Source organism: Sinohyriopsis cumingii, chromosome 15 (assembly GCF_028554795.1).
Source record: "Sinohyriopsis cumingii isolate HCF-2022 chromosome 15, ASM2855479v2, whole genome shotgun sequence".
Lineage (NCBI taxonomy): Eukaryota > Metazoa > Mollusca > Bivalvia > Unionida > Unionidae > Sinohyriopsis > Sinohyriopsis cumingii.
The window spans coordinates 144,697,398-144,769,486 of record NC_142975.1 but is presented as its reverse complement, the minus strand read 5'-3'; the positions used below and the strand labels follow the sequence as shown (position 1 = coordinate 144,769,486).

Here is a 72,089-nt window from a genome sequence, read left to right as displayed (position 1 = left end):
GATCTGCCAACTCTTTTACTTGAAATCCAATGTACAATGAATAACATAGACTATGATCTGCCAACACTTTTACTTGAAATCCAATGTACAATGAATAACATAGACTATGATCTGCCAACTCTTTTACTTGAAATCCAATGTACAATGAATAGTATAGACTATGATCTGCCAAATCTTTCACTTGAAATCCAATGTACAATGAATAGCATAGACTATGATCTGCCAACACTTTCACTTGAAATCCAATGTACAATGAATAACATAGACTATGATCTGCCAACTCTTTTACTTGAAATCCAATGTACAATGAATAACATAGACTATGATCTGCCAACTCTTTTACTTGAAATCCAATGTACAATGAATAGCATAGACTATGATCTGCCAACACTTTCACTTGAAATCCAATGTACAATGAATAACATAGACTATGATCTGCCAAATCTTTCACTTGAAATCCAATGTACAATGAATAGCATAGACTATGATCTGCCAACACTTTCACTTGAAATCCAATGTACAATGAATAACATAGACTATGATCTGCCAACTCTTTTACTTGAAATCCAATGTACAATGAATAACATAGACTATGATCTGCCAACTCTTTCACTTGAAATCCTAAGTACAGTGGAACCCCGCTATAATGCGATAATTGGTGTAAAAAAATTGGGGTCGCGTTAATGCGGGGTTTTACATTATTTCACTTTATTCAGAGAGCAACTCATTGGCACATATAAGTGTATTCATGTCTAACGTATATGATGAATAGGGTATCAACGCCGTTTACTATCATGCCGTCGTGGCATTCAGTTCATCTATAATGCATGTAATTCCACACAGATTTACAGTATTTAATAATTTTTTCCTAGATCATTGTGTCTGAATTCAGTGTCTAATATACAGTATGAACAGAGTATCAACACTGTTTACTTGCCATCTGATATTGTACTGTCGGGGCTTGAAATTAATCCATAATATATGTAATTCCATTGTAAAAATTGCATACATATTTAAACTATTCAATAATTTTGCCACACATCATTATGTGTCTGAATTCAAATGGGAAAAATTTACAGCAAAATTGGGTTAAGAAAGACAAAGCACGTGTACGGTTCATTACATTCCAGGGTCTATGAATGGTGTATGTACAAATTTCATACTGCTATAATTTTCTCATTTGCCTTTCTGTGTACATTTATCCATTGCAAATTTCCAATAATTAATGCTTGTATGCCTATTCATTTGAACAACTACAGCAAGAACAATTACCAATCAACACATGCTTTCAGCATGCTTATAACTTTTACTTCAGATTTTGTGAATATCAAAAGAAATGTGAAAACTACTATACAATCATTGTGTAAAGTGCAGAGAACGACTTCTGTTTGTGAACTTGCTTTTCCATAACAGTCAAATATTTTTATAAAAAATAGGAAATTAATAACAAGTTCATACACAAACACCATACACATGTAAAACCCAAGAACTAAGTGCAGTAGGCCTGCAATGTTCACAAGTCACTTTTATAAAAAAAAAATTTAAGCTGAACACATGTACAGTTTTATACCCTTTCAATTTCCAGCTAATAAAGCGGACATTATTTACTGGTCAACTGATTACGTCTAATAACACCTCCAAGCCCAGCAAACATGTTGAATCTTTTATCAACAACCGCATTGTCATCTGCTTGGTTGTGTATACAGTTAAAGAAGAAACACATGTCGGCTATTGTTTGAGCAACGATTGTATACAGAATTAATTGAAGACAATCACAAAGATGACTTGTTGGCTTTACTCATGGATCAGTAACAAGTAACATTTGTGATAATGTTTATTTTGGCATAACACTTCAAGAACCTGGTGAAATTGTTAGATTTCAGAAGCCAAGCCACGATCGTATTATATTCAAATTCATACTCGAACTCTTCCCCAAAATGATAATAAACGTTTTACACACTGTTTCTCATACTTTAAAAAAAGTGTTTTTCCTGTACGAGAAAAATACACGTACATGTATATAAAATTTCAGGAACCACACCACAATCATATTAAATTCGAATTCTCTTCCCCATAATGATAATACATTTTTTATGCACTATTTCATGTACTTTGAACAAAAAATATTTTTTCATGTGTAAATGAATATACAATATTTTGGGAGCCACGCCATGACCACATTATATCCGAATGCGCATTATAGCGGGGTTGCACTGTACAATGAATAGCGTAGACTCTGATGGCATTTTTTCTTGAAATCATCATTGGCATAAATGGCATAGACCATGATCTGATGGTTCCTTAGATTGAAATAACAGTGCATTCACTTGAAATAATCAGTAGAATGAATAGTGTGGACCAGCAGTGATCAACTCAAATGTTTAAATGGGCCTGAATTGACCTTGATATCACACCACATGAAATTTTGTATCTATAATAAAAGCATAAACACACTAGTAAGGACCCAGACCATGTACTACGCAGAATATATAACAGTTACTATGATCTGCTGCCACTTTCACATGAAATCATGAGTGGATGAATAGAGTAGACTATAAACATGGTGGGTTTTTTTGAGATTATCAGCAAAATGAATAGTATAGACTGATCTGACAGCGCTTTTGCTCGAAATAGTCTGTGGAATGAATAACATAGACTATGAATTTATGACACTTTGGCTAAAAAAAATATTCAGTAGAATCAATAGCATAGACATGCACACAAACAGGTGTCACTGTTCACACTTATCTACATGTACTTATACACACATGCACAGAAACAGGTGTCACTGTTCACACTTATCTACATGTACTTGTACTTATACACATGCACACAAACAGGTGTCACTGTTCACACTTATCTAGATGTACTTATACACATGCATACAAAGAGGTGTCACTTTTCATACCTATGTATATATACTTGTACTTATACACATACATACAGACAGGTCACAGGAATATCTGAATATTTACATTTGAAATGGACAAGAAAAATATATCTGAAATTTTACTTTATTTTCAATTCCATGTAAGTCGATAGCTACATAAGAGTGCCAAAACCAAAACTTAGACTGAGAAGTAAATGCCACAATGAAATCACATAGAAATTTATGTGCCAAAAGTGTGCAAAACTATTTCATGGCTCCATTAGTTTTTCATTGAAAAGATTGTCACTATGTTATTTTTGGTTCTCATATTTACCTTAGCATGGTAAGAAAGAGAAGTAAATTGACATGGCAGATTAAGAGGCTTGATGTCTTTGAGGTTTTGATAATCATTTCTTTCATAAATGAAGTTTAAAAAGTCTAGAAAGATGAACTGTTATGTAATCTTGCAAAAAATATTGTGGTTTCTATAATTATATCAATCTTCAGTGATTTTGATATTTGTTGATAGAAAATAATTGCCTGGAAATGATTGAAGTAATTTTCTTGCAAGGAACAAAGTTATTATGTATTTAAACAAATGTCTTCAAGCAGATTTTGTTCAAAGCTGGAATTACTGCAAACGTCTTTGTTTCTTAATTACCACATTGGTTATTGCCCACCCCCATTAGTGTTTGATCTTTGCCAAATCAGTAAATCGAAATAAATTCTCTCCTTTTTCTGAGTAAATTCAATGAAATCAGGGCCTCCTATTGTGGCCATATGTCCCTATATACAGATGGTCCACGAGCTAGAGACAAGGTTGAATCTGCCATTGCAAGTTGCAACAACCTATGGCACTATATTGAGTTTACTGGATAAAGCTTCCTTTTAACAACAGAAAATCCAGCCATTCTTGTAATTTTGTAAATGTGTTGAAATATCGGAAAAAAACCCAAATACATCATAACTTGGACCACTTTTCACAATTGAAACAATGCAAAAACGTAAATTTGACAACCAAATAATATCCCAGGTCTTCCAGAAAGACAAATTCATGCAGAGAGGCAATTGGCTCATACAGTGTGGAAAAAGTATTCTGTACATTTGGTGCCTAGTCATATTGGTATTAAGAGTCATGAAAGGGCAGATGAAGCAGCCAAAGCTACCCTGCTGTCATCCATTTCTGAACTGAAAACCACATATAGTGACTTTAAATAATGTATAAATTGACTTGTTCTTTATACTTGGTAAAACATGGGGAATGAAAACTCAACAAAAAAGTTTGGTAGCATAAAAGTACTGAGTGGAACGTGGCATCTCTCTTATACCATATATACACGCTTATAAGTCTAGTCCTGCTGCAAACATCACAGACCCAGATCTGCTGACACATAATGTGCCAGCAGATCTGGATCTATGCAGTTTGTTAAGAGTAATCAATAGAACAAACAACATAGACCCTGTTCTGCAGGCACATTATGCTATGGGAGGTCATGATCTTTGTTGCTTGCAGTTTGACTCGACTTATGACTGAGTGAATGTGGTAGAATAAATTGCAGAGATGGGGTGGTATTGTGCCAATCACATGTAGGACACACATGTCTGGCTTGTGCATGCCTCTAAAAGGTGAATCTTGGCCAAAGTGCATACCGAGCCATTATTCACAGTGGTAGTCAAATACTAGTACATTTTTGTAAATTCTATTGACTTCCACTCTGTGCGACAGAAGTGTTTAATGTACATTGAATCAAGATCTTTCACATGTAACATCAAAGCAAATCTTGATGCAATGCAGTTTATATCAAAATATAATTATTCTATTTGAATGATCTTATATTTTGTACTTTTATGTTTTTTATGTACATTTTGTACTTTTACCATACTTAACCATTTCTATTTTGCATTTTGTAGCCCTTCATATTTAGATTTACTTCAAAGGGTTTATCTACTTGTTGTTGTTTTGAGGGGTTTAATGCCATTTGTCAGGACATAATGAGCTATGCATGGTTGTCAGAATAGGTGAAGGAAAAAAATCCAGGAAAAGCCAGTAAGAACCATTGACACAGAGGAAGCCACAGGCTTTTTTCACATACCCACATTGGCCAAGTGTGAGACTCGAAAACACGTAGACAGGTGAGATGGCAATGATCAGTAAAGACAAGTGCTTCAGACAACTTGGTCATCTGGGGTCCTGTTTGTCTTCCTAAAGTTTATGTACAATCCCTAACTTTTAAATTTTTTAAGAACTTAGCTTTTAGTTGGCTCTATGTAGCCATTATTGTGCTGAGATGCCAATAAATGTAAATATTTAACATAGATCAATTAAAGCTTATTGTACTAGGTTTCCCAATAACAACAATATTGTGAAAATAACAACAATGAATATATAATAAAAAATAATCAAATCAGTGTAGTTCAATACACTTAGTGTATGGCTAAAGAAATGTAAGCTAGAAAAAAGTTGTATTATTTCACAATATATATTGCTGGAACCTGTTCCTGAATTATGGGCAGATTATTTATTCATAAGTTTTCTTTTAATTTAAACATGTTTTGATGATATGCAGAATTGCACAAATATCTTTGAAATTAATAGATTCATACAGATAATTATCCATATTATCCGTATGGAAACTTGAACTAGATTTTCCTTGTCACTCAGTTATACAGATCTGAAATAAAAATGGATCTGTCCCTAACCCTTTATTAGGTTCACTCCCCCCCATGTTTCTTCATGGAGACATTTCCTCCAAAATTTTACAAAAGAAGAGTGAGATGACAAAGGCTAAACTGGCATGCTTTGTGCACAAAAGTGTGTTTGGAAAATTTCTGTTTACAAAGCAGAGTTGAGCATGATCGCAATGAAGTTTGGCAAATTGCCTGGATACCAAGTTTTTATTCACTACTTGCCAGTAAACAAAACCCAAACTTCAACTTAATACTCTAGCATCTTTTGTTATATGAAAATGTAATTAATTATTAGACATCAAATTACGGTTGGAGTAATGTTTTATTGTTTTGTTTTTTTTTGTAGTGGAAGTAGTGGTAGTAGTAGTTGTTTTTCTTGGCAAAGATGGCATTCGTCAAATTTCAAAGGCTGCATGGAGGTGTGGTTGGAGAGGGCAATTGCCCCCCAGGTACCAAAGAAATGGGGAAGTGAGATTGGGAGTTTTTTCTCAGCTGTAATTTTAAATTTTCACCTTCACCTTAGTGTAACAGACAACTTGTCACAAGACTTTAACCTGGACAATGGGCAACCTGGCAGTTTCTTATATTAGACCACCAAAATTTACTATTTTTAACAAGGCACACAGAAGCAGAATCAACTTATAAATTATAAATATAGATACTAACAGAAAGCCTGATTTGCATTCTGTTTTTGTATGTATTTTTTTGTAACAGTATCTTGCAAATGAATTAATTTTTGTCAACTTCCAAACACCATATAAACTCAACGGTATATCTGCCAGCATGCCACAAATATGGCAGCTGATGAGGTCATTCGGGAACTATCTATACACAGTCTCGAATCTCAAATATGAGAGAGAGAGAAAGAGAGAGAGACCATATGATTGAAAGCTACTTTAATATTGGCTATCTCAAGATCACATATTAGAGCCTCAGGAACATTCATTCCTGTTGTCTCAAATATGTGATTCATATCACTTTTCAGACTGGCTCTCTTCAGATTAAATATTCTAGCTTTGAATATATACTCATGTACAAGCCTAATAATTTAGGGCAAAAAAACCCAGGAAGAATGGAGATCAACTTATCCGCAGGATATGATATAAACTTGAAAACTTTTTTAAAGTTTTCTTGTTGAGTACTGATATATATTGTTATTGTACATCGATGAAAACAGAACACATACATTACCTGAACCCCCAGGCTCTCCTGTACTGAAATCCAATGTGAACTTGACCATCCATTCAGATGGAATAGCGTTAATAAGATTTTCAATATGGCTGGACTTATGGTTTGACTTATGCAAGGGTCATGAAAAGTTTAATGTTGAACCTCATCAGTTTGGGTTAGTGTGAGTGAATTTACAATAAAGTCTATGAAAACAAACTACAATTTATCAATTTCAGATTTAAGCAATAAAATAAAAGAATTTTGGTGAGTCAAAATATGAACAATCCACAGGATAAGAAAAAGTTCTAACAGGAAGTATACAGATTGATAGTTCCTTCATAATATTGGTGTGGCACAAGGAAGTTTTAATTAACTAGATAAAACAGTAAAACATTTAAAAAGAGTTTATTAATACAAACCAAAAGAAAGAATTGATGTAGTTTAATAGGAAATAGATATCATCAACTGAAATATACCTTGTTATCTGACTCTTGTAATAACATTGAATGATCATAATACAAGGTTGAATGGTCACAATTCAAGACTGTATCATCATAATTCAAGGTTGAATAGTCATAATATAAGGTTGAATGGTCATAATACAAGGTTGAATGGTCACAATTCAAGGTTGAATGGTCACAATCCAAGGTTGAATGGTCATAATACAAGGTTGAAAGGTCATAATTCAAGGTTGAATGGTCTTAATTCAAGGTTGAATGGTCATAATTCAAGGTTGAATAGTCATAATGCAAGGTTGAATGGTCATTATACAAAGCTGAATGGTAATAAATCAAGGTTGAATGGTCATAATTCAAGGTTGAATGGTCTTAATTCAAGGTTGAATAGTCATAATGCAAGGTTGAATGGTCATAATACAAGGTTGAATAGTCATAATTCAAGGTTGAATGGTCATTATAAAGGTTGAATTATCAAAATACAAGGTTGAATGGTCATGAAACTAGGTTGAATGGTCATAATACAAGGTTGAATGGTTATAATTCAAGGTTGAATGGTCTTAATGCAAGGTTGAATGGTTATAATACAAAGCTGAATGGTATAATACAAGGTTGAATGTCACAATTCAAAGTTGAATAGTCATAATACAAGGTTGAATGGTAATAATTCAAGGTTGCTTCATAATTTAAGGTTGAATGGTCATAATACAAGGTTGAATGGTCACAATTCAAGATTGTATCATCATAATACAAAGTTGATTAGTCACAATTCAAGATTGTATCATCATAATTCAAGGCTGAATAGTCATAATGCAAGGTTGAATGGTCATAATAGAAGATTTAATGGTCTTAATTCAAGGCTGAATGGTCATAATTCAAGTTTGAATAGTCCTAATGCAAGGTTGAATGGTCATGATACAAAGTTGAATGGTCATAATTTAAGGTTGAATGATCACAATTCAAGGTTGAATGGTCATAATACAAGACTGAATGGTAATAATTCAAGGCTGTATCTTATTTTAATAATTCAAGGCTGTATCTTAATTTAAGGTTGAATGGTCATAATACAAGGTTTAATGGTCTTAATTCAAAGCTGAATGGTCATAATTCAAGTTTGAATAGTCCTAATGCAAGGTTGAATGGTCATAATACAAAGTTGAATGGTCATAATTTAAGGTTGAATGATCACAATTCAAGGTTGAATGGTCATAATACAAGACTGAATGGTAATAATTCAAGGTTGTATCTTAATTTAAGGTTGAATGGTCATAATACAAGGTTGAATGGTCATAATCCAAGGTTGAATTTTCATAATACAAGGTTAAATAGTCATAATTCAAGGTTGAATGATCATTATAAGGTTGCATGGTCATAATACAAGATTGAATGGTCATACAACTAGGTTGAATGTTCAATACAAGGTTGAATGGTCATAATGCAAGGTTGAATGGTCATGATACAAAGTTGAATGGTCATAATTTAAGGTTGAATGGTCACAATTCAAGGTTGAATGGTCATAATACAAGTTTGAATGGTAATAATTCAAGGTTGTATCATAATTTAAGGTCGAATGGTCATAATACAAGGTTGAATGGTCACAATTCAAGGTTGAATGGTCATAATCCAATATTGAATGGTCATAATACAAGGTTGAATAGTTATACAATAAGGTTGAATGGTCATAATACAAGGTTGAATAGTCATAATTCAAGGTTGAATGGTCATTATAAAGGTTGAATGGTCAAGATACAAGGTTGAATGGTCATAATACAAGGTTTAAACATCATAATTCAAGGTTGGATCATCATATTACTAGGCTGAGTGGTCTTAATACAAGGTTGAATCATCATCATACAAGGTTATATAAATTTCGTTGATGTGCTATATGGAAGTGTATATTACTCGATTTTCGTTGCACACTAAATAGTGTTATTCAATCATTGTAAAGTTTAGTTACATGTATTTGTGTGTATGTTTATATCAAGGGTACACAACCCCCGGCTCGTGAGCCGGATCCGGCCGGCAAACATGTTCTGTGCGGCCCTCAGAGCAAATTAAAAGAAATATGGCCATGAACAGTAATTATATTAAAGAAATTAGTGTTTGTGGCCCTCAAGTGGTCTTAGAAAATGCAATCTGGCCCATGGCCGAAAAAGGTTGTGCACCCCTGATATATATATATATATATATATATATATATATATATATATATATATATATATATATATATATATATTTACTGATTTCACAACAACACACTATTTAATAATTTAATAATTTTGACAATACGCCATCAGGTCTTTTCTCTGGTTGAATTCCGAAGACTTTTAGGTTATTACAATAAATCAGGGTTATATTCAATTTCTATAAACGTAAACCATCAAACCTTACCTGATTTTAAAAAACAAACAAACTAGGATTATTTGAATGAAAAATAATATATATAATTCTCAAATAGTATATGTGAATGATGTAATTGCATCAAGATTGATTTCAGCTACTTTAAATTTGCAAAACATATTGTCAAATGGAAGAATAAAAATATATTTTAGAAGAAACATTTTTTTTGATTAGCTGAACATGATAGTTCTTTGTATATAGAGATATCTTTTAATATTGTTTACATAATACACATTTACTATCATGCTTGATGCTGATGTAAAGTTATGACTATTTCAATGACGATTTTTTTTCGCGTTCGTCATTTACTTTTGAAATAAATAATGACAAAAATGTAACTAACCTCAGAATTACATCTTTAACAGCTACTATTGAGAAAATATTTTCATGAAATAGGATGCGGTAAAATAACTTAATACTTTAAAACTAGTGACATAAATGTGTATACAATAGAAATTACAAATTTCCAGTTGATACTCAATTTGCTTTCATGTTGTTTACAAAGAAAATAAACGATCCGACATAAAGTTACTTTTTTATGGACTGAAGTTAGAGCTTGTGGACTCAGGCAAAGTCCATTTCCTGAATACAAGTTAATTTTTAAAGTTTGAAATTTATAATGAATTATTGGAATAAGATGAAGCAGCTCTTGATAAAGGTGTAATGAAATAATCAAAAATAAGGAGACCGTATGTTATAATACCCTGCTTACTTTTTTCTACTTCGTCAGTTATAAAAGCATGTAGCTTACTTTTAAGACACACGATTCTTGTATTGGTCTCATCTTTAAACAGTTCAACAACCTTTTTGTTGGCTAATTTTGTACCATAAATTCTATAATTGTTGTAATCGCTTGTGTCGCAAAACTGTATATTTTTTTGTTTCACGTAATTGAAGTAATTGTCTGTTTCTGTACTAAATTACAGTGAACCTGTATCGGTCGTTAAAGACCTCTGTTTCTCACCCAAAACAGTATTGTAGTGAAAATCATATATCAGGAACATCTTGCACTTTAAATTACGATAGTGAATAACATATATTTATAACGTTCATAATAATAAAAGTTCACACTGTTTGTATCTTTTATTTTACATTTTTTGTAATGTAGATAAATCATCCTCACTGGGAATTGGTTTCCTGTTGCCAGAGTATACTACTTAGCAGATTCAGGCAAATATGTTGGTTCATCTAATCTGCTTCAAAAATGCCATCATTTTTTTAAAATCAGTTTATTTGCATTATTTATTTAACATATGCCCATTTAAAGTTCACAGCGGACACTTGCTGACACATGATCCAACCATACAAATGTTTGGAGTTGTGTACGTAATATATCACCGTGACCTTCAAGTCTCATATTATTCAGTACTCAGAACTTAAGAAGTGTTTCCTTCATTCGCGTTATAATATTCACGTTTTGTTTTTATATATGGATTAGATATCATACTTTTTCTTCTTTTGAAGAAATATATCATGATCTGTCTGCAATTCTAATTTTACCGTACTGATTTTCAGACTAGTCAGAATTACTAAAAGAACGTGCTGGGTTTAGTTCATAATTATTCATACACTTGGATCTAAATTCTTTAAAAATATCACATAAGATTAAAATATCTTTCTCTACGTAAGATCGTAAAGATCGCCAAAAGATTTTGATTTGAAATGTTTCATAATATCTTTAGCATACTGATAATCTGCTACGCTATTTCCTGATTATATCAGTTTTGGATAAAATGTCTCAATTAGCAGTAATTCAGTTTTATTCACTCTTTGGAATGACTCCATATATTCGTATGGATAAATATAATTTCTCATAAATATGGAGAACATCTCAATTTATCTTAAAATCATTATAGTTAGTGAGAATTTATCATTATTTAGTTTATCTCGTGATTGACCCGCAAACCGGTAACTATTTAGAAATCATAGTGTTCGCTAATGAAAAATATTTTTGTTGTTTTCTTGTTTTTCTTGTATTTTTATACCTTAAAACGGTGTGTGTGTGTGTGTGTGTGTGTGTGTGTGTGTGTGTGCACGTGACATTTGTTTGGTATTATTATTTACTTCTTACTTTGGAAAAAAATTTTTTTCCAGAGAGGTTTTGATAATTGAATATAATAGTATCCAGGCGTAATATGAAGAAATATGGGAATACATTTTAAATATTCATGAATTAAATTGTACAGTAATTATGTTATACCACTGTTTCAGCTCAGTGATTATGATCTATTTTTTCACAGATACGGCCGATTTTGGTGGAATTATATTACTTTTTATGTTGTTACTGAAAGTCATTTCAGCAGCGTCACCTGGGCCGTAGTTTCCTAAATGAATTTTAAAAATTCATACAACATAATTATGTAGACTTATCCACTGTAAACTATTGATTCCTATTCCTCATCGGCTGATTTAAGATAAAGGAAAAATCCTGCTGGTAAGTGTTTTGCTGTTTTTATTGCCCATGATATTTCTATTGCTTGTCCTGAATCATCTCTTGGTATGTTAATAATTGATTTTCTCTGTATAAAGGAACACGTATTTGTTATTTTATTTTCAAACTGTTACATCATTGTATGAAATTCATCCAGTGGATTAAATTCCGTAACATGCATAGTTGTTTGTCCGCCACTTTTGGTATTAATCTATATGAACTAGCATGTCTGTTAAACGAGTTTTATAGCTTTCTTATAATAATCTTTCGTTTTAAAGTTTCATTTACAATTCACAAATCGATTAAATTTGTTGTAGTTGGAGTAGTAACTAAAGGAGTTTCTAGTTTCTTTTTACTTCGAAGATTAACGTGCAATCTCCAAACAGTTATTACACTATCAGTGATAAGGGGCATTTCTAGTACTTTCCGGTCTAAATTAAAACAAAACGCAAATATTTTTCATACCTTTTTAATTTACCAAATAGTCAATTTGTCCATGCTCTGCCAGTTAGAAGACGAAACAAATTTGTTATGCATTCATTATACTACTGTTTTCTTTCAATCTATATACCTGTGAAATATTTTTGTCTTTTTTTTTTTTTAATTCTACAATACGTGTAGAATCTACTTTTTATGACTCAGTGTGAATTCGCTTGTATCAGTTTCATGCAGTCACGAATTGTTTTGGCGGAAATGTACTCTCTGATATTATTCTTATCGTCGCCAATGAAATGCAATGGTCGTTTCATATTTGGGCAATCTTTACATCGTGTGTAATCAGCATTCCATTTAATCAACGGACTTAGTTTGACAACACGCATAACAGATAATTTGTTCCATTACTACTGCGTAAATTATTTACACATAACTATTTATACCTTGATTTACAGGCTGTTAATTAGGGTCTAAACTGACTGACACAAGAACTGTGCCTCGCTAAGATCGACGGTTAATCTGCGGGGACTACTTAGCTAGTAAGACAACACTTTCTTCTGACACAACTTTCAAAATATTCGTCATACCATTTGCATTTTACCAGCGAATAGTTTTTGTTATTCATTATTTACTTTTAGAAGTTTCTTAATCTTGAAGATATCATGCATATCTTATATAGACAACGCCTTCTAAAATGATTCCTTGAAGATTCTCTCCCTATTAGTCCTCTACTTTAAATTAATCGAATCTCCTCAAATTACTTGTCTGATTATAAATTTCGTTCGCGAAATTGGCAAAAAGATAGACTGATATTTGTGTACCCCGACTTTCTCACATATTTGATATCTAGGTGTTTCATAGGCATCCGGTGTAGACGATTTGTTTCTATACTGTAGATCTATTTTTTTTACTTGTTTGTTCAGTTTGCGACATGTCTAAGGAGCGATGTTTTTTGCTTACTATATCCGTCAATAAGGGTTTGTAACATATATACCCATTTTCTGTTTTCGTTAGTATTTTTACCCGCTGTAAGCGTCATACTTGTAAACTACATGGCAAGGGTTCAAATCCAGTTTCCCCTAAAATATTTTGCATATATCATTTGGAGAATCTAGCTGCATGAAAACAGATCAAAATAACTACGCAGAAATAAAAGGAAGCTAGAAATAAAATAAGAAAATAATGAGTAATAAATTAAAACCACACTGCTAAAATGTGACGTGCATGAGACACAATCTTGTGTATGCAATTGCATACAGCAAAATAAATAATATGGCCAATGTATTATGATGCAAAATACAGAATCTGATGTGAAAACACAAAACGAACTACACACAAACGAGCAATTTAGCTCGATAATTAGGGTGTAGAAAACAAAATAGATCGGGCCGCTCCATGTTGGTAGTAACTTGCTTCTTTCCTTTTTATTATCCACACGGAGAAGCTTTCAGTGCTGGCGTGTACCTATTACGAATTTTTCATATAGTGATTTTGAAATTAATACAATTTGGTGATACGCGCTGGCATTTTATTCTACATTTGGGGGTATAGAATGGTGAATATTTCTTTTTATAAATGGAAAGGAGCTGAAAAACTTATTTTTTCATATCTTATACTAGCTGTTGATGGCTTTTGTCCTATTCATTATATTTCTTATAGGATGAGATGACTATAAAAGAGCATTTGAAAATCAAGGTGTAAATAAAATAATTTAAACCTGTGACAAAACAAACACAGACCCATGCATAATTCTTAGTAAAAGGTTGATTTTTATAATTTTAGTGGGTGGTGTGGGAATGTTTATTGCGTCTGTAGAACATACAATATAACTGGCGTCAAACCTTTTATATGTCACCAGAGAAACACTCGAGACCTGACCGGGATCGAAATCGGGAACTCTTTAATTACAGAAAGACGATCTAACATCTTTGGTCGAAGCCGATAACCATAATTCAGATGAGTACTAGATCATCATAACATTTTTTGGTTAATGTGATTTGTACTTTGCAGGAACGTAGACTACAGGCTTTTGCGAAGTAATATCTGTATGGTATTTTCATCGCTTTATACAAACTTCAAATAAAATAAATTCTGTTAATAGCCTTTTCAGTCTGAAGATAGTACTAGTTTTACTACAAATGTGGCGCGCAATAGCAAAAGTTTGTAGAAATAATAAGATGTATTCTTTCATAAAGCATAAAAAAGTCTTAAGCATTTTCAGGATATTTTGGGTGAAAAAATTATATTTAAACAATATGAATAGGAAGAACATGTAATTAATTTTTAGATAAATGAAGATCTATAGACATATATATTCCTAAAAAAAAATTTAAAAAATATATAAATTAAATACAAAATTTTTAGATAAATGATGACATCCCATTATATTATTCGGGATCACGCTGTCACATGGGAAGTCCGGAATGCACCGATGAGAAGTCAATAAGAGAGAGAGAGAAAGAGAGCATATTCTGGCTTATCAAAGTTTTTCCCCATCCTACTATCAAACATATCATCTCAAGAAATATATGTTCTAAATTATGTCATTTCCACCACAGTTAGTAGTAATATGAGTATAGAGGGTAAAACAGTTATACTTCCTCTCAAAATTCAATCCGTTGTCAACATTGCGAACATGACCACATTGGCTGTGCACGTGAGAGATCCAACAACCCAAAGTAAAATGGTGTCCAGCTTCTTCGATAATTTAAAGTTCAGGCAACCGCACGCGCATGAACATGGTTTCCCAGACCAGCACTTAGTTCCACAGCAACATGTTTTCGACTTCCATGACCTAGCCTCACTTTCATATTCCTCTCTGTCTGAAAGGTCCACTTCCGGTTCCAGTAAGAGACGTTGGCTCACTGATGCACTGATTCCATTGATGTTGAAATTATTATTAGAAATGGGAGTGGTGGCAACTGAAGTTGGCTTTGGAGATTTAGTCACCCTGTAGTATTTGCTGTCATGAACTTCTTCCCAACGTCTAGCCCATTTGGGACTGAAATCTTTGTGATGGAGGTACAAAACCCAGACGGTGGATGCGACTGAAATCCCGCTCATTGTCAGCAAAAAGGTAAGATATACAGCTGAAAGGCAAGCAAAAGTTTACATGAAACAAGTCGAAATACTTGAAATAGTCTGCATCTATCTCTTCCAATTTAAATGACGTCAATACAGAAAGGAGTTACAGTGAAAATACTGTAATTACCACTGATTGACGGATAAACAGTGACTTGAGACGTTAATTTATCTGGCATTATTTAGGCGACTTAACATGAGTGAATACTCAACTTTAGTCTTAAACTGTGAGTTATGTACGAGTATAAGGCTGATGGACATACTTCATTGTAAGTGGGGGTGTGGGGGTGGAAGACCGGCCATGCAGTGACAAAGGGGAGAAGAGGGCAAACAAGTTGGAGTAGTCCATGTTTAAGATGGTTCATCGCGTTCCTCAGCGGCAACACAAAAGACAAGCATGTATAGAAAGATACTCATCTCTATGGTAGCCTTCCTAAAGGTGTAAGGGTTGGCCCATCCCACCCTCCCTTCCCACTCAACGGCAGTGGTCTCGAGAGCTTCGTTACTGTTTTTATTTCTTTCATTGAGAGATATGCTAACCGATTACCTATACCGGTAACATGCACCGGTGCAAAATACTTGCGCTTGGGTCACAATGGAATGTACTAAGAGATGTGGCAAGAGTAGTATAAACGAATTTTAAAGTAGGCGTACAGTAACGTTGTATGAGCTGTGAAACTCATATCTGCACGGTGTGTGGCTTTGCTGTAAAGGTTCGCGACACACTGTGCCAGGCTTGTGTCTCGGAGAATTTACGTGCATGCCTTGGGAAAGATAAAATGCCCATATGATTGAAGAATTTCTGAGGCTATCTGATATTAATAATTAAAATTCTTACAGCAGTTTATCCGCTTAGATATACGTGCAAAACGCGACAAGTTCGAGGCTTTGACTGGGTTCGACCCCCTTACTCATGGAGCCTAACAAAACTACAGCAGCTACAATCATCTCTTTCGCGGACTTCCAGCCGATGATCGCTTGATCGGGTTAAGAGCTGGGGAGCGCAGAGCAGGTCCTGCTGAAGGAAGTTTGCCAGTTGGGCGCAAATGAAATAGAGTAGCCCGAAGTCCACTATGATCCTGATTAGATCGCACCCCACCCTACCACAACATAGACCTTGATTGTTATTGTCTTCGTTGTTACGCCAAGAAAGAGATTGAAGTCGACGGTGCTTCGCATGTTTTTGGCAAGTTTCGCATACTTGGTGACCTTGCCATTACGCAGGTGTACCAAGTCTGGAGAGATCGCCATATCTTTAATTGCGAAATTGCCTCTTTTCATTCAGCCGTCGTTCCAACAGTTTTTTTTTAAACAAAATCGCATCAAGACTTTATCCCTCAGTCAAAGACGGCCCTTTGAAGACAGAACACCGCAATGTCCACGCCCCGCATGAAGACCTGCACTTTCTCTCTCTGTGAGCGACACAGCGTTAGTACGATATGGGCGATGCCTGAGATAGCATTGGGCCGGAGAGACAAAGCAATTTGGGATCTCGGTGACAGAAATAACAAAACGAGGACTCTAAACTTGTGGAGCAGTTTATACTGGCTGACGGTCGCTCGAGGTTGTAGTCTCGTGTTAAGAATGGTAACTTTCTAGCCCCCAAGTGACAGCACATACTACACAAATATGACCGAATATTGGATGTCACATCGTGCGGTCCCCACATTACCAGCCTCAAGGTTCAACAGGGACAATGATCAACTATCTACACACCTAACACCTACATTATCATCTCATGTGCGAACAAGACTCTGGCAAGACAACATATGCAATCGTAAACGTAATATGCTCGTCCCTATTCATAACCACTGACTCGCAAAAGGAGATACGGTGTCGGTACAACAGCTTCTTTCGCTGAAACGGGCAAAAAAGAATCGACGCCAGCCAGAACGTATGGATGAGAAATACATTCCGCTGGTTATTATTTGAAACGAGATGTGCGCAGTCCACCGACACATTCTACAAATATTCGTCGAGTGGCTTGATCTGTTGTGGTGACCGATGCCAGACATAGCCCGTAGCTAGAGAACTGCTGAATGACTGGCTGCGCGAGTATGTCCAAGAGGTCGAGGAAGACTAGTGTGACAAGAACGAGGCACTTTAAAACTTAAAAGAAATGAAGCACATATAATCTGACAGTGTCCAGTGCCAGGAGACGCACAAGACCCATCCCGCCTGTCTTGACTGACGTTTCTGGAGCAGTGGAAACTCGCTAGCATGCTCGTAATCTCTCACATAGTGGTGGGTGATAGGGCCTAGCAACTCCTACTTGAGCGACACAATACGCATTTCGCAGACAGGCCAGTCCCACTCTTGTACCACTTTCAGGATAGCCTTACTATCTTTGTTACAGTTCCAGGGACAAACGATCAATTAATGTGCACAACTCCAATTTGCTTAGGTTTCAGTCTACAGTTACTTTGCATTTAATGTGTAACAACAATGCATTTCCTAGATTTTCCTCACTGGTTATTCTGGTTATTTAGAAAAGACATTGCATATTGTCCGTATTGTTAAAGTAATTTTAATTCACTTTTTTGATGTATGATGAATGGGTGTAGTTTGGGTTTTAAAGTATACAGCTTGGCCTAACGTCAGCTGTCCACCTCTTCAAAAGACTACACACTATGATTGGTTATTTTCACTTCCTGCTGCCGATATCGTTTCTTGTTTTACTATTTATATATATTTATATATTTTTAATTCATTTATTGCACTTTCAGAAGCTGATATTGTCTACTCTGGCAAAATTTACTTTACATAATTTAACAACTTCTAAAGTTAGTATACTTTGAACTTGTCCAGGCTTATTTTTTGAGCATATGGTATGAGCCATTTTGATCAGCTGTCTGCTTTAGATGTGGACAGATCCCATAATTACTACACCCACCCAGCTACGAAATGCTGCCTGGAAAAGATATGCCGACGGCAACAACTCATCCAGGGTTCTCAAGACCGGTGACCGCATGACAGGTAAACCTGAACATGAGATACAATACGATTATGAATGTGACAGACCCTGTAGACCAACAGGGTGTTTTTATAAAAGCATACGTAGAAAACAGGGTGGTTAGGATTAGAGCAGGACACATTCCACCTCTAAAGACAAACTTTCTCAACAAAAACGGGTTTATTTCTTCAGCAAGCTCTGTGTATTATTGATCTCACCGTACATGCAATGCCTTCGAAGTACTAGAATGCCTTTAATGGATTACTGCCGGATCTACCAGCGACACCTGGCAAATGATGCAATGTCCGACCGCCGTAATGATATGAAAAATGCAGCTAGCTGGACGACTTGTAAATAATTTAGCTCAATAACAGCTGGAAACTTCAAGGTAGCTAGGACGAAACCATACACGCATTCATATTAACATCAGCAGTCAGCCCACGACTATCATACTTTCAGATAATCACAGTAGACGATATTTTCTAACCATAATGCCACATTTTCGATTTTATTGGAGTCTACTCTTTCTTCCTTCGGACGGGCAGCGACCGTGCTAATGGATACAGACCATTTCAGCTACACAACCATGCTTGTAAAAGTCTACAGACCTCTGATATTTGAAGCGCCAGTACCCTAAGAGGTCATCTTTCCCAGTACGCAAGCAAGGCCCACCCCGCGGCTTTACCCAACCATACTATTAATGCATATAAAAACGAATTCGTGGTGTCCACCGATACCACGGGAGATCTTATAAACCTCCTTGCCAAACTAGTTGGCGTCATAGCCGGCCATGTTGCAGTCATCGACGCTGCTAGTGAACTAAGCGATACTTAATTAACCTTCACAGGAATCCCGGTAACCGAACGTGTGCAAGCTTTCAATCTGTGTGAACGTAATGACAGCTGTGATCAATCTGTTGTTTGCATATGCTTGCGGCTCAAGGCACCATCTGGTATGATGGCATCAACGTCAAGGCAAAAGCGTGTAGATTTTCAATCACTCTGACCACCGCAACTAGAACCTCCGCTGTACTTGGCTTAAAGGAAAAACAAAGCCACGGAGCAACCAGACAAGGAATACATACAATTCGTGCAACCTATCCACCATGAGATGGTCTAGAAATACGAAGTATCGGCGCGGCTAGCACAACAAGTATTTCACATCAAGCAGGAATACAAAACGCTAAAAAAGTCAAAGACCTACAAGACTTTTGTCTGAAAAATATCAAGGATTAAATCTCAATACGGGCAGAGAATGAACAGCGTTTCGCTCCATAAACTCTATAAAAACGCGGTGGATGGTGTTTACACATGCTGACCACTATGTCTCTAATCACCTGTGAGACAGGTATTTGAATACCATTACTGTAGCTATGAATTTTATCAGTCGGCGAATATCCATGAAAGCTAAAAGCATGAGAAAATCTACTTCTTGTCTGAATCAAACCTGAACACGATAGCAGACCACATATCTAAGACGCCATCTCTCAAGAAGAGTTCGATAAAGTCAACAAATAAACCATGCCAATTGAAATACCGGATACTCTGCACAATGCATACACTTCGGTTGTGATCAACGAATTGACAAAACAGTTAGTTTTGCAAAAGGGACAAAGTCAGCGAGGAGATAGGAAAAGTGGTTGGGAATTCATATATGCTGTTTGTTGTCGTCTTGCTTGTCGCTATCATCAGAGTCACAATGTCTTGAACTAGCGCAATTCCAAAGTAGGATGTGGTTTTTAAATCACAAAATTCGTCGCCAACGCCATCTTCACTTCAAGCCATATAAATAGTTAGTTCTTGTCATTAATGGCGCCCCATACTCGTTTCTCTCCATGCATGCTTTTTAGCACTGATAATGTTTTGCGACTCTAATCTTACTGTTAATTATTTTTCTTAATCTTTTTTATTATCTTTCTTTTTCTTAATCTTATTTTTTAATTATCTTTCTTCATTTATAAGAGCCCTAACAGTCAGGCCTGATAACACACTAAGACACGTGGATTAACATGTACTGAGATTCATTGTTGTCGTGATTTATTGCAAGCTTTCGTTAGATGACTTGTTTAAAACAAGTCACTCTCATTATGCATTAAAATTACTGTTGAATACGTTCTGCAGCTTACAGAAGATAAGGCCTTATTTTAGCCGAACAGTTCTAAGTACCGTTGCCATTCACGTGACGGAGGACTACGTTCGCTGATAGGAAACAATACGTCCGGAAGCGCTTATCGCAGAACAATTAAAAAATTGCGATGTTTTTGGAAAACACTTTCTTTCATGCGATGACGATGTTGGTGGTATATCGGAAATGGAAAGGACTTTGGTTATTAACTGAGTGAAAATTTCGCGGACAAGAGTAATTCGTTCTGTAGAACTACCGCTTGAAAGGTCTAACACACAATTTGTACAATCGGACGCTGTAACCACTTTGGCCACCGGAGCTGTTTAAATGCAGGTATTCATACAATGGGCACATTCCAATATATATGGGTGCACGGAGATAGGCCCAGCCAAAGAAAGACACTTAAAATATTTGACTGTTCTAAAAATGACCTATAAATCGATGGAGGTAAAATATAACCCTTTGGGCATTATCGTGTCGTACCTACTGTCTCTGCTACTTACTTTCGCTACTCTCATAAAACGATGTATGGATAAAGCTATACTGTATCGGTCGGCTTGTCTCTAACAAGTTCCTAATTAGATGTCAATCAGAGAAACCAGAACACACTTAAATGACAGAGCTCCTTACCCAAGATCGATATACTGTTAGATGTCTTCGGCATAATCTCATTTACTAAGCTCATGAAGACAGTGAATGACAGAAGCACGGTTACCGCCAGTGTCATTTTCTCTCCTGTGTTGGAGGGTAATAAAAATACCAGCAAATTTAGTACAGACAGCATTGCGATTGGGAGGATAGTGCTAAGAATATAAAAAATAGGTTTCCGTCTTAGTTGTATCACCGCTTCCACGCCCGGTAGGATTTCACCACTGTTGTAGGAACCGTCTTCCGGCGAATATAGTCTCACTTCCGTATCCGTTATATCCCATTCACCATTTGGATAATATCCAGTAGTATCTACTTTATTTCTCTCTACATGCACCGTAATCATTTTGTTCGTATGCATCCAAGACATGACTCTCAGAGAACAGTGTTGCTTGTCAAATGGATACTTGGTGATGCTGACCTCGCATATCGTCTGCATTACAATGCCTGGCTCCCATATCAGTTGGCCATTCGAATCCAAGTTGATTTTCATTTCTTTGATGCCTAGTTCTTTGTAACCATATGCTCTATAAAGAAAAGATAAACACAATAACCTAAAAAAGTATTAGTAATAAATACAATTCGGATCAATTTATTTTCAACTTAATGATAGGAAGAAATATAATGAATACATATTGGATATATTTTTTGAAATTCAGTTCGTAGTGAATCGAATTCATCGGTCGTTCTCGTTTTAGATCTGATAGATAACGAGAGTACGATATGGAATTTAAAGAATGGTTTTATTTTTCGAAAGTCTTTACCCATACACAAAAGTCTGAAGCAGGCCATGTAGTCACGAAAGTGTCTGATCACACATATTGTACCCAGACTAAAATCTCAAATATTGCAAGAAAGAAAATAAAGACATTTAGAGTCTCTCATTTGAATTGAAAATTGACACGCATGTACATAAATAAACAATACGAAAGTCCTTACACTTTAATGCTTATATACTTGCTCACAGCGCACAGATGAACTAGCATATACTTTCCTGTAACTAGATTTATTTTGACTGGTATGCTAGTTTTTCTTTGCACCGAAAACTTTTTTTTATCAAAGCAGTGTGTCAAAACTCCTTTTCATAGCTAATTTTGGGTTGTCGAAAGAACGGATTATTCTTTCCTCTTGGCATACAGATTCCCCCAGCCAAAATCAGAGTTACTCTTTAGATTCGTGCTTTGTTTTTCATGAAATTTCACAACAGGAAAAGCATTTTCTCCTGCAGTAGATTGAAACATTCTAATTAGTTAGGAAAGTCTTCTGCTCCTAACAATACAGTTTATCCTATGAAATTATTCGTATTTTATTTTCGTATTTTTTTTTACAATTAGGCAGGTCGAAGTGCAATACATTTGTGCATAAAAATCTTGTCCCTTGCACCCTCTGACAATCACCAGTGAGTGAGCTCTGATCAACTCGGTTTCGTTTGATTAAACTTGGAAAGTCTCACTCGATGTTTCATAACTGCCTGTCCAGAAAATCCAAAATAGTGGTATGATTCGATATTGTAGGTGGGGGTGAGGGTAGGTGTTAATATGTTAGAAACTGAAACTATGATGATGGTTTTGAGTCTTCAACTGCTAACATAAGGACGGCAGGTACATCACAATTCCTTATATTGGACTCAAAGTAGATATCACCATTTTACACTGTTAATAATAATAATAATAATAATAACAATATCATCATCATCGTCATGTAACGAGGATAGAATATTTGGTCGTGAAAGATCCATTTGCTACTGGGTCCTCAATGTATTAATACGGTATTTTATAAAATGCACTTAACACTCGGCTATACTCACGCACTTACACTCGGGTATAGTCGCACACGCACTCACAGATTTCGAATGGATTAATATGTGTTGTTGTTGTTGTTGTTATGGGGTTTAACGCCATTTTTCAGCACACGATAGGCTATATATGGCGGCCAGTATTAATGGTGGAGGAAGAACCCGGGAAAACCACGGAAAGAACCACCGACCCACGAGAAGCTACTGGCATGCTTTCTCACATATCTACATTGGCTGAATCTGAGACTCGAACGGGCGCAGACAGAAGTGATCCGTAACGGCGAATGCTTTAGACCACTCGGCCACTCGGGGCCCCGGATTAATATGTGTAACTATAGTGAACAACATAATAGACACACTTATAAATAATTAAGAATGTCAGAAATCATAGATACATAAATTGAATAACTACATAATTATCTCTAACAAATGATAATGACAATCATAAAATTCTTGATTAAGATGCTTTACTGTATCATTCCAGATGCTCAATTAAGAATTTGTTTATTGAGGTTTTAAATGAAGCAAAGGAATTTGCATTACATATCCATGGGGGGGGGGGGTATTCCAACAGTAAGGTGCTGATACAGTACATGAGCTTTTGAAATGGTTGGTTTTGGAAGTCAGAGTCTGAAGTTTAAGTTCTAGATCTGAGATAATGCTCAGTATTTGATGATTTTAGTTCAGTTAGGTTAGAGATATAGAATAAAGTCTACAGACTTATGTGTCATGATCCTTTTAAAATAAAGAATACATTTTTGTATTGGTAGCCATTGTAAATGTAAAAACAAAATATTTGATTGGAGTCGAAATAGGAAGTTTCAGAATTATTCGCTGTCTTTTTCTGGAGTTTGTCAGTGCTGGATATATTAAAACTGGACGTGTTTTCTTTTAAGGATACAACCATAGCCTGTCATCAGTAGCGTATATCCGAAAAATAAATTAAAGCGACTGGAGAGGTAAAAATGTCTACAGTAATTTTAATAATTTCTATGACGACCATTGCACGTATTAATAAGTATGTGAATTACAGCTGTGGTACTGATCAATATAGATATCAAGGCTTCGGGTGGCCTAGTGGTCTAAGAAGATCGCAATCCGAATGGATTCGGTCAATGTGAGTAGTATATAGGGACGATTCAGGGACTATGGGAGTTATCATTAAAAACACCCCTGGGACGATATAGGGACTATGTAAATATAACATGGAGAAAACCCCTGGGACGATATAGGGACAAGGGGGAATTAACATTAGGGAATAGTTCGTGGGACTGTCTAGGGACAAGGTTAATTAACATGGGAAAAAATCGTGGGACGATATAGGGACAAGGGAAATTGAACATGGGGAAAAAAAGTCTTGGGTTACTCTATTTTTTTAAAAATATAAAAAAAATTAAAAAAATGGGGTAGGCAATTGAAAGTCAATCTCTTTTCGAGAGATGTGGGTGGCCCTGAAAAGGGCCTTTGGGTTTATCTTAATGTATCCATTAACATAAAGGGCAGCGTATTGGTCTTCTTCTTGTCCTTAGGCTGCGTCTCACTGTAGGACCGTAAATCAGGACTCTTTTAAGGCATTCTTGTCTTTCTACGTAGATCATACGTATCCACAGACTGGTGTTTGTCCTGTGGACAACTGTCCACTTGGATCAGACATACATGGGTATGTCCGTCCGGAACATCATCGAAGACACAAGCGTAGATGATTGCACATCGGTCCACATCTTGAGGCGCCGAGAACAGGTGAATCAATGCAGTGAACTGCACTTATTTATAGGTAGAGGAAGGATTGAAACGGATTGAGTTCATTGACCAATCCAAACACGCGTTACAAAATTCAGTCAGCCCACGTCCAATCGGAAGAGAGCAGTCTGTGACGTCACGTGGTCTATATAGATTCGCTAGCGCCTGTGTGTAGTCAATCCATGCGACAGTTTTTTCAACATGACGGAAACTCAGAAAACGATCCATTGGGTTGCACCAGTTGTTGAGACTACACAAGGGAACCCGGACTTACTTTCAGAAGAGGTGAATTGGGATTTTGTGGATTTTCTTACCTCGCAAGAATTTGTTCCGGAACCTTCGTCACCTTCATTACCGCAAGTGGAGAATTTTAGACAGAGACAGAAAGAAGAATTGGAGAAATTTATACAGCGGCAAAAGGAAGCGGAACAAGCTTTTCTTTTACAGCAACAACAAGAAGAAGAGGTAAGAAAAAAACAAGAAGAAGAAGAAGAAGAAGAAGAAGCAGCAGCAAAGAAACAAGAGGGTGAAAGTCAAACCGTCACGGTACTGTTGGACATTTTAGCGGAGTTAAGAAGTCTGAAACAAATGTATCAGACTTCTTTATCACGACCGAAGAGAATACGACCTTCCCGAGCTAAATACGCCAACCCTGTGACTAAGCCTACCGTACCACCCTTAGTGATTTCAACCAAATCATCATCATCAGAAGTAGGCCTCGGCCGTGGCAAAGGCTTAAGACACTTAAAGTTGATTGCTTAAACTCACCCCTACACCAAAAAAGGCCCTTTTCAGGCCACCCACTTCTCTCGAAAAGAGATACACTTTCAATTGCCAATAACTCAAAAAACCCCATTTTACTCCTATAGTACGTGTCTGTGTATGAGTGCGTGAGTGTACATTCTTATTTTAAAATCAAAACCCGAAGACACTTACCTTATATGGTCAATTTATTCTTTGATCAATAGTTACAATCCAATTCACAATTCACAACAGAGCACTTTAAAAAAGTTCATACACTTCTTCTGACTCATTCTTTAGTCTCTCTGTTTTTTAATTTTCTTCACCGTCACATTCTTTTCCTCCTCCTCCTCACTTTCTTCCCTTCTTCTTTTCTTCTCCTGTTTCTTTTTCTTCACCTGGCTGCTTTCTTCCTCTGAAGAATCCCTCTCTTCTTCTGAAGAATCCCTCTTTTCTTCTGACTCCTCTTGTTTCTTTTTTGGGCAATCTGGAGACCAATGTCCTTTTTCTTTACAATAATAACAGGTACCTTGACTTTCGTCTTTTCTAGCCCCTGTTTTTTTCTTCTTTTTTGACGGTCTGGACACTCTGAAGACCAATGCCTTTTCTTTTGACAGATATAGCAAGTATCTTCACTTTTATCTCGAAAGGAAGGAGAGTAGTCCGAGGGCTGGTCTGAAGAAAATTTTCTAATGACTCCTCGCAAAGCTCTGATGAAACGTTCGATTTGGCTAGTCTCTTCCATCGTTGTGCTCGGTTTGAGAGTGAAATGAATAGTGAAAGGACAAGACACACACCCTTTTATATACGCTGGTCTGCCAGAACTATAAATTAGTCTCTGGTGTTTAAACGTGAGTCATTTGACGTTTTGCACTCAAGATGAAACGATCCAATTCATTTGAAAAGAAAGAAGAAGAAAGTAAGAGGCAGAAACGTGATCTATCGCCTCGTACCAGGGCTGAAGTCTTGGCACAAGTTCATGCCAGTGATTTTGAAGAGGACATGAGTGAACCAGAATCCAAACCCTCTAAACAAAGTTCGCCACCCTTAGTCAACCCTGATAAATACTATTCCATTCGAGAGACCGAAAAGCGCTCCTCTAGAAAATTTAGAACCACAGCTTACAAATACACGGTGAAGTTTAAAGATTTCAAGTCCGAAGTACCGTTAGAGAAAGCAGAGGGGTTCATCACCGAATAGTGGGATTCTTTGCTCACCACACTCAAGCGACAATGTCAACCCAAAGAAGACGATCGCTTGAGACTCTCCATACAACACGACGGTTTGAAATCCCCTGTTTGGATCGAGTTTAGCACCCCTGCAGAACTGACCGCTTCCAAAGTCATGGACAAGATTCAACACGTGCAACAATCCAATGACCAGTTTGACATCACCGATGGAAAAGCCACACTGGACATGACCCACGTCTCTCCTCCTCAAGGGACCGGACAACGCAATAGGTGTTATTGGTGAACGACCTTTGCAGCACCAAAAAGAGTCACGTCCAAATTCACAATTCTCAAGACCAGATGTGTTTAGCCCGAGCCATCGTAGTGGGACGAACCTATGCCAACAAGAACGACAGGGTAGAATGGAAAAGAGACTGGGAGAACATTCGAAAATCGAACCGAGCCAAACAACGAAGTGAAGCAGAACTCCTGTTGCAAGAAGCCGGACTGTCCAAAGACACACCTTGCGGCATTCCTGAAATGCAAACATTGCAAGATGTCCTAGCTCCATTCTACACCTTGAAAGTGCACCCTCAAGAAGTGCGCGGACCTCTGTTGTTTCGAGGGAAAGACTTTAAGGATGGAAAATACATTCATGTCTATTATCACGATGACCATTTCGATACCATTACCAGTATCACTGGATTCCTGGGATACGGTTATTACTGTGAGAAATGTGACCATGGTTATAATAATCGAGAGCAACACAAACATTGTGGATCGAAATGCTCAGGATGTTTGGCCTCTCCACCCTGTCTGAACGAAGGACAAGGACGAGTGCATTGTCCAGCTTGTCTGCGCACGTTTGTCAGCCCTGCCTGTTACCAACAACATCTGAAGACGCAAGGTTCACAGCAGAAATGTGCTTGTCAACTTCTGAGATTGTGCCCTACGTGTGGACAAGGCATACGTACCAATAATAATGCCAAGGCACACGTATGTTCAGGAAAGAAAAAATGTCACATTTGTCACCACATCGTGGACTTGGAACACGAATGCTACGTGCAAAAATACCAACCCCCACCAGAGAAAGAGGACGGTCACAAGAAGAAAGGCAATTTCATCTTTTTCGATTTCGAATGCATGCAAGAGACCGGTATTCACATTCCTAATTTCTGCGTGGCTCATCGAGCGTGCGAGAAGTGTATTCAAGAACCTATCTTCAGTCATTGCCCTCACTGCAGCAAGATTCCTGGAGGACGTGAAAAAATCTTTCGGGGACCAAAGACACTAGCCGATTTCGCCCGATGGGTCTTATACCCCATCGACAAGACGTGGAGCCAAGAGGACATCGAACGTTACGGAGATTGTCATCGTCATGCCACGGTGATGGATCACAATTTCTCCGGATACGATGGACAGTTTCTTTTGAGGTACTATACGGAACAAGGCACCGAACGTCCTAAAGTGATTTTGAACGGAGCCAAAATCATTTCCATGCAAGTGGGACAAGTACAGTTTAAAGATTCCATGAGCTATTTGGCCATGCCTTTGAGTCGAATGCCTAAAACATTTGGAATGACAGAAATGGCTAAAGGGTATTTTCCACACTTTTTCAATACGGAAGCCAATCAACACGCCGTTCTACCCCATTTACCTGAGGCTCACTATTACGACCCCGACAACATGCGTACCGAACAACGAGAAGCTTTCTACGCTTGGTACCAGGCTCACGCCTCCGACCCTTTCGACTTTCAGGAAGAAATGCTAAAGTATTGTCGTTCCGACGTGGACATTTTCCGACGTTGTTGTGGAAAATTTCGAGAACTGTTCATGGAACACGGATGGGTCGATCCTTTGAAAGAAGCTTGCACCATTGCCAAAGCGTGTTCCTTAGTGTACAGGCAACGATTCATGCCTGAAAACACCGTGGCTGTCATCAGTCCTCAAACGACCAACTATGTCAAACGTCAATACTCGGTCAAAGCCCTACGCTGGTTACATTACTTGTGCGACAAGGAAGACAAGTGGATTCAGCATGCCCGCAACGGAGGAGGCGAAAAGACCATCGGAACGCATTCTGTCGATGGCTGGGACTTAGAAAACCCCAAGATCGTGTACGAGTTTAAGGGTTGCTTATTTCACGGATGTCCCGTCTGCTACTCTGATCGTGACACTAAAAATCAGTTTTTACAACGAACCATGGAAGACTTGTACCAGGCCACTTGTCAGCGACGCCTAAAGTTAGAACAGGAAGGATACCAAGTGGTGGAAATGTGGGAACACGAATACGATCACCGTTTGAAAACCGATCCCGAGTTTAAACGCCTCGTGGAAAGTTACCAGTTCATGGACCCCCTGAACCCAAGGGATAGTTTGTACGGGGGAAGGACCAATGCCAGCTGTTTGCTGTACCAAGCCGACGCAGAGAAAGGAGAAGAAAATAAATACTTGGACGTGTGTTCGCTGTATCCCTACGTATGCAAATATTGTCGCTTTCCTGCAGGGCACCCGCAATTGTTGACGGAACACATTGACCTGGCCAACATTCGACAATACGAAGACTTGATCAAGTGCAAAGTTTTGCCTCCCACCGACTTGTACCATCCCGTCTTATCTCACCATTGTCAAGGCAAACTGATGTTTCCTTTGTGCCGTACATGTGCCGAAACGTGCAACCAAGACCAACCTTGTCATCACACCCAGGAAGAACAAGCCTTGACGGGGACGTGGGTCAGCGTGGAATTGTTCAAAGCTCTGGACATGGGATACCAACTGTTAGAAGTGTACGAAATTTGTCACTTTCCCAAGACACAACAATACCACAAAGGTGACCCCACTCAGAAAGGCATTTTCGCCGACTACGTGGGTGCCTTTTTGAAACTGAAACAAGAAGCCAGCGGCTATCCTTCCTGAGGTCACATTCCCGAAGACCAAATAAAATTCAAAGAGAAATACTATAAACAAGAAGGCATCTCTTTAGACCACATCGAGAAAAACGAAGGCAGGCGATCGTTTGCCAAAGTGATGTTAAATTGCTTGTGGGGTAAAATGGCACAACGCCCGTGTTTACCCAAGACGGAATATTTGACAGAACCTTCCCGCTACTTTCAGATGATTCACGACAAAACCAAATACATGAAACACGTGGACGTCGTTCGCGAGGATTTGATCTTGGTCAATTACGAAGAAGATCTGGACTTTGTACAAGACGACCCCTTTGGAAATGTCATCATTGCGGCTTACGTGACAGCCCATGCTCGCCTAAAATTGTACGAAGCTTTAGAACTGTTAGGGGAACGCGTCCTGTACTTTGACACGGACAGTTGCATTTACATCCATCATACGAGTCAACAGCACCCTGACATCGAAGGAGACCGTTTAGGAGCCTGGACAGAGGAGCATCCCGACGACAAGATTTTAAGTTTCGTGAGTGGCGGTCCAAAAAATTACGGCTACGAATACCGGGACAAACAAGGAGAAGTGCACACGAAGTGTAAAGTGAAAGGATTGACTCTGAATTATCGTACCAGTAATGTGGTCAACTTTGGCGTATTGAAAGAAGCTTTGCAGTCTAAAGAAGATGAACACTTTAAAGTGACCACCTATCAACCCAACAAGATTGTACGTTTACACACTCACCACATCGTCAGTCGAGCCTTGGAAAAAGTCTATCAAATCGTGTACCAGAAGCGAGTGCGACTGCCCAACCACTTTACTTTGCCGTATGGACATGTTGGTATAAAACATTGGTTGTAAGCGGATAGCCATCCACCAGAAGGATGACTTCGCCACAGCAAGAATCAAGTGAGAAACCAGATGAGAACTCCAAGTTCAAACCCTACCCTTTTCCAGTCTTCTTACCTGACTATTGTGATTGTGCCCGTCGATTGGACACGTTTCAGAAATGGCCTACGGATACGGAAGGATTACCTTCTTCGCATGTTTTAGTTAGAACAGGATTTGTCTACTTGGGACCTGAGTCAGGATTGGGATACGAAGTACAGTGTTTCGCTTGTGGTCTGAAGTTACGAATGGATCTATGTATCTATAAAGATTCAGCTATTCTGGAACATACTCGATGGTCTCCGCACTGCCCTTACCTTTCTATGGCCTTTCCACCCATGACACTACGGTACAATGATGACGGCACCTTAGAGACGGTACCTTCCAAAACAAGACATAAAAAGCATAAAAAAGGAACGATGTACAAGCTTGAGACTGCATTGCGACTAGTATAAAAAGGGGCTATGGTCAAGATCGATAGTTCATTGTGACTACCAAGACCGAGCGAACAAGATGAATACTTTCAGAGAAACAGAAAACAAGTTTAGACAGGCACACTTCAAGTGTGGGGCTTCGGAAGTGGAATGCGATTGTGAGCCTTGCGATGGGTACGATGCTGTACGTTGTGACCTTAGCGATGCCGTAAAGCATCATGGGAACTTTGTTCTCACTACCCCTACCATGGAAAGTGATGCTGTGCGTGTCAATCCTGAGGGATGCGAAAGCGATGCCGCTCGTCCTCTTGGACATTTTACTGGGTTTCGTTTTAAAGGGGGATGTTCACCTTCACGTCTACGCCCCCCCCCCCCCTACGGATGTCATCCAGCTCTGAGCAAACTCCTGTCCATGTCACCCAACCCTCATCGAAACGAACCTGTGAAAGACGAATATTCGTTTCCTGTGAGTTTGTCGGAATACTGCGACTTTGAAAATCATCTTCAATCGTTCAAAAGAAAATGGCCTAAGTATCTGGGAGGACCGACCCCCGAAGAATTAGTCAGAGCCGGATTGTTTTACTTGGGCGAAGGAGATAAAGTCAAGTGCTTCAGTTGCGGTGTGTCACTTCACCACTGGGAACCACAAGATTCGGCCTACGTAGAACATGCTCGATGGTCACCGAATTGTGGGACCGAGACATTGAAGTAACTTACCATGTCGTTGACGAGGAAGAAGAAACCAGATTGGTTAGGAGTCAAATGTTGGACATCACCGAGACCAGTATTTAAACTTCATTTCAAAAACGATATTGAATCATTACCTAAAGAACTGCAAGAGAAGATTTACAAGGAAGTTTGGCAAGGGTTTGACAGAGTGAAATCTCAATGGGTGACTGTAGAACTTTTGTGCCGAGAAATTCACAAGAGGAAAGTGAAAAAAATTAATCAAAGTGTTAGATTTCTTTGGGTCAAGTGTGCATTCGTCCTACTGTATTACTCTAGACCGTTTGCATCAAAAGAGTTCAGTGACATTCTTGGACGTTACCCTGAATGGCAGTGGTCAGAAATTACTCAATATGTGGATTACTTTTGCTCTAGGAGAAGATTGTGAATTGTACGGACTGACCTATTCATGGATACTTTACAAGAGAACATTCGTGCTTTGCCTGTGCAGTTGAGAGAAAGGATTTACCGAGAGCTGGTGAAAATACAAGTGAAACGTAAAGAACAGTTGCATCCGTTACGTCACCGGTGTTTGAACCACTGGTACGTGAATGCTATACAAAGACTGATTGAGTTGAAAGTGTTCCATTGGACAGACATTGATCGACGACCCCCTGGTTTTAAAAAGGAATGGTTTGGTATGGATAATTCTATCTACTACATTGTAAACGTACTGGATCCAATTCCAGAGGAAAAGTTAACGAATTACCAACATCTTGTACGCAATGTCGACTTAGTGAAAGAGGAAACTTCTGAACGAATTTTAACGTGTAAATTACTGTTTAAACGATTTAGATTTGACAGTGAATTAAAACCATGTCTGTGCAAACAGTACATGTCTTGTGTCAGACAAAAGAGGATTTAGCATGACCTATTCATGGATACTTTACAAGAGAACATTCGTGCTTTGCCTGTGGAGTTGAGAGAAAGGATTTACCGAGAGCTGGTCAAAATACAAGTGAAACGTAAAGAACAATTGCATCCGTTACGTCACCAGATCTTTAACCACTGGTACCTGAATGGTATAAAAGAACTGATTCGTCAGAAATTGTTTCAGTGGTCAGACCTTGTTCAATACTTCCAGGGCCCCGATGATCCACGTGTTGATCATTTTGGTTACTTCGAGATTCACCTAGTGCAACGCATTGAGGAAGACAAGTTAAAGGATTACCAGCATATTTTACGTGGAATCTACTTAGCGGAAGAGGAAACTCCTAAACAAACTTTGAAGTTTAGGTTACAGTATGGAATATTTAGATTCCCCACTGGAGAACGAAGATGTCTGGCTAGAAAGTACGTGTATTGTTTCCGAAACAAAGAGATTATAAAAACAGGCTGCCATGCCGCGACTTATGTTGTATGTAATTGAACAGATTCCGTGGAAGGACCATATTCAAACCGTGGATCATTACCATCGATTATTACAAGAACTGTATCCATTCAATTTGGGACGACGCATAGTGTGTGTCTTAGTGACTTGTTTTCTGGGATTTCGTTTACCAGCCGATTCTTTGTGGACTCTTTACGAACAGTACTTACCACCCCATTCAACATGAAAGTGGTGCCTTTAAATGTTCACGAGAGACTCCTTTTGCTCAAACCCTTGCGTTTTCATCTGGATACTTCTCGACCTCTACGAGAAAAAAAGATTCGTCAACTTTTAGCTACCCAAGACGTGTATGACGATGTGTGTGTAGCTTGTGACTTACACCCCCACTGGACAGATGTCCGTGACTGGAAAAAATGGGTTTTTGAGGCTTGGACCCAAAAAGTGGCCCAGTATGTTGTGATCCTTCCTTTCAACGACCAAAGAAAAAAGTTGCTTTTCAACCTGTGTTAGTGACGGTGCCAGAAGAACCCGTCACCCAGGACAGGACTGTCGTGGACAGGCCTGAAAGACCCTTTCGGGAGGACACTTGTGTGACCTTACCCCCTATAGAACTGGTCAGAACATTACCCAAAACATGTTGTACAGACACTTGTTTTTATTCCACGTTAATGGTTATCATGTGTCTTTTATCGTTGTACTTAAGCCTTTGGCTTTTATGTATTTTTGTCTTTCGTGTTCATGTTTAAAACATTCAATAAACGTGTCCTGAAAAAAGTATATAAACTCTTGTCTTGTCTGTTTTCGTGTCACAAGTGACATTCCTGACACTATGGCTACCTCTGCTGTCTCTGCTCCCTCTTCCTCCACTGTCAAAGTCATCGACGAACACTTAGATCGTGCCAGTTGGGAGGCTTTGTATCTTCGCCATCCCTTTAACATGCTCATTGCTGGACCTAGCGGTTCAGGCAAAACCGAATTCGTCAAACGTTTGATCGAACATAAACATCATTTGATCGATCGACCACCTCAGCGGATCGTGTGGTGTTACAAAGAGTGGCAATAGGCGTACAGCCTCTTGCGAGAAAGTCAAGGCGATTCCATCGTGTTTGTGGAAGGCATTCCTAAAGAAGACGACGGCATCGTCTCTGACTCCCGTCAAACCCATTTGGTCATTTTCGACGACATGTTAGGAGAAGACGAAGAAGAAATTAAACTGTGGTTCACGCGCAAAGGGCATCATCGTAATGCCAGTGTCGTTTGCATCACCCAAAATTTGTTTCAACAAAGTAAAGCCCATCGCACCATCAGTCTCAACGCACATTACGTGGTCTTGTTTAAAAGCCCTCGAGATAAATCGCAAGTGCAAGTCTTAGCCAAACAGTTAGGAACGCCTTGGCTGACTCAGGCGTACGACGATGCCACTCAAACTCCACACGCCTATTTACTTGTCGATTTGAAACCTATGACCCCCGATGATTTGCGATTTCGTGCCCACTTGTTTCACCACTGGTGCCAAGACGGAGGGCCTGTCCTGTACACGTCTCCGTCCTCGACTTAATTTCACTCCACAAAAAAATCTATAAAAACCTCAGACACTTTTCGTCTGTCTTACACACATTTTGAACATGACGTCCCTTCAGTCGCATCTTCCCGTCAAATTGATTCGTGCCTTGTATGGCATCAGTCGAGAAAAAAATCCACAAACACGAGCTCGTGTCTTAGAAGCTAGTCTCAAAGAAGTCTTACGATGGTTCACGGTGACGGCACGTCAATTACTGCAAGGGATCATTCAGATTCCTCATCAAACCAAACGCTTGATCGAAACAAAGTCGCTTTGACCCAACTGGCCGATCCCCGCATCGACACTCAAACCAAAAAACAAATCATTTTGAAACCTGGAGGGAGCGGTACTCTAGGAGGGCTCATCATTCGCTCTCTCTTAAGATGGGATCCTAATGCCCCCAAAGTTCTCCCCAAGAAAAAAGTCAAACGAAGCTCCAAGAAGAAGAAAAAGACCAGGTCCCCAAGGAGAACTTCTCCAGTGGCGGGACCCTCCTCTTACCAGACACCACCCCGGAAAAAGAAAAGAAGCCCCCAGAAAAAGAAACAGAGAAAAAGTCCCCAGAAAAAGAAAAGCCCACAGAAGAAAACTAGTCGCAAGAGAGGCACTTTGGCCAGGACACAACCTTACACTCGCAAACCACGACCTGCCACAGCGGTGACTGCGTCTCCGGCAGCCTCACGTTCATCCACTTCTCCGTTGATGACACCAAGAACTGAAGAGTACTCGGAGACGTTGATCACACCAAGAACTTCTCCGTTGATGACCCCAAGAACTTCCCCAGTGGCAGGACCCTCCAATTTATTGGCAGTGGCCGCTGCTCACAAAGTACCTTCTCCCAAAATCAAAGTCCAAGAAAGATCGGGCATGTTACAAAGTTTACTGGATTTGTCCAAGCAAGAACTGGCTCGATTTAGTCCGTTGCGTACCCCTGCACGACGTGTCATGCCTGTCCTGAAGTTGATATGACGTAAAGACAATCAGTGGCGACGCGTTCCAGTATAAAAAAGGTGTGTGACCAAGTCGGGGTATCAGTGTTTTGGTGCTCCTGAAGATGTCACCCTCCAGAAAACATCCCTCTTCTAAACAACCCCAAGGAAAGAAAAGGAAAGGACTGCCTCGTTTAGTCAAACATGGGGACATGTTATCTGTCCTGTCCAAAGCTTCTCCACCCCTACGAAAAAACTCATTCAATCAGCCTCAAAAGAGGTCATCGATACCGTGTGCGAATGTTGTTTGAACGTGTTGAAAGGCACGATCCCTTTGTCCAAACACCAGAAACAATGCTTAGGCAAACATCGTCACGTTCTTCGCCAAATGGTTCAAAAGAAAATTCCCATTCGTCAAAAGAAGAAGATGTTGAACCAACGTGGAGGCATTTTACCACTCTTGTTAGGTCCATTGCTGAAAGGAGTCTTGGGAACCATGTTGGGAGGACTGGTGGGAGCAAGATAAAAAGAGCTCTGAAGTCGCAAGATCTCAGAATCGACCCCTAACAACCCCATGGAAGGACGAAAACTAGCTTTAGTGCCTTACAAACGATGGATGGAATACCATCGTTGGCAAGAACAACGCACCCCGCATTTACCTCCCAATCCCCATTTGAGCGAGATGTCCCAGTTACAACACGAATTGCAGTCCTTGATGGATCGCCAAGATTTGTCCGAAACAGAAAAATCGCAAAAGTACGGTCAACTCTTGCAACGACTGCAACTCTTTCACCAGAAAGCTTTAGACGAAACAGCTCTACCCACTCTGAAAGATTTTAAGACCTTGATGAAAAGTCCAGCACTATCACCAGTACCACCACCACTACCAGTGACCAAGACAGAAAAAGAAGAAGAAGAAGAAGGGTTTCAAACTCCACCAGAAAAAGTACGCAAGTTAACAACACCACCTACCTCCAGAATTGGATGGATTAAAAAGATGATGACCACCCCTTCTTCATCACAAGAGAAAAAGAAAGGGAAGACAGAAGTGAAGACAGCGGTGAAACAATAACCGATATCCCTCGCTCAGGCATCCTCCTCTTCAACACATAGTGCCGGTCGCACACGCAAAGCATTGCAATCCAAGAAAGTACCCCAAGAGAAAAAGAGTAGCATCCTCCAAGAGTGCGTGCCTTATTAACACACCAACCAACACATGGAAAAAGTCTTAGCCAGCATTTACTACGATCCCTCCCATCCTGCAGGTTAAGCAGGAGTTCAAAAATTATATCGTGCTGCCAAAACTCGACTGAAACGTCTCCGTTTACCTCACGTGGAACGATGGTTACAAGAACAAGCTACCTACACTTTACACAAACCCATTCGACGCAAGTTTTCCAGAAGTCGCACCCAAGTGGAAGGCATCGATCATCAATGGCAAGCCGATTTAGCCGATGTCTCTCATTTGGCCAGCTACAATCGTGGCTACAAATATTTGTTTTGTGTCATCGACGTCTTTTCCAAATTTGCTTGGGTCGTGCCCTTGACTTCCAAATCGAGCAGCGAGTTAGTGCGAACCCTGCAACGGGTGTTGAAACAAAGTGGTCGTCACCCTCTTCGATGGCAAACGGACAAAGGTACCGAATTTCCGAACGAAGCTTTCCAAAAAGAATTAAAGAAACGTGACATTCATTTTTTTTACCACCGAGAATCCCGAAACCAAAGCCAGCATTGTAGAACGTTTTCAACGCACTTTGAAAGAACGCATGTGGAAATATTTTACGCATCACCACACTCTGAAGTACATCGACATCTTACCGCACCTGGTGCAAGCGTACAACCAATCTTACCATCGAAGCATTGGACGTGCCCCGCAAGAAGCGACTCCCGACAACGAAGTGCTAGTGTTTGAGCGCCTGTTTGGTACGTCCCCGACGAGGGCTGTCCCCAAGAAAAGTGGAGAGTAGACAGTAGGAGATTGGGTGCGCATTGGCAAAACCAAACGCACTTTCGACAAAGGTTACTTACCTAACTGGACGACCGAATTGTTTCGTGTGACTGGACGAGTGCATGGCCGTCATCCTACCGTCTATAAATTGGAAGACATGAACGGAGAAGTGCTCAAAGGAACGTTTTATTTGCCCGAGTTACAACGTGTCACCAAAAAAGAAGACGACGTGTACGATATCGAAAGCATTCTCGAACGCAGAACCCGTAAAGTGGACAAACGACGTGTCAAAGAAGTCAAAGTACGTTGGAAAGGATATCCACCCAGTTTTGATTCTTGGATCGACGCTTCGCAAGTCATCGACTATAAAAAGAAGTGACCATCATGCCCTTTCATACAGACGCAGCTACGTCGACCACTCCTTCACCCAGTTCTTCTCTGCAAGATTTACAAAAACAACCTTTGTGGGTGTGGTGCGGAGAACGTGTGCCTAAAACGCAAATCGTCTTTTTCTGCCAAATCTTCGTGGTGTATTGTGTCATCGGGGCAGCCATCGCCAATTTAAGTTTGCAACAAGGAGACAAACAATTGTGGACCATTTTATTGAGCAGCTGCATCGGTTACCTGCTTCCCAATCCGTCCCTGAAATTTTCTTCCAACGGGAACCAGGGGAACCTTGTGTCCTGTGCCAGTGTCAGTCACCACTCCAATAACAACAACAACAACCCTATTTTGGGCGGAGACACGCCTCTGACGTCCAGTAACCCCTCGGACAGCCACAGAACTCTGGAATTATGATTCACCAAAACCAATTTTACTTAACCTTACCTAGTGACAGTTCCATGGAGGTGTTTCCCAAGAACACGTTGTGCTGTTACAAGGCCAAATTACCTCAGGCCATCCCATTAGTTCACGAAGCCCATTGGGAAGTGGCAAACGGTTCTCTCACGATTCGTAAGTCATGTATCCAGTGTACCGAGGGGTTGCTCGACAGCGAGGACACGGTTTAGGAGATATGTTAAAATCAGCCTTTCGTTCGGTGGCCCCGGTGTTGAAACCGATGGTGACACGCGGATTGCACGCTTTGAAAGATGCGGCACTGACGCAAGGCAAAGAATTTCTCCTAAATGTCATCATCGACAAACAAAACCCTAAAGAAGCCTTCATGAGGGCAGGCAAAAATGTCTTGCTGCAAACGGGTAAAGACCTTTTGGGCCGACGAGACACACCTATAAATGCCCTGCACGCTACTGAGTCAGGCATTCAGCAAGGACAAGGCAGAAAGAGACGACGAAGAAAACACCCTTTCACCAGACTTCACACTTCTAGAAAGACAAAGAAAAGAAGAACCGTTCGAGACTTAGACGTTTTCGATTATTGAGAAAGAACAAAATGATGCACCGAGAATCTTGCGCTTGTTCCAAGTCGGACATGGATCTGTTTGCCATGCCCCCACCATGATGACCATGCAAGAATTCCAGTGGGTGGAATTTCACCCCGTCTCCTTTTTGACAGCCTCAGCTCCCATCGAGTTTGAAATCAAAGGACAGCCCGAAGATTACATCGATCTGAATAGCAGTTACTTGTCGATGAGGATAATACGCCCCTAGATGATCCTTGGTATCGTCGAGAATGCAGCCTTCAACGGAACTTTGGCTAAAAATCCTTTCCACTTTAAACACTTTGACGTGTCCAAGATCGAAGTCAGTCGCGATGGCAAGAGCTTGTGTACCCGACCTTTCGAACCTAACTTTGACAAGAAGAATTACTTGAGGTCGTACTTGTCCCTGTACGAAGCCACCGGTCAGTTAGGAACCATCACCAGTCACGCCATTACGTACGAGGATTACGCAGGAGGCTACGCTTTGTGGGCTTTCGATTTCAGTCCAGACCAAGGCAGCGACGAGGGACATTTCCACCCTATAAAATCTGGCCAGATTCGTGTGGAAATTCAGTTTACTACAAATCTAACAGAGAAGGTGAACGTCCTCCTGTATGCCGAATTCGATAATACCATAGAAATCAACAGTTTGAGAGAAGTCATTCTAGACTATTAGAAGCCATGGAAGACTGTTATCCCTCTTTGCCTAGTGGAGAAACTTTGGAGATGGAATGTGAGGAGACCGTGGAAGGAGAATCCCAAGACAAAGACGATGAAGTTATGATGAAGTCAAGATGGCCAGAACAAGAAGCCCATTTAGCCTCCTGTTTTGCCAAACACTTGGCCGAAAAGATGATGGAATTGATCAAGAAAGATTGCTATGGATGTCAAAACGATCATCCCAGTCAAATTCAACACGATAAATGCCTGATGCTGAGTCAAGAAGAAAAATTGGACGAGTATCTGGATGAAGCTTGGAATCTCATCTCGGACGAAGTCGTGTGGCATCAGTGGTATAAAGACTTGCGTGAATATTCTTGTCCACCATTAACCACGCAAGAGATTCATCGTATCGAAGCTGTCCTGAATCAGAGTGGGGAGACGAAACGAAGAAACGATTATTTGTCAGACATTTTCAAGCAAAAAGTCAGGATCGAATTGATGACTTATTATTACCTGTGAAGAAGAGAAAAAAACACACAAAACATGGATACCTGGGAACTTTATTACCTTTTGAACCACAGTTCGTACATGGCTTCTTGGAATCCTGTCGTCTGTGCTAAAGATGAACTCCCTCATCGTAAACCTCAAGATCATCAAGCTTATGTGATCAACACGGACGACAGTCATCTCCCAGGAACCCACTGGGTAGCCGTCTACTTTCCTCAAGAAGGATGTGTGGAATATTTCGATTCGTACGGATTGCCTCCTTTGGAAGACGATATTATCGACTTTATGAGAAGAAATGCTCAGACCACCCGATTCAATAATGTGAAATTACAAGGCACAGATTCCTTGGTGTGTGGACAATATTGTGTGTATTTTCTGCATCATCGCAGCCTGGGCTATTCTTTAGAACATTTAGTGACTCATTTTGATCCTCGTTCTTCTTCTAGAAACGATGTGAAAGTAGATCGATGGTTCTGTGACCATTATGCTTATCTTTTGTATCAAGCTAGGAAACGTAGTGTCCATCAATGGCCTAATGACTTCCAACAGTGGAAATCACAATTTCATTCACAACGTTGTCAGCCCTGTTTAAAGTAGAGTGTGAATTGAAAAAATGTTTGATATTATATTGTTGAATTATTGTTAAAAATGTTTGAGTTGTTGGTTAGTGTTAAGTGATTTTCAATAAAAATGTTGTGTTTTGAAGAAAAAATGCCTTTGTCTCTTGTTTGGCTATAAGAATGTTGATTCATGCTCTTTGACTTCTTACTATTCCTCTCATGACACTCATTGAACGTTGCGGCTCGAAAACCGTGGAGGGATGTTTTCCTTCACGTCCGCGCTTTGACTTTAAGAACCGGGGTAAGTTTCTAGTCTAACCATCCATTGTCGACTCATCCTCCTACGAAGATGTGCTCCAAACTAGCTAAGCTAAACGAAGCCTAAGTGAATTTGCATAGGGTCAGACACAGTCTGATACCGAAGCCAGAAGAGATAGAGAATGTGAGAATGTTAAAAGTCACTGAAGACCTGATAGAAGAGCTCTTCAGAGAAGAAGTGAACAGGGAGAAAGAAGAATGGACAGAGAAGTACAGACTTCAGAAACAGCAGAGAGAGCAGCAACAGCAACAACAGCAGCAGCAGGAACCTGAACCTGACAGAGGCTTTGTTGATTGTCGTATCGACACCAAAGAGTTCTTCTCTTTCCGAAGAAGCAGACCTATCGTCAGAAAGTCTATCCTCAGAGGACGTCGCATTCTTAGAAATTAAAAGATTGCCATAGCAAACAAAAAAAACCAGACCTTTTCAGGGCTACCCAATACTCTAGAAAAGAAATAACATTCCATTTGCCAATGTGTGTAGGTAGAGTAGTGTGAATATAAACACTGACTCTTTTTTATAGTGTGAGTGTATGTGTTTGTGTATAGGATTGTGTGTTTGTAAGTGCTCACGTACGTTGGTGTGGATAGTAGATTAAGATGATTTTTTTTGCTGTTTGACGTGTGGGGAGAGTAGATTTGGGGTTTGATTGGATTGCTTTGCGTATGTGGATAGTATATTGAAGTGATTAATGAAAATTTTTAAATTAGTAATGGTAGTATAAAAAAGTTAGTGAGTGTTTCTTTTAGGTCCGCGCGTTGTTTGGTCCTGGTCTAGGTAAGATCAATTTTGTTTTAAGGGATGTTTTCCATCACGTCCGCGCTTTCACTATAAATTGAAACTCGCTGGGCAGTCTAGCTACCCTGTTCATTCGTTAACAAGACAATGAATACCAGAATTGTAAAGCTTCTAGAACTCCAGATGCACCTGGAATATGCCAGGCGCCTGTTAAATGAACTGGCCGCGGAGGCCATTGTCGAAGAGGGAAGGATGAAAGAGGAGGAGGAAAGAAGAAAGAAAGAAGAGGAGGAAAAGGAGAGAGGAAATTTCAGAATCCCAGAAACAGAAAATTGGGATTTTGAAGCCACTTATCCCGCCTCTGCACTCCCAAGAAAAAAGGTAAAAGGAGACTGGGGAAGAAGATGTGTGTGTGGTGCCAGGCCTGGAAGGTGCCATCATTAACCAGCTGTCACTGGAGTTCAAAAAAAAAAACAAACAGCCATTTTCAGGGCTACCCAATACTCTAGAAAAGAAATAACAATCATTTGCCAATGTGTGTATGTAGAGTAGTGTGAATATAAACACTGACTCTTTTTTTCTAATTGCGCGTGTATGTATTAGTGTTTGTAAGTGATCAAGTAGGTTTGTGTGAATGGTAGATTATGGGGTTGTGTAAGCGCTCACGTACGTTTGTGTGAATAGCAGATTATAGATTTATTTTTGATGATTTGCGTGTGTAAATAGTAGATTTGGGGTTGGTTTATTGCTGGTTCACGTATGTGGATAGTAGATCATATGAAATGAGAAAAGTAGGGGATGTTTTCCTTCACGTCCGCGCGTTGTTTGGTCATGATCTAGGTAAGATCAATTTTGTTTTAGGGGGATGTTTTCCATCACGTCCGCTTTAACTATAAAAACTAGAAGTGTTTGCCATTGGAGCCCATTCCACTGAATTAGCAAACAAGAAGATGTCAGCAGCTTCAGCTTTGTATAACAACCTTATGGGAAGTTGGTATTGGATGGTGGATGCATTGAATGTAGCAGAAAGGCTTGAAAAGGAATGGAGGCATGCAGTGACAAAAGACTTCGTCTCAAGACAAGTAACCAGTCTCCACTTAGCCATCGATATTGTGAAAGAAATGATAGAGGATGAGGAGAAGAGAATCAGAGGTTTCATTAACCCACCGTATGTGAAAGTGGGCAAGTTGAAAGAAGCCATAGTTTATGTGACGAGTGTAAGGTGTTTTTTAGAAGACATTGTAGAATGGACAGATTGGTCTTTTGTGAAGTGGGGTTTAGACAAGCTTAAGAAAGCGGAAGAAGTAATGAGGAAAGTGCTGACCGAAGAGGTCAAGAAGATCAAAGAAAAGTGGTCAAAGGAAAGAAAAGAAGAAGAAAATAGAAAGAAAAAGGAAGAACTAGAGAAACTAAACGCTAACTGGATGAAAATCCAACAGAAGTTCCGAGCCATGGGTCACCCGGACTGGATACCGGAAACAGAAAAGAAGAAGAAAGGAATGATGGAAAAAATAAGAGGATGGATAAAGAAGTTAAGGAGTTAGAAGAAGAAGAAACCCAAAGGCCCTTTTCAGCCCCACTCATGGGTCTCGAAAAGAGATTGACTTTCAATTGCCTACCCCATTTTTATTTTTTTTATTTATTTTTTTTTTATTTATTTTTTTTTAAAAATCCCATGTTAAATTTCCCTTGACCCTATATCGTACCACGATTTTTTCCCATGTTAATTAACCTTGTCCCTAGACCGTCCCACGAACTATTCCCTAATGTTAATTCCCCCTTGTCCCTATATCGTCCCAGGGGTTTTCTCCATGTTAAATTTACATAGTCCCTATATCGTCCCAGGGGTGTTTTTAATGATAACTCCCATAGTCCCTGAATCGTCCCTATATACTACTAATGTGGGTATGTGAGTAGCTGATAAATTGTAGAAAAAGAAGAGGCTGTAATATAGAACCTTCAGGAACACCACTTAGAATATGACTCAAATTGAAAGTATATTTACGCGTTAAAACATCCGGTAATCTGTATGATGTGAACCAATAAACTCGCTTTAAATAAAACTTGTAGGTTGGTAGGTTAACCAAATCAAATACTTTTTTTAAAAAAATAGATGAAGATTGTGCCAGAGATTTGAAAGATTCAGTCGATAGTTGTATAAGATTAGTCACAGCAGAAATATAACTGATCGTTCAAATGAATCATCACCAGACAATCTTATGTTCAATAGTTCAGTTTATTTTCCCGTAATTATTTTGGTCATGCCTTCAAAACAGGCACCAAGATTAAAAGGACAACAATAGGGAAATGTTATATAAGTTCTGAAACAATTATTGATGTGTATGCAGACATGCAGTTACATACGATGTATATCAGACATGAAAACAACCTGAATACAATCGAGAAAGGCACGGTTGGGTGACTACATTCAAAGCAGCTGAGGTTGCCACATCAAAAGATTCCAAGATGACAATTCAAATGACATCATCACTTTAACTATGGACTTATAAAGCTAAGCTAATATCAGCTGTTCATCAAAGGTATCCAAGTTATCACTGTTCTTATAGATACATACGTATTTTCTACCAGTAGGTCTGGTGTCCACACCTCATCTATGGAAACTAGCACCTCATTTAGGCCGCCATATTCGTTTTTGTTCCACGTGAGAAACTGGTCATGCCAACTCTGGAATAAAAATGCACAATGTACTCTTTAGTGCAATTAAAAATCTCCGCTTCGTAATAAAAAAGCCTGACTGACCGATTTATGGAAATTAATTGTACAGCATAACAAGACCACATAGACATCAGATCGGGCATTGTATATTGTAATGGAAGGGCAGTTGGTCTATGCCTTTGAGACGTAGTCACGATACCTATACATATAGAATGCTTATCTGTCATCAGTAGAAGTTTACTATGGGTACTGTGATTCCATTTACTTCTAAGGCTACTTTATGCCAATATATGTGCTTTCTCGGGGTCACAAATTCTTCCATGTTATAAGTTACGCAAGAAAAAATAAAATTAATGAATTATGTGGGACCAGTATTTGCCTCCCCCCCATATATAACAAAAGACGATTACACATATTATAAGATTTAGATATAAAATAAGAGCTTAATGTTGTTTTTTCTCAGTTTATCTCGGTATAAACTGTACGTTGCAGAATCAGACAGCAAAAATGTCAACAGTGTGATTCGGTAACTGACAGTTTATATACCACGATAAACTAAGAAAAAACAACTTTTTAAAGTTCTTATAATTGCAATTATTTACAGTTGCATTTTTTTGTTATTGGTATATATATATATATATATATATATATATATATATATATATATATATATATATATATATATATATATATATATATAAAAGATTTTCCTATCAGTTTTAGAACCTGTTTAAACGTATGAATTTTGTATAGCGGATCTCCCACCCAACCCATTTTGTAACTATAAGGTCGGCGACTTACATTGTAGGAGTGTGTGTGTGTGTGATTAGGATTTTTAACCTTGAACAATTTTTCAGTCATATCGCAAAGATGTCTGCAATGTGGCAGTTTATAGTGATGTCTATCACTGAGGCATCATGCCGCAGACATGTAATATAATGTCCCACCCAGTCACATTATCCTGACACCAGGCCAACCAGTCCTAACATTAACCTCTTAATGCTGCGCGCCTAGTGAGGCAGCTGAAAGTACAATTTTTTGTAAATCTTTGATATGACTCGGATGGGGTTCGAACCCACGACTTCTCGCTTCCGAGAAGGAGAGCTCTAACTACTATGCCACCGGAGCGGTATGTAAGAGTGTGAATCCAATTGTTATAATGTTAATCTTTGAACCCTAAGCCCCCAATCCCTATATCCATTTACCTATCGTTTTAAATTAATTTGTAACGAGCTACAGTGAAGTGCTGTAGCCCAATGGTCTTGTCAGATTTTGAGTTTCCCAGCTTTTCTTTTTCAAATCTAGTCAAATAAAGAATTATTTATGTTAAAAAAACAGCAAATATGTGTTATTTGACCCTGTCAAATCAATTTATTCAGTTTTCTAAATACAATACAAATCCACCGTTTTATTTCGTTTTTAAGGATTGCAGTGTGTATGCCTTCCAGTTTACATGACTCTACTTATAGAAGCAGTAAACCAAATTGGTTCTGATCACATGAATATGTTCTGACGAATGGAAATCATCCCTTCATTTAACAACTAATGCAACTGCAATTATTATTAAACAAATACATGTAAGTGATTGGAAATTGCAAGTTACTACAAACAGCAAATACATTTTGTGCATGCAGTCGATACCATCTGAGGGGACAAAGGCGCATTATGATTTTTGGCAAGATCAACCATTTCCTGAATTATGCAGAATATATATTTCTAAAATTGTTCTTTTTATGAATATCCTATATATTGTTATATATTTAATTTAATCGTTTGTTTGTTAGTTTTACATTTTGGTTATATTTTATTACATGCTTGTGTAATATAACATTAAATGCTGGACTTGACATTGTCCAAAATTATGTGCATTTCTTGACATTGAGAAAATAGCAGCTGATTTTGGCGGAAATGTTTGTCGGGCCTTCATTGGCCTGCATGCATATGCATGATACGCCACAGTCATCACGGTTTCAGGCAATGAGAAAGTAAATGACCTCAAAATCCTGAAAGCCAACAGACAGGCACAGGAGGCCTTCACACAGTTCAGGGAGGAACGGAATCTTTCCGAGGAGCTAAGGACAACATGTAAAAGTTCACATGCCTTTTTAAGAAGCGAAACATGCAATAGTTAACAGTAAATGGCTTACGATATCGTTAATTCAGCGCACAGAACAATGAGACAGAGTACACAGCTGTTCCTATTCAAAGGCTATTTCAAGAAACATTCCCAACATGTGAATTACCAGGCTGCAATACTGAAGAAGTGTTGTAGAAGGAACTAGCAACACCTAGTCAAAACGGGATAGGCCGAAAGCTGGAAAACCACGATAGAGAAATGCAACACAGCAGGCGCTTCATGCTGTGTTTGATTTACTGGCTGTGACTGTCCCAGTAGCTGCAAATTGCCAAAATGTGTCTGCATGGCAAGTGTCCTCTGATGCGAATGGTATGTGCAGATTTTCTGACTGTGACAGGCAACTGGATTATAAACTTTTTACAGTTCCTCTAAAGAAGAGCCAGGTGATCATGAGTATGGTTTCTGAGACATTGTATCACACATCAGTACTCAATGAAGTGCTCTTTTTGCTCTCCTTTGTACTGTATTTTCAGAAATGGAGTTTACTCCGCAGAGACATAAAAATAAATCATTTACTTTTAAACTATCCAACTGCCAGTAACTTTGAACATATTTCCTCTTTGAAAGTGATTAAACTGACAAATGATAAGACAGATTAAATAGAAATACACTGCTCATGTAGGTAAATGACTGAGTAAATTCAGATGCCTGCAAATTGTCTTTTTATGGCGAAGAAAGAGGCTGTCAATGGGGAAACATTAAGGATAATAGAAGGTTGTTTGTTACCCTCGCAAATACTGATGGTTGACTTGCTTTGCTCTTAATTTTAATACCCTGACTTAATAAATAAAGATTTACTGGAGACTGATATAAAGTCACTTCATTTAAAATATAGAAATTTTGTTACAGGCGAATTCGGTAATGAGCCTTCGTCCTCCAGTGTGGTACCGATGGACAACATTTGAGATCGGGGCTCATAGACTATTGATGTCTAATGCATACATGTAAATATAGAGCAGAACCAACCAAACGATACAGGTCAACTGACTGTACAGGGTATAAGTAAGTACGTCATTAGTATGAAAGCGGTAATTGCCATTTGCCCAGACATTCGCCACTCAGCAATCTTTACACTGAAATGCTTCTGGTGCAGTTAGCAGACTTCGTTATGCACTATGATACCGAACCTTGTTCACTTGAACTCAGCTTGAGAGAGTTTTAGGATCCCTATGGACTTAAGTCTTTCAAGATCTGTGTTTTTCTGTTTGAAATATAATTAATTGTCCGTACTTTATGCTGAATAAAGTTTATATTTTTGAAACCATTTCATTCAAAGCAATGTATTGTTTTGGAGTTAAATGTAATACATCATACTTGTACTATGCTTACTGGAAACGTATATTTATTCGCACTGTCTGCCATTTTGTTACGTCATTACTTAGTTCAGTACATTTGAAACTCTAAATTAAGTGCCTCCAGTGACCTTACTGTGTGATCAGGAAGAATTCAGCATTCTATAATCAAATTAAAGGAGCTTTTAATTACCCCAAAAATTAGAGATGATATTTCGTCATGTTTAACAACAATATGTGAGAGAATATCTAAAATTAATGGAGATCTGAGCTTTTTGCGTCTGCTAGAAGTGGTGACACGCATCACCTACTTTGGAATTTTAGTATTTATACATGTCCCTTTTTATATAACTGCTTCGGCTGGCAATACGTCATCAGAACGAAGGAAATTTATTTCATTCGTTCAATAATGTGTAATTATTATATTAGCTACCTAATTTTGGTGAGATATATTGGGTATGAAATTATATATACCCATTATACATAACATTTTAGCAAACTAGGCTAGACTAGACAAGATTAGAATATAACAGACCGGACTAAACTAGACTAGACAACAATAAAATAGAATAGACAAAAGAAGGCAAGACAAATTAAGACTATAATAGATCTGGGAAAAACCCAGACTGGTACAGACAAAGAAAAAAATACAACAGTAGGCTATACTATACTAGTTTAAACTAGCTTCTTTTGGGCTATTATAAATCAGACATATCTGAAGTAGATAACGGAAACTTGATAGATAAATATATATTATAACTTACAATACGTAGCCATGCATTCGTAGTAAGTACTTGATTTTTCAAATCCTGAAAGAGAAACACACCATGTCTAATATATTTAAGGATCATTCACATTTACAGCAAATTATATTCGACGAACTCAAAAATAATTATTTTGCCTGCCAGTTTCTACATCTCAATGGATTATAGTTGATCGTCGTGAGTCGAAGATGGTTGGGACATATTTATATTTAAAATCAGGCTTAAAATAAGCATATATTGCAAATGTAGTGAATCAAAGTCAGTGAAAATTTAATGGGAACTCTGTCATTTGCATAGACAAGCATGTCAACTTGGAGGCGTGTTTTCTACTTCATTGCTTTGCTGTAGTCATGATTGAAAAACCGGTTTAGTACCGAACCATCCATTCCCCGATACACTGTTTCCTCTCCTTTCACTCAATCTGAAGTAATCAGTTATTAAACGTCATTAAAACTGATTTACTTAGTTTTACAGACTTTTTTCTCACAAATCTCATTTATGAATTAAATTTACCTACAATTTCTGAAATTGTAAATATTTCTAAATTTGGACATTCGATGCTTTCAATCATTTTAGTGTGATTTTATTTCTGCAGGAATATTATTTGAACAAATTTAGTGATACCATTTTTAGTCATACTAATTAAAAAAGGATAGGCTTTGTTTGAACACCTTCCCAATCTGCTCCTTCACGAAAACTATAATCATCTTACCAAATCATGGATCATGATGATGAAGAACGAAATGTTTATATTTAGAGCTTCACTCTGGTTTTGTACTGGGCGAATAAACATTTTGTAGTTCTTGAATAAATTCTCGTGTAGTCTCGTGTGATCTTCTACAGTGGAAGCTACGGTGACACCAACTGAAAAAAGGGAAAGAAGTCACAATTGTTTTTTTTTTAAACTCTTTTCGTTTTACACACATGTAATAATGGCCGAAAAATAAAAATTTGCATGCAAAATATTGCAAAAAATTCAAGTAACATTTTTATTCTTTATTACTTATTTTGAATGCTCAGAGAGGGAAAATAGTCCATTAGTGCTCAAAGTCTCTAATAACGCGAAGCCTTGTATACACAGTACACAGTCTATGAAGGACTGGTAAAAATAATTGCTATCAGTAGGAGGGATAAAAGTCTATTTCGCTGCAAATATAATAGTCATGCATTCGAATCAAATCGATATTGTTTCTTTTTTTTATAGCACAGCTTGATTTATATCCAAGATGCTGTAGTTTCAGCCAAATAACCTTGTTTTACGCATGATGTATAAATACTGGTTGTAATAAAATAATAATGTGGTAATTGTGTCAAAATGTTTCTGAGAAGTCTCAGGATCAAAACTAACTTCTTCCTGTTTCTTATATATTCACTAGGAACATTAATTTAAGACACGTGATACTATACAGGACTTGTAGGGTAGGTGGACACAATAAATACCTGCATAAGAAGTGTAATATGACGTCATCTAAAGAGATGATGAATAAGCTCTAATTTCTGTGCTTGTCTGATTGGTTATTACTATGTACGGGTTCGTCTCCCGTTGTCAATGCTGGTCCTCATAGTTCTTTTTGGTCATCGTGTTTTTTTAAACCTTATTTGAAGTCCTTATACACTATTTTGTGTAGTATATCAGTTTTCACGGATACATGACAAGTTCCGTTGTGAATATCTTTACAATAGCCTCTAATTATAATGTAATTACACCGACGAATTGCATGTGTAGGTGTAATATGCCCGCCATTATACTTTTAAGCGTTACTAAGGTGTTGTTAAGTATCACTAGAATCGCTCTAGTGTTTCTTAAATTGTTTTGGCATTAGGCTGTAATGGAAGTTAATTCGTGGCCCAAAACGTATAGTACATTGAAATAAAGTGTTCCTCGAAACTGAATATTAGAGCAAGACATAATAGAGAGAGAGAAAAAAATGCGCCAAAGGCAACTTAATAATATAATTTATTCCACAGTGTGTGAGAAAGATGCTACCATACTAGCGTTGCTGTAATAGTCTATGATGCTGAGAATATAGCTCGTTATTATACAGTGCTATTAAAGTGGTTACTGTGGAGATCGATAACTGTGTACTGCATCGAGCGTCCATTATAGGATTCGTACAGGGAGCATTCATATTATTTATTCCCTTTTGGAGCGACCTTTATTTCTATCAAGGAAGAAATCCATATTTTCAAATTTTATATTTCAAGTATTCGTGCATTCTTGAGCATAAATGAATGTTGTATGCAGTTTTCTTTCTGACACTGGAAATTCAGAATTTTTCTCCCTGCATTTAAGTTTGATCTTTAGATGGTGAGAAATGCAGCTAAGTTGCATATCATAATTCTACGTGTTCTACACTTTCATTTCTATCTGTTCGCATCTTTTTTGTTAAATACAGTAACCACATTTGTATTATTCCTTTTACTGATCTTTTCTCGACATTCAATACTGAGACACAAGCATGCCATTCCTATTGATCTAGGCAAAGAGGAGTTCTTGTGTACTTTAATAAGCAAGAGTGCAAGATTGATATAATCGTTTGAATTGATTTGGACCCATTTTACAAGAAAAGACTTTATTCAATTGAATTTGCTGGAACGTCAAAGACTGAAAACTTTATTCAAACAGTCGTTTTCGACCAATGCAATGTTTGTCTTTATTATTGTTAGTGTTCATCACATTGCCGAGAGTAAACACATTCTTCTATTTTGTGATTCCAATTCCAAGCTGATATCGAGTCGAAGTCGGCCTTGCGCTAAAGCAAAGCTCGGGACGTTACAGGTTACTACCATTTCAAAATATTCCTTTAACACTGACACTTTATTGTTTTTTTTTTATTCTCTAGGGAATATTGTAATAAATTTCCAAAACAAAATAACATTACTGTAAAGTCATTATTGTAACTGATGCAAATTGACTTCGCGCAGTAGTCAATGACATAATGCATATAATGCAAAGGCGGCGGCATTAAATATTTATAATCAATATAAATATTTAATGACGATATTCCATGATATTGCTAAGGAAACTTTAACAAGATTAATTGTGACAGCATCAACTGTACCATGACAAAGAAAGGAGTATTTAAAATTCTAAATATTTAGCCACGACCTTGTGTCGTCTCCATTAATTTCTCTGAGCTAGATCTGTTTATATCAAGATATTTTGTTAAATATGTTTTCTTTCTATAGATTTTACTCGCGATGGGCTTTTACTATTTATGTTGTCTGCAGAAAGAGAGAAAGAAATTTAAAAATATTCCGAAATATCGAATCTGGTAATGTGTGCTATTAAATAAGTTTTCTTTTCAATATTTTTCAACCCTTTTGTATATGTTAATCATCTCTCTGTCCATCTAATGTAACCCATTTCACAACTAAAGACTTTATCAATATACATTTTTAACAACACACAGTCAGACTTTATTCAATATACACTTTTAGAAGCGCACACTTAATCTTTATTATTGGTAGTGTTTAATAAATTTCTCAGATTTAAAAAGTTATTCTATTTTGTAATTGAATTTCAAAGTTGAAATTTTGTCGAAGTTGAAGTAAAGCTCGGGACGATACACAGGATACCTTCCGTCCATAGCAGCAAAAATCGTGTCTATATATGAGCAGTTGCCTTACCGAACAATGAAATCTCTTTGTTTTGTTCATGATCAGTGTGTTATTAATATTAAATTACCCACTTTATAATGTTGTATACATCCATTACAAGTGGGGGCATCTTGATGTGGTGCTGTCTGTCCGCGAGAAGCATGTAAGCAGCATTGCACAAACACTTAATATAGACAAATTCAATTGGCTAGCACGTTTGTGTTTTGTATATGTGGATGACCTGATTATGTGGTGAGGTTAGTACAGTTTTTAACACATTATGGAACGTTTATAACTTTCATGTACCAAAAATACCGTATCAGTACAATGTATTAACAACTTCTTAAGGTGCACAAAGGAAAATTTACCGGCATATTTGTATCTATATGTAGATGACATGATGAGTTTGGAAGGCGATTTCAGCAACTAATTAATTTGTTTCCTATTTGTACATGTCTGAATAAATTATACAGAGTACCAACGGTGACTGACCCGCGACTGAAATCACTGTGAATTTTTTAATAAGAAATAACTGGGAAACGTAAGTGCGAAAAAGTCATGTTTCCAGTAGCCCTAGATGCAAGTGCATTGAAGGTACATTATCTGCATGGTGAAGATGTATGAGCTATTTATTCACACCGTTTCTTCCGTTCGGTCTTTATTTTTATTTACTTTCACTTCATTTTATTTTGCAGGAAAGAAATAAACATAATCACCAAATCAACGAGACAACAGCGGGATTAATTAGACTGGTTATTAAGCAAGAAAGATAACTTAAAAGAAAAGTAGAAAGATTTGGAAGCTATTGTACTGTATTGTTCTCATTTTTGTTCTTCTCAGAAGGGCCCAGGAATTGTTTCCACGCACTCCACACTTGGGTGAGCGACATGCAACAGTTACTCGTCTCTATCCTTCTTATGATCAACACAGTACACTGCTGTTATGTTTGTTCAATAACCACGTGTGCCTGAGGCGAGCTTGATGCAAAAATGGGTGAAAACCGTGAAAACATTATGTTCTGCTATATGGTTCATTTGATGGACATGTAATGAATAGAGGTTCTCAAACGGGTCATGATTTAATATTGAATTGATGAAATGCGTTGAATAATGACCATCTTTTACGAGCCTTAGCAAACAAAAGCTGGACATTATTTAATAGGATTAATAAATTTAATATTGAATCATTACCCATTTGAAATTCTGTTTATTAGATAGTTTTTATTTTAATGGAAATAGTTTAGAGAGAAAGAAGAAGAAACAGTTTTGTTATTCTGACACTGTCACTGCACGTATCATTTGTTGCGCGCAAAAATAGTCCCAGACGTTAGTTGAATTAACTTCTATAACCAGATGTATTTATAATTAGATTCTGTGCAAAACATAATTAAAAAAGCTAATCACCTTCCAAAAATAGAACATTTGAACATCTGACACAGACATCATTTTTGAACACTGGATGTAAAAGGGAAATTTCGTGTGATATTGCTTAACTTGACCCGGGGTGTGTTTGACAACCCGTATACATCGATTAGAATAGTTTCAATACTCCTAAATTGTGTTAGTTTAACTACGAAGCCTTTAGATATTCATGTGAAGGAATGATTATTGGATGCATAAATTCCAGAGTTACTGTAATGCATTTGTGACCGGATAGTTGCATTATTTGATTTTGAACAGTAGATTACAAAAGACATAGACACATTTTATTTATAGTCAGAATCACATCACATAATATGAAACATTAGCTCACTTCACTTATTTTATCACGTAGACATGCTGTGATTTGATAAATTTCCGTCATTTGGGAGGTTGGATTATATTTACATTCCTGTGTGAACAGAGGTGAGTTTATTTACTCCTATTAGTTAACATTTAAACCATGCTTGTCATAGGGTGGAGTCCAAGTTAGTGGTATGCCGCCCACTCAACTCCGCGCTCCGCCCGCTATCCATTAACCTGTACCATTAGTTTTATTCATTGTTGTTGGTTATTTTGGCTTAACGCCCTTTTTCAGCACACGATAGGCTACTCATGATGTATCTTACCCCTCTGAGGTAACTTGGCCATATTCAGACAGACGTGGCCTTTTCCCCAGTGCCATTTGGGCAATCGATTCGAAAATGGCCGCCAAGATGCTAATAGCGATAATGAAAACAAAAAGTTCCATAACACGGGGTAAGGAAAATACACGCGATAGCAGCCAGTCAGTAAAGAGATTACGGCGCAAGAATTCCATTGATTTATTTGGATCAGTGAGTGTCACATAAAGTGATATGTTAACATTTTGTCATATCAAAATTATTAATATGTACAGGCTGTATGTAAAGTTTACCAGCTATATGTAATACGAGAACATAATGTCGATAAAGTTATCTTTCAACGAGCTATGACACATCTTTTTGAGTTCGATAACGGAGAAGTTGACAAACAAACATTAGCAAATTGCATGTTTTTCGTCTAGTTAGATATTATTGCGTTTGCTCCAGTTCACCGACATTGTCACTATTGTTCAGCTTTTTAAACAAAATAAGTTGCCACACCAAAGCAAACATGCAGAAGATATTTGTATACGTATATAATTACTTTTCACAATAAAAAATATCGGTAACCTGCATTTGAAAGAACAATTCCAGCCGTCCCAATTTCTACCAACATTCGTAATAAATTATCCGTTTTGGCTAAACCTCAGTTCTAGAGAGCAACTAACACGCGTCATAAAAAGAAAGACAGCTGATTGTCTAAAAGAATTAGGTAATTTATAGGTTATTTAAATTTCGGCCATTCATTTGTTGTCTCGACATTATGTGCATTATGAATAGATTACAGCAGCATGCATTATGTGAAAGCTAGTGGGAAATGAATAAGACATTCAAAATAGCTGTTTCTAATGTAGCTGGCAACATTTCTCTCATTACATACTTATAAACAATATTTGCCGGCCTCTTCCATTTGGCGTGACAATGAAGTTTTATTCTATAAAATATCGGCGACTTGGGCACGTGCTATATTGCTGACCTAAAAATGGGCATTTGCTGTCCCTTAACTTCTAGGAGGTTTAAAATGTATAATAGCGCATTGAAATAAAAAGTTCGAAACTTCAAAGTTCAAAATGTCGCCTGAAAAGTGTCACTGAAAATGCGAACACCATTAGAAATATTAGTGTAAAAACGTTTTGAACTGGTCAACAGTGTTTATTGTTGAATTAAGAAGCACACTTGATAATAGATTGGATGGAACAAGAAATAAGCTATCACATGTTTAACAAGGATTACACCTAAAGATGAGCAAAAATAAATGTAAATGCAAAAAATGTAACCTTTTTAAAAATTACCTCAAATATATACAAGACTTTCACAATACATGATTATATGTGGTGTTATATATTGCGAAAAGACAGTTTGCACTAGATTTACTTGAAACAGTATATACAAACTTTTAGACTTTACTGTCATTACCTCTCCAACCCTTATGTACAAAAAGACTTTGAACGGAAATTACATTTTTAAAAGATAAGAATGGAATGTGGTTCTAATTGATTCTGTTGATGCAGTAGCTATATGACTGTACTCCGAAATTCGATTATTTTCTACTTTAACTCTTTAGTTCACTTTTTACAGGCTTGCTGTAGTATCATAAGGGTTCTATTATTTTAATCCTGAAGTATTAGTAGTAAATGGGGTCACTATAGGGACAATGGGACTTACCATTAAAAACAGGGCTGGGTCACTATAGGGACTAGGTAAATTTAACATGGGGAAAATTGCTGGGTCACTATAGGGACAAGGGAATTTAACATGGGAGAAAAAAAATAGCAATTCTAGGGACAAGGGGAATTTAACATGGGAGAAAAAAAAGCAATTCTAGGGACAAGGGGAATTTAACATGGGATTTTTTTAAAAAAAATAAAAAAATAATAAAAAGGGGTAGGCAATTGAAAGTCAAGATCTTTTCGAGAGATTGGAGTGACCCTGAAAAGGGCCTTTGGGTTTCTTCTTCTTCTTCTTCTTCTAACTCCTCCACTTCTTCAACCATCTTCTCACTTTTGTCACTATTCCTGTCTTCTTTTTCTCCTTTTTTGGCATCCAGTCAGTATGACCCAATGCTCTGAACTTTTCCTGGACTTTGATCCAATTTTGATTGAGCCTCTCAGACTCTGCCTGTTTCTTTTTGTTTTCTTTATCTTTTCTTTCTTTACTCCATGTCTCTTTAATCTTCTCTACTTCTTTCTCCATTACTTTTCCCATCAGATCTTCCCCTTTCTTCATCTTGTCCAACCCCCATTTTACATTCCTCCACTCTGTCCGGTACAATATCTTTTCTAGGAAGCACCGGACTTGGATGACATGATCCAGTGCTTCCTTCAAACTTCCCACTCTGACATAAGGTGGGTCAATGAAGCCTCTTGACTTATTGACTTCTTATTCTATCATCCCTGTTATGAGATCTCTGGCTGCCTTTAGACGTTGAACTTGACTGGTCTTTCATATCTCCATGCCTCCATTCATTTTCTATTTTTTTCTACAATATATTCTACATCCATTATCCAAAAATAGATGTCTCTCAATAGATTAAATAAAACTGATACTTGAGTCATTTTGTCTCGGTTATTTATTTATACTAAAAGCGCGGACGTGAAGGAAAACATCCCCCTAAAAACAAAACTTATATTACCTAGATCATGACCAAATAACGCGCGGACCTAAAAGAAACGCTCACTCACTTTTTACTACCCATTACTAATTTAAAAATTTTCATTTTAAAAAATAATATACTATCCACATACGTAAATCAGCCAAATCAAACCCAAATCTACTATCACCACACTTAAAACAACAAAAAAACATTATCATCATCTACTATCCACACAAACGTACGTGAGCGCTTACAATCACACACACACACACACACACACACACACACACACACACACACACACACATTTTTTAACTAAGAAAAACAATTCATGTGCTTATACACGCACTTCTATTTTTTTGAACTTATTATAGGCAATCGATTGTTATTTCTTTTCTAGAGATTGGGGTAGCCCTGAAAAGGGCTGTTTTTTTTGTGTGCGAAGTTGAAGCTAGGGCGATCTTTTATATTCTACGAATGCGACGTCCTCTGATGATATACTTTCTGACGATAGGTCTGCTTCTTCGGAAAGAGAAGAAGAACTCTTTGGTGTCGATACGACAATCGACAAAGCCTCTGTCAGGTTCAGGTTGCTGCTGCTGCTGTTGTTGCTGTTGCTGCTCTCTCTGCTGTTTCTGAAGTCTGTAGTTCTCTGTCCATTCTTCTTTCTCCCTGTTCATTTCTTCTCTGAAGAGCTCTTCTATTAGGTCTTCAGTGACTTTTAACATTCTCACATTCTCTATCTCTTCTGGCTTCGGTATCAGACTGTGTCTGACCCTATGCAAATTCACGTAGGCTTCGTTTAGCTATGCTAGTCTGGAGCACATCTTCGTAGGAGGATGAGTCGACAATGGATGGTTAGATTGGAGGCTACCCCCGGCTTTAAAGTCAAAGCGCGGACGTGAAGGAAAACATCCCTCCACGGTTTTCGAGCCGGAACGTTCAATGAGTGTTATGGGAGGGATAGTAAGAAGTCAAAGAGCATGAGTCAAAATTCTTATAGCCAAACAAACCACAAAGGCACTTTTTTAAAACCACATTTTTTAAATTCAAAATCACTTAACACTAGCAAACAACTCTAACATTTTTAAACAATAACCCAACAATATAACATCAAACATTTTTTTTTTCAAATAACAAACATTTTTTTCTTCAACTAAAACATTATTTTGGACAGGGTTGACAACGTTGTGAATGAAATTGTGACTTCCACTGTTGGAAGTCATTAGGCCATTGATGGACACTACGTTTCCTAGCTTGAGACAAAAGATAAGCATAATGGTCACAGAACCATTTATCTACTTTCACATCGTTTCTAGAAGAAGAACGAGGATCAAAATGAGTCACTAAATGTTCTAAGGAATAGCCCAGGCTGCGATGATGCAGAAAATACACACAATATTATCCACACACCAAGGAATCTGTGCCTTGTAATTTCACATCATTGAATCGAGTGGTCTGAGCATTTCTTCTCATAAAGTCGATGATATCGTCTTCCAAAGGAGGCAATCCATACGAATCAAAATATTCCACACATCCTTCTTGAGGAAAGTAGACGGCTATCCAGTGGGTCCTGGGAGATGACTGTCGTCCGTGTTGATGACATAAGCTTGATGGTCTTGAGGTTTGCGATGAGGGAGTTCATCTTTAGCACAGACGACAGGATTCCAAGAAGCCGTATACGAACTGTGGTTCAAAAGGTAATAAAGTTCCCAGGTATCCATGTGATTTTCTTCTTCACAAGTAATAATAAGTCATCAATTTGATCCTGACTTTTTGCTTGAAAGTGTCTGACAAATAACCGTTTCTTATGTTCGTTTCCCCACTCTGATTCAGGAGAGCTTCGATACGATGGATCTCTTGAGTGGTTAATGGTGGACAAGAATGTTCACGCAAGTCTTTATACCACTGATGCAACACGACTTCGTCAGAGATGAGACTCCAAGCTTCGTCCAGATACTCGTCCAATTTTTCTTCTTGACTCAGCATCAGGCATTTATCGTGTTGAATTTGACTGGGATGATCGTTTTGACATCCATAGCAATCTTTCTTGATCAATTCCGTCATTTTTTCGACCAAGTGTTGGCAGAACAGGAGACTAAATGGGCTTCTTGTTCTGGCCATCTCGACTTCATCATGATAACTTCTTCTTCTTCCACAGTCTCCTCACATTTCATGTCCAAAGTTTCTTCACTAGGTAAAGAGGGATAACAGTCTTCCATGGTTTCTAATAATCTAGAATGACTTCTCTCAAACTGTTGATTTCTATCGTATTATCAAATTCTGCATACGGGATGACGTTCACCGTTTCATTAGGGGTTCGGTTTGCAAACTGAATTTCCACACGAATCTGACAGGATTTATAGGGTGGAAATGTCCCTCGTCGCTGCCTTGGTCTGGAGTGAAATCGAAAGCCCACAAAGCATAGCCTTCTGCATAATCTTCGTACGTAATGCCGTGACTGGTGTTGGTTCCTAACTGACCGGTAGCTTCGTACAAGGACAAGTACGACCTCAAGTAATTCGTCTTCGTGGGACTAAAGTCGGGTTCGAAGGGTCGGGTACACAAGGTCTTGCCATTGCGACTGGCTTCGATCTTGGACACTCCAAAGTGTCTAAAGTAGAAAGGATTTTTATCGACATCTCCGTTGAAGGCTGCATTCTCGACGATACCAAGGATCAAACGTTTGGGTATCTGTCCTTGGAACAGATGATCTTCAATCATGGATCGCTGACCCTTGGGAATGGTGAAGGTTTTCACTTCGTCGCGTCGTATCGGATTCTTGGCGGTCGTTCTGCTCAACGTGTGACTGATGTCGTTTCCCACTTTAGGTAACACTTCCACACGTCGTACGTAGAGTCTGGCTTCTTGGATTTTGGTTTTGTAATCGTCACTATCAGCCATTAAATGGAAAGCGGTACTGCTACGATTCAATCTCAAGCGGACATCCACCCCGCTCAGCAAATACTTTTCTTGCAACCACATGCCCAAATGCAAACGATCCATCAGTTCTAAACTCTTTCCATCTTTGATTTCTTTTCTTCGTTCTACAATTCCCTCATTGTGTTCTTTCTTTTCATCAGTTTCCAATTCTTCAAACTGGCCTGCATCGTCAGCTTCCCATACCACGCAGGCATTGAGATGAGTGTTCTTGGCGTCTATTCCGTACGTCAAGAGATTTTCCAGGTAGGCACGATAAGGGTAAGTATCCATGCTGCTACTAACCAGTTTGTTATTCAAGTACAAGTCCACTCCACTGAACAAGGAATGCAAGAAATTGTTGACGGGAGCTACTGCTTCAGTGTCTATATCACCTCCATTCTTATCTAGAACTTTGACTTTCAAGTACAAGTAACTGCTATTCAGATCGATGTAATCTTCGGGCTGTCCTTTGATTTCAAACTCGATGGGAGCGGAATCGGTCAAAGAGGAGACGGGATGAAATTCCACCCACTGGGATTCTTGCATCGTCATCATGGTGGGGGGCATGGCAAACAGATCCAGTTCCGACTTGGAACAAGCGCAAGATTCTCGGTGCATCATTTTTTTCTCTGTGTCTCAATAATCGAAAACGTCTAAGTCTCGGACGGTTCTTCTTTTCTTTGTCTTTCTAGCTTTAGACGTGTGAAGTCTGATGAAAGGGTGTTTTCTTCGTCGTCTCTTTCTGCCTTATCCTTGCTGAATGCCTGACTCGGTAGCGTGCAGGACATTTATAGGTGTTTCTCGTCGGCTCAAAAGGTCTTTACCCGTTTGCAGCAAGACATTTTTGCCTGCCCTCATGAAGGCTTCTTTGGGATTTTGTTTGTCGATGATGACATTTTGGAGAAATTCTTTGCCTTGTGTCAGTGCCGCATCTTTCAAGGCGTGCAATCCGCGTGTCACCATCGGTTTCAAGACTAGGGGCCACCGAACGAAAGGCCAATTTTAGCATATCTCCTAAAGCGTGTACTCGCTGTCGAGCAACCCCTCGGTACACTGGATACATGACTTACGAATCGTGAGAGAACCGTTTTCTAAAATGGAGTTTCACCGTGACTTTTCCTTTGGTGAATGGACTATTTTGTCCCAGATCTCCTTTTATAGCAATGTTGACCGTGTCCAAATACGACTTACTGGCAGGTAAATAGTGAGGATTTACAAATTCGCGGTGTACGCGATAGGTGTTTCCACCTTCATGGTCATTGGTTGTGGCACTATCCACTTTGAAAGGAATGACACGCAGTAACGGTACGGAGGTGTGTCCCACCACGTTGTACTACACCACATCGGAGTACACAAAGATCAAATTCAGTCCTTGGTTCAGTTCTACAGGGAATCGAAAAAACTTGTAAAATTCCGTATTGCTGTTGATCTTCGGTTTAAAATTTGGAGCCATTTTTGTGTCTCCACCTAAAATATCAAACAAGTGACGATTAAAACTGATGGACAACGTTTGGGTATCGTGAAATTTCATCAGTAAGCGACAAGCCACTTTATGGTACTCCAAGGTGACACTTTTTTGATTTTGTTCAGGGCTTTGCCAAAGGCTGGCTCGAACCTGTAAGCAATGGTATCCACCAAATGTTGGCCACTAAAATAAAACCCTGACGGAATTTTCAAGGTGTAGATACTGAAGGGTGAATTGTTGGATGGTCTTGTGTCCCCTGAAAACCCGATTTCATTCATGGCTTGTTGCAATTGTTCGTTCATGATTTCGACCTCAAAAGTGTTTTGCTTTTCATTGATATTTTGGATTTGTGTACGGTGAATCATTTCCATTAAAGCCACTTCCCAATGGGCTTCGTGATCTAATTGGATGGCCTGAGGTAATTTGGCCGTGTAACAGCACAACGTGTTCTTGGGAAACACCTCCATGGAACTGTCACCGGGTAAGGTTAAGTAAAATTGGTTTTGGTGACTCACAATTCCAGAGTTCTGTGACTGTTCGAAGGGTTACTGGACATCAGAGGAGTGTCTCCGCCCAAAATAGGGTTGTTGTTGTTGTTGGAGTGGTGACTGACACTGGCACTGGACACAAGGTTCCCGTTGTTCCCGTTGGAAGAGAATTTCAGAGAGGGATTGGGAAGCAGGTAACCGATGCAGCTGCTCAATAAAATGGTCCACAATTGTTTGTCTCCTTGTTGCAAACTTAAATTGCCGATGGCTGCCCCGATGACACAATACACCACGAAGATTTGGCAGAAAAAGACGATTTGCGTTTTAGGCACACGTTCTCCACATCACACCCGCAAAGGTTGTTTTTGTAAATCTTGCAGAGAAGAACTAGGTGAAGGAGTGGTCGACGTAGCTGCGTCTGTGTGAAAGGGCATGATGGTCACTTCTTTTTATAGTCGATGACTTGCGAAGCGTCGATCCAAGAATCGAAACTGGGTGGATATCCTTTCCAACGTACTTTGACTTCTTTGACACGTAGTTTACGGGTTCTGCGTTCGAGAATGCTTTCGATGTCGTACACATCGTCTTCTTTTTTGGTGACACGTTGTAACTCGGGTAAGTAAAACGTTCCTTTGAGTACTTCTCCGTTCATGTCTTCCAATTTATAGACGGCAAGATGACGACCATGCACTCGTCCAGTGACACGAAACAATTCGGTCGTCCAGTTAGGTAAGTAACCTTTGTCGAAAGTGCGTTTGGTTTTGCCAATGCGTACCCAATCTCCTACGTCCAACACTCCACTTTTCTTGGGGACAGCCCTCGTCGGGGACGTACCAAACAGGCGATCAGACACCAGCACTTCGTTCTCGGGAGTCACTTCTTGTGGGGCACGTCCAATGCTTCGATGGTAAGAATGGATGTACGCTTGCACCAGATGCGGTAAGATGTCGATGTACTTCAGAGTGTGGTGATGCGTAAAATATTTCCACATGCGTTCTTTCAAAGTGAGTTGAAAACGTTCCACGATGCTGGCTTTGGTTTCGGGATTCTCGGTGGTAAAAAAAATGAATGTCACGTTTCTTTAATTCTTTTTGGAAAGCTTCGTTCGGAAATTCGGTACCTTTGTCCGTTTGCCATCGAAGAGGGTGACGACCGCTTTGTTTCAACACCCGTTGCAGGGCTCGCACTAACTCGCTGCTCGATTTGGAAGTCAAGGGCACGACCCAAGCAAATTTGGAAAAGACGTCGATGACACAAAACAAATATTTGTAGCCGCGATTGTAGCTGGCCAAATGAGAGACATCGGCTAAATCGGCTTGCCATTGATGATCGATGCCTTCCACTTGGGTGCGACTTCTGGAAAACTTGCGTCGAATGGGTTTGTGTAAAGTGTAGGTAGCTTGTTCTTGTAACCATCGTTGCACTTGAGGTAAACGGAGACTTTTCAGTCGCGTTTTGGCAGCACGATACAATTTTTGAACTACTGCGTAACCTGCAGGATGGGATGGATCGTAGTAAATGCTGGCTAACACTTTTTCCATTTTTTTTGTTTGTTTGTTAATAAGACACCCACCCTTGGAGGATGCTACTCTTTTTCTCTTGGGGTACTTTCTTGGATTGCAATGCTTTGGGTGTACGACCGGCAATAGGTGTCGAGGAGGAGGATGTCTGAACAGGGGATATCGGTTCTTATTTCACTTCTGTCTTCAGCTTCTTTTTCTCTTGTGATGAAGAAGGGGTGGTCATCATCTTTTTAATTCATCCAATTCTGGAGGTAGGTGGTGTTGTTAACTTGCATTCTTTTTCTGGAGGAGTTTGAAACCCTTCTTCTTCTTCTTCTTTTTCTGTCTTGGTCACTGACAGTGTTGGTTGTACTGGTGATGGTGCTGGACTTTTCATCAAGGTCTTAAAATCTTCAGAGTGGGAAGAGCTGTTTCGTCTGAGGCTTTCTGGTGAAAGAGTTGCAGTAGTTGCAAGAGTTGACCGTACTTTTGCGATTTTTCTGTTTCGGACAAATCTTGGCGATCTATCAAGGACTGAAATTCGTGTTGTAACTGGGACATCTCGCTCAAATTGGGATTGGGAGGTAAATGCGGGGTGCGTTGTTCTTGCCAACGATGGTATTCCATCCATCGTTTGTAAGGCACTAAAGCTAGTATTCGTCCTTCCATTGGATGTCAGGGGTCGATTGTGAGATCTTGGGAGTCCAGAGGGCCTTTTTATCTTGCTCCCACCAGTCCTCCCAACATGGTTCCCAAGACTCCTTTCAGCGATGGGCCTAACAAGAGGGGTAAAATTCTTCCACGTTGGACCAACATCTTTTTCTTTTGACGAATGCGAAGTTTCTTTTGAACCATTTGGCGAAGAACGTGACAATGTTTGCCTAAGCATTGTTTCTGGTGTTTGGACAAAGGGATCGTGCCTTTCAACACGTTCAAACAACATTCGCATACGGTATCGATGACCTCTTTGGAGGCTGATTGAATGAGTGTTTTTCGTAGGGGTGGAGAAGCTTTGGACAGGACAGATAACATGTCCCCATGTTTGACTAAACGAGGAGGCAGTCCTTTCCTTTTCTTTCCTTGGGTTTTAGAAGAGGGATGTTTTCTGGAGGGTGACATCTTTGAGTCTTCAGTACCAAAAACACTGATACCCCTACTTAGTCACAGGCCCTTTTTATACTGAAACGCGTCGCCACTGATTGTCTTTACGTCGTATCAACTTCAGGATAGGCACGACACGTCGTGCAGGGGTACGCAACGGACTAAATCGAGCCAGTTCTTGCTTGGACAAATCCAGTAAACTTTGTAACATGCCCGATCTTTCTTGGACTTTGATTTTGGGAGAAGGTACTTTATGAGCAGCGGCCACTGCCACTAAATTGGAGGGTCCTGCCACTGGAGAAGTTCTTGGGGTCATCAACGGAGAAGTTCTTGGTGTGATCAACGTCTCCAAGTACTTTTCAGTTCTTGATGTCATCAACGGAGAAGTGAATGAACCTGAGGCTACCGGAGACGCGGTTACCGACGTTGCAGGACGTGGTTTGCGAGTGTAAGGTTGCTTCCTGGCCGAAGTGCTTCTCTTGCAACTAGTTTTCTGTGGGCTTTTCTTTTTCTGGGGACTTTTTCTCTGTTTTTTTTTGGGGGGGGCTTCTTTTCTTTCTCCGGGGTGGTGACTGGTAAGAGGAGGGTCCCGCCACTGGAGAAGTTCTTGGAGACACGGGTCTCCTTGGGGACTTGTTCTTGACACCGTGGCTCTTTTTCTTCTTCTTGGAGCTTCGTTTGGCTTCTTTTTTCTTGGGGAGAAGTTTGGGAGCATTAGGATCCCATCTTAAGAGAGAGCGAATGATGACCACTCCTAGAGTGCCGTTCCCTCCAGGTTTTGGTTTGTTTTTTGGTTTGAGTGTCGATGCGGGGATCGGCCAGTTGGGTCAAAGCGACTTTGTTTCGATCAAAAAAGCGTTTGGTTTGATGAGGAATCTGAATGATCCCTTGCAGTAATTGACGTGCTGTCACCGTGAACCATCGTAAGACTTCTTTGAAACTAGCTTCTAAGACAAGAGCTCGTATTTGTGGATTTTTTTCTCGACTGATGCCATACAAGGCACGAATCAATTTGACGGGAAGATGCGACTGAAGGGACGTCATGTTCAAACTGTGTGAGACAGACAAAAAGTGTCTGAGGTTTTAATAGATTGTTTTGGTTGAGTGAAATTAAGTCGAGGACGGAGACGTGTACAGGACAGGCCCTCCGTCTTGGCACCAGTGGTGAAACAAGTGGGCACGAAATCGCAAATCATCGGGGGTCGTAGGTTTCAAATCGACGAGTAAATAGGCGTGTGGAGTTTGAGTGGTATCGTCGTACGCCTGAGTCAGCCAAGGCGTTCTTAACTGTTTGGCTAAGACTTGTACTTGCGATTTATCTCGAGGGCTTTTAAACAAGACCACGTAATGCGCATTGAAACTAATGGTGCGATGGGCTTTACTTTGTTGGAACAAATTTTGGGTGATGTAAACGACACTGGCATTACGATGATGCCTTTTACGCGTGAACCACAGTTTAATGTCTTCTTCGTCTTCTCCTAACATGTCATCGAAAATGACCAAATGGGTTTGACGGGAGTCAGAGACGATGCCGTCGTCTTCTTTAGGAATGCCTTCCACAAACACGATGGAATCGCCTTGACTTTCTCGCAAGAGGCTGTACGCCGATTGCCATTCTTTGTAACACCACACTATGCGCTGAGGTGGTCGATCGATCAAATGCTGTTTATGTTCGATCAAACGTTTGACGAATTCGGTTTTGCCTGAACCGCTAGGTCCAGCAATGAGCATGTTAAAGAGATGGCGAAGATACAAAGCCTCCCAACTGGCACGATCTAAGTGTTCGTCGATGACTTTGACAAGAGGGAGCAGAGACAGCAGAGTTAGCCATAGTGTTAGGAAACTTGTCACTTGTGACACGAAAACAGACAAGACAAGAGTTTATATACTTTTTCAGGACACGTTTATTGAATGTTTTAAACATGAACACGAAAGACAAAAATACATAAAAGCCAAATAGTTATGTACAGCAATAAAAAACACATCAAAACGATCAAAGTGGAATATAAACAAGTCTCTGTACAACATGTTTTGGGCAACCAAGATGTCCTAGGGAGAGTGTGTAATGTTCTTACAGTCTCTACATGAGGTATTGTCACACAAGTGTCCTCCCGGAATGGCCTTTCAGGAATGTCTATGACAGTCCTGTCCTGAAGCGAGTGGTTGTTCTCGGTAACGGGTTCTTCTGGTACTGTCACTAACACGGGCTTAAGAGTGACATTTTACCTTGGACGCTTGAATGGAGAATGACTACTCTTTAGCATAATGGGCCACTTCTTGGGTCTTTAAGGCATGTCCACGACAGTCCTGTCCTGGGTGAAGGCTTCTTCTGGCACTGTCACTAACACAGGTTGAAAAGTAACTTTTTTCCTTGAATAACTCTCGTGCATACTGGGCCATTTCTTGGGTCCAAGCCTCAAAACCCCCTTTTCTCCAGTCACGGACATCTGTCCAATGGGGGTGTAAGTCACAAGCTACACACACATCGTCATACACGTCTTCGGTAGCTAAAAGTTGACGAATCTTTTTTTCCCGTAGAGGTCGAGAAGTATCCAGATGAAAACGCAAGGCTTTGAGCAAAAGGAGTCTTTCGTGACCATTTAAGGCCGTTCGGATGGTAAGTACTGTTCGTAAAGAGTCCACAAGGAATCGGCTGGTAAACGAAATCCCAGAAAACAGGTCACTAAGACACACACTATACGTTGTCCCAAATTGATTGGATACAGTTCTTGTAATAATTGATGGTAATGATCCACGGTTTGAATATTTTCATTGAGTTCCTTCCACGGAATCTATTCAATCACATGTGATAAAAGTCGTGGCATGGATTCCTGTTTTTATAGTCTCGTTGTTTCGGAAGCAATGCACGTACTTTCTAGCCAGAGATCTTCGTTCTCCACTGGGGAATCTAAATCTTGCATACTGTGACCTAAACTTCATAGTTCGTTTAGAAGTTTCCTCTTCCTCTAAGTATATTCCACGTAAAATATGCTGGTAATCCTTTAACTCGTCTTCCTCAATGCGATGCACTAGGTGAATCTCGAAGTAACCAAAATGATGAACATTTCGTTCATTCACTAACTCAAAGTGTTGAACAAGGTCTGACCACTGAAACAATTTCTGACGAATCAGTTCTTTTATACCATTCAGGTACCAGTGGTTCAAACACCGGTGACGTAACGGATGCATTTGTTCTTTACGTTTCACTTGTATTTTGACCAGCTTTCGGTAAATGCGTTCTCTCAACTCCACAGGCAAAGCACGAATGTTCTCTTGTAAAGTATCCATGAATAGGTCATACTAAATCCTCTTTCTGACACAAGAAATGTACCGTTTGCACAGACATGGTTTTACTTCAGTGTTGAATTTAAATCGTTTAGTCACTAATTTACACATTACAATTCGTTCAGAAGTTTCCTCTTTCACTAAGTTGACATTGTGTAAAAGATGTTGGTAATTCGTTAACTCTTCCTCTGGAATTCGATGCAGTAAGTTTACAATGTAGTAGATAGAATCATCAATAGCAAACCAATCCTTTTTAAAACCAGGGGGTCGTTGATCAATGTCTGTCCAATGGAACACTTTCAACTGAATCAATCCTTGTATAGCATTCATGTACCAGTGGTTCAAACACCGGTGATGTAACGGATGCAACTGTTCTTTACGTTTCACTTGTATTTTGACCAGCTCTCGGTAAATGCGTTCTCTCAACTGCACAGGCAAAGCACGAATGTTCTCTTGTAAAGTATCCATGAATAGGTCAGTCCGTACAATTCACAATCTTCTCCTACAGCAAAAGTAATCCACATAGTGAGTAATTTCTGACCACTGCCACTCAGGGAAACGTCCAAGAATATCATTGAATTCTTTTGATGTAAACGGTTTAGAGTAATATAATAGGATGAATGCACCCTTGACCCAGGGAAATCTAACACACTGATTGACTTTTTTCACTTTCCTCTTGTGAATTTCTCGGCACAAAAGTTCTACAGTCACCCATTGAGATTTCACTCTGGCAAGTCCCTGCCAAACTTCCTTGTAAATCTTCTCTTGCAGTTCTTTAGGTAATGATTGAATGTCGTTTTTGAAGTGAAGTTTAAATACTGGTCTTGGTTATGTCCAACATTTGACTCCTAACCAGTTTGGTTTCTTCTTCAACGACATGGTAAGTTACTTCAATGTCTCGGTCCCACTAAGGGTAAGTAATGACAATTCGGTGACCAACGAGCATGTTCTAAATAGGCCGAATCTTGTGGTTCCCAGTGGTGAAGTGACACACCACAACTGAAGCACTTGACTTTATCCCCTTCGCCCAAGTAGAAAAATCCGGCTCTGGCTAATTCTTCGGGGGTACTTAGGCCATTTTCCTTTGAACGATTGAAGACGATTTTCAAAGTCGCAGTATTCCGAGAAACGCACAGGGAACGAATATTCGTCTTTCACAGGTTTGTTTCGATGAGGGTTGGGTGACATGGACAGGAGTTTGCTCAGGGCTGGATGACATCCGTAAGGGGGTAGACGTGAAGGTGGATATCCACCTTTAAAACGAAACACAGTAAAGTGTCCAAGAGGACGAGTGGCATCGCTTTCGCATCCCTCAGGTTTGACACGCACATCATCACTTTCAATGATAGGGGTAGTGAGAACAAAGTTCACATGATGCTTTACGGTATCGCTAAGGTCACAACGTACAGCATCGTTCCCATCGCAAGACTCACAATCGCATTCAACTTCAGAAGCCCCACACTTGAATTGTGCCTTTCTGAACTTGTTTTGTGTTTCTCTGAAAGTATTCATCTTGTTCGCTTGGTCTTGGTAGTCACAATGAACTATCGATCTTGCCTAGGGTTCCTTTTTATATACAGACCAATACCGACGTGTCCATACGGTAAGGTGAAATGATTGGGAAGTCGCACTCGCTTCTGGTACACGATTTGATAGACTTTTTCCATAGGTCGACTGACGATGTAGTGAGTGGATAAACGTACAATCTTATTGGGCTGATAGGTGGTCACTGTAAAGTGTTCATCTTCTCTAGACTGCAAGGCTTCTTTCAATACCCCAAAGTTCACCACTCGACTAGTACGATAATTCAGAGTCAGTCCTTTCACTTTACACTTCGTGTGCACTTCTCCTTGTTTGTCCCGGTATTCGTAGCCGTAATTTTTAGGACCGCCACTGACGAAACTTAGAATCTTGTCGTCGGGGTGCTCGTCTGTCCAGGCTCCTAAACGGTCTCCTTCGATGTCAGGGTACTGTTGACTCAGGTGATGGATGTAAATGCAACTGTCCGTGTCAAAGTACAGGACACTTTCTCCTAACAGTTCTAAAGCTTCGTACAATTTTAAGCGATCATGAACTGTCACGTAAGCCGCAAGGATGACATTTCCATAAGGGTCATCTTGTACAAAGTCCAGATCTTCTTCGTAATTCACTAAGATCAAATTTTCGCGAACGACGTCCACGTGTTTGATGAATTTGGTTTTGTCGTGAATCATCTGAAAGTAGCGGGAAGGTTCTGTCAAATACTCCGTCTTGGGTAAACACGGTCATCGTGCCATTTTGCCCCACAAGCAATTTAACATCACTTTGGCAAACGATCGCCTGCCTTCGTTTTTCTCGATGTGATCTAAAGTGATGCCTTCTTGTGCCCAGTATTTCTCTTTGAATGTCTTTTGGTCTTCGGGAGTGTGACACCCGGAAGGATAGCCACTGGCTTCTTGCTTCAGTTTCAAAAAGGCATCCACGTAGTCTGCGAAAATGCCTTTCTGCGTGGGGTCACCCTTGTGGTATTGTTCTGTCTTGGGAAAGTGACAAATTTCATACACTTCTAACAGTTGGTATCCCATGTCCGGAGCTTTGAACAATTCTACGCTGACCCACGTCCCCGTCAAGGCCCGTTCTTCCTGGGTGTGATGACAAGGTTGATCTTGGTTGCACGTTTCGGCACAAGTACGGCACAAAGAAAACATCAGTTTGCCTTGACAATGGTGAGGTAAGACGGGATGGTATAGGTTCGTGGGAGGCAAAACTTTGCACTTGATCAAGCCTTCGTATTGTCGAATGTTTTTGAGGTCGATGTGTTCCGTGAACAATTGTGGGTGCCCTGCAGGAAAGCGACAATATTTGCACACGTAGGGATACAGCGAACACACGTCCAGGTATTAGATTTCTTCTCCTTTCTCTTCGTCGGCTTGGTACAGCAAACAGGTGGCATTGGTCCTTCCTCCGTGCAAACTATCCCTCGGGTTCAGGGGGTCCATGAACTGGTAACTTTCCACGAGGTGTTTAAACTCGGGATCGGTTTTCAAACGGTGATCGTATTCGTGTTCCCACATTTCCACCACTTGGTATCCTTCCTGTTCTACCTTTAGGCGTCGCTGACAAGTGGCCTGGTACAAGTCTTCCATTGTTCGTTGTAAAAACTGATTTTTAGTGCCACGGTCAGGGTAACAGACGGGACATGCGTGAAATAAGCAACCGTTAAACTCGTACACGATCTTGGGGTTTTCTAAGTCCCAGCCATCGACCGAATGCGTTCCGATGGTCTTTTCGCCTCCTCCGTTGCGGGCATGCTGAATCCATTTGTCTTCCTTGTCGCACAAGTAATGTAACCAGCGTAGGGCTTTGACCGAGTATTGATGTTTGACATAGTTGGTCGTTTGAGGACTGATGACAGCCACGGTGTTTTCAGGCATGAATCGTTGCCTGTACACTAAGGAACACGCTTTGGCAATGGTGCAAGCTTCTTTCAAAGGATCGACCCCTCCGTGTTCCATGAACAGTTCTCGAAATTTTCCACAGCATCGCCGTAAAATGTCCACGTCGGAACGACAATACTTTAGCATTTCTTCCTGAAAGTCGAAAGGGTCTGAGGCGTGAGCCTGGTACCAAGCGTAGAAAGCTTCTCGTTGTTCGGTAAACATGTTGTCGGGGTCGTAATAGTGAGCCTCAGGCAAATGGGGTAGAACGGCGTGTTGATTGGCTTCCGTATTGAAAAAGTGTGGAAAGTACCCTTTAGCCATTTCTGTCATTCCAAACGTTTTAGGCATTCGACTCAAAGGCACTCATCGAATCTTTAAACTGCACTTGTCCCACTTGCATGAAAATGATTTTGGCTCCGTTCAAAGTCACTTTAGGACGTTCGGTGCCTTGTTCCGTATAGTACCTGAGAAGAAACTGTCCATCGTATCCGGAGAAATTGTGATCCATCACCGTGGCATGACGATGACAATCTCCGTAACGTTCGATATCCTCTTGGCTCCATGTCTTGTCGATGGGGTCTAAGACCCATTGCGCGAAATCGGCTAGCGTGTTCGGTCCTCGAAAGATTTTTTCACGCCCTCCAGGAATCTTACTGCAGTGAGGGCAATGACTCACGATAGGTTCTTGAATGCACCTTTCGCACGCTCGATGAGCCACGCAAAAATTAGGAATGTGAATGCCGGTCTCTTGCATGCATTCGAAATCGAAAAAGATGAAATTGCCTTTCTTCTTGTGACCGTTCTCTTTCTCTGGTTGGGATTGGTATTTTTGCACGTAGCATTGGTGTTCCAAGTCCACGATGTGGTGACAAATGTGACATTTTTTCTTTCCTGAACATACGTGTGCCTTGGTACTGTTGGTACGTAGACCTTGTCCACACGCGGGGCACAATCTCAGCAGTTGACAAGCGCATTTCTTCTGTGAACCTTGTGTTTTCAAATGCTGTTGGTAACAGGCAGGGCTGACAAACGTGCGCAGACAAGTTGAACAATGCACTGGTTCTTCCCTTCGCTCAGACAGGGTGGAGAGGCCAAACATCCTGAGCATTTCGATCCACAATGCTTGTGTTGCTCTCGATTATTATAGCCATAATCACATTTCTCACAATAATAAACATATCCCAGGAATCCAGTGATACTGGTAATGGTATCGAAATGGTCAT

At 39.3% G+C, this 72,089-nt stretch overlaps 1 protein-coding gene across 1 annotated transcript; it reads right to left on the bottom strand.

The window, feature by feature from the left end:
* Positions 1–13,546: 13,546 nt before the first annotated feature.
* Positions 13,547–54,119, bottom strand: LOC149782981 (neuronal acetylcholine receptor subunit alpha-7-like). The gene is made up of 7 exons (XM_089935190.1): positions 54,098–54,119; positions 49,163–49,314; positions 48,451–48,495; positions 44,157–44,266; positions 21,237–21,781; positions 15,253–15,537; positions 13,547–13,608 (listed from the first exon to the last, which is right to left on the bottom strand). The coding sequence occupies exons 1-7, from the start codon at positions 54,117–54,119 to the stop codon at positions 13,547–13,549; spliced, it is 1,221 nt and encodes a 406-aa protein (XP_089791316.1).
* Between the last annotated feature and the right edge of the window lie 17,970 nt (positions 54,120–72,089).

Coding starts and splice junctions, on each gene's coding strand:
- LOC149782981 (XM_089935190.1), bottom strand. CDS start 54,119: ATGGCCAAGTTACCTCAGAGGG. Junction 21,782..44,156: donor GACCTACTGGTAGAAAATAC/GTATGTATCTAT, acceptor TTTTCTTTATAG/AGCATATGGTTACAAAGAAC. Junction 13,609..15,252: donor AGACAGAGAGGAATATGAAA/GTGAGGCTAGGT, acceptor TTTTATTTCTAG/CTTCCTTTTATTTCTGCGTA.